This window comes from Emys orbicularis, chromosome 1 (assembly GCF_028017835.1).
Source record: "Emys orbicularis isolate rEmyOrb1 chromosome 1, rEmyOrb1.hap1, whole genome shotgun sequence".
Classification (NCBI taxonomy): Eukaryota; Metazoa; Chordata; order Testudines; family Emydidae; genus Emys; species Emys orbicularis.
In genome coordinates this window covers 241,503,060-241,562,986 of record NC_088683.1, presented here as the reverse complement: position 1 = coordinate 241,562,986, position 59,927 = coordinate 241,503,060, and the positions used below count along the sequence as shown (strand labels likewise).

Below are 59,927 nucleotides of genomic sequence, written 5' to 3'. Positions count from 1 at the left end.
AATCTAGAGGATTTGCACCTTTAGAAAATTTTGCAAAACCTTTTTTATGAAAGCTTTTCCACTGGAACCAAAGTGACATTCACACCATCAACCATTATACATAAGCTGACAAAGGGGAAAAGCCAAAGGAGGAAACCCTGGCTCCACTGAAATCAAAACTCCCGTTGACTACAGTGGGGCTAGGCCTTCACCTGGATACTCCAAGAAGTCCACTTGCTCTTCTACTTTAGGTGGAAGGTGCTCAGGTACATAGCTAATGGGCAACAGTACAACTCTAAAATAGATGGTAATGGTGTTACTAGTTTCTTTTGGATCATTGCGATAAACTGCTATAGGATTTTTATGTTACCTTAATCTGTATATTCAGGGTTTCTCATGTTTTATTATGTATTTTATTAGCTAAATGGTTGAGAGAGGAAAAAAACACTGTATAGGCCTTCATAACTAACAGCTGTTCTGCCTCATTGTGGTGCTTGAAATGAATTTGTTTACCAGTGCTCCAAACTGCATTTCACGAAGGCACTAAATCCATTAGATGGTACTTATCTATATTGCAGGCAGTTTGGGTGCATCTGAGACAGATAACTGATACCTATTTAATAAAACAGCTATTTATTAGCTATAAACTAAGGGCCTATTTCTGGAAACCAATACAACTGTGTGTATAGTTACTGTCAGTGGGACTGTGCTGTATTAACTATACTTGTGAGGGTACTCCTTTGCAGATTTGGGCCTTTAGATGTAACTTTAATCGCGTTGTTAAATAAAAATAAATACATTTCAGAAGACTGAGAAACTTGACAGATTTTTTTAATTTGGTAACTCTTGCATTTCAGCTTGAAACTTCAGCTCTGGTAATACCAGAGAGAGAAATTAGTTATACAACACTTGATGCAGGACTTCTTTAAACATTTTGGGTCATATTGTGTCACCAGTTTTTAAGTTGCAGAACTATCTAATGAAATCATTTGGGAACTCTGCTTAAAAAAAAAATCAATGGCATAATATATCGCTCCTTGGTAAGAGGAATGTACACAGAATTCTACTGAGGAAAAGAAAAGGTAGCTTTTATTTTTTACTTTTTTTCCCCCAAAAAACCTGCACAAATTAATCCACTAGGAAACCAGCAAGAGAATCCAAAGGAGTGGAAGAAAGAAAACATTTTAAACTTTTTTTTTTTTAATGTGTCTGTAAGGAATTATTTTCACTTTCAAGAGTCTAACTACCTCCACTTTTATCCAGCTTGTCTCTTATTTACTCTTATGGAAGTGATTTGGATGTTTAAGAGAATTCTCAGTTTTATGAGGAATATTGCCAATGTGACCTAAACAGTTTGAAGATCGTTTAAATTGAAAGACCCTTTAAAAAAAAAAAAAGTGAACTGTTTTGTGCAGTTACTACTATATTTTACTAGGCATGTTAATTAGATGATGGGGGAAATTACTGACTTAAAGGGAAAATCAGTAATTCTAAAAGATTTTCAGAGTAGGTTTATTACTGTTAAGTATTAAAGTGAAAGGAGGGATCAGGGAGCTAGGATGTGAATTTGCACCCTGTGGTGGTTATGCAGTATTTTACCAAGAAAACTAGATTAATAGGCATGTCTGATGTACCACAATATCATGTACTAAATGAGAAATTCATCTTTAATATTTTAGAATTAAATCTTTGTCGTTTTTTCTGGCTGGAGTTTAGAAAGGATTTGGTCCAGTTGTTGATGGTTTTTCCCCCCAACCTGTTGGAACAGTGGGGAGGATGAGCTCAGGAAGAACAGTGCACAGGGCAGAAATTTGAGTCACTGGTGCTTGGCCTCCTTAGACTAGTTGTGTTCTTTTGAAACATGTCGGGCATGATTTTCAAAAGTGCTCCTACATGCTTAAATAGGACAGGAATAGCTGAATAGTTGCTTTTGAAAACACACCAACATTGTCCTAATGCACCTGGCAGTGGCAAATTCTGCTCATGTTAGGTTAATGGTTCAAAGCAATTTCTGTGGTTACATACCCAAGTACAGAGGAGGATAAGGTGACGTTGATCTGGGAACCAAATATTCAATGGCAGACTGCAACTATTGTGAATTTGAAAGAGGCTGGACACACCTCATGGGGTGAGAGTTGAACAATATATTTTTAGAGCAAGTTTGACTGTGGGAATGTAGTGTGAATTTGTTTTGTAGCTGTGGTCTGAATCGCCACCAAGTCTTGTGAATTTTAACCTATCGATAGCACTGACGTTTGTTAGGCTCTGCTTATTATATTAACAACTTCATGATATTTTGTATAGTCACTTGTTACCAATGTTGCTGAAGTTCTACACTGCCATCTAAATAAGGATCAGGGCTCATATCCGTAAGTACAGAATCAAACAGTGAAACTTACCGCAGAGCAGAAGGCTCACCCAAGTCTCTACGTACCACTTAAGTTCCTAACATGTTTAAGTGATTAATAGGTCTTTGCACTAAGGTGAATGTCACACACAGAAATCAGAAAGGGAAAAAGGCTTGAAGTAATCATGTCCATCACATGGCTGGTGCAGGATTACAGTTCAAATTTCCATTGTGGCTGGGGAGCATCATTCTTGAGTGACTGGTGTGACGGGTTGGATCACAGAAACCCCCTTGGGAGCTGCCACCTGATGTGCAAAGACTACCCCTGCTTCTGTTTTCCCTGCCAGCTCAGGACTCCAGCACCCTGTCTTGCTGAACCAGACACTCCCGTCTGGCTCCAGACACAAACCCAGGGTCTGAATCACTTGTCCCAAAGCTGCAAGTTTACCTCAAAACAGCTCATAGAAATGTGCTTGTCTTTAGCACTCAGATGCCCAACTCCCAATGGGGTCTAAACCCAGATAAATCCGTTTTACCCTGCATAAAGCTTATGCAGAGTAAACTCATAAATTGTTCACCCTCTATAACACTGATAGAGAGATATGCACAGTTGTTTGCTCCCCCAGGTATTAATACATACTCTGAGTAAATTACTAAATAAAAAGTGATTTTATTAAATACAGACAGTAGGATTTAAGTGGTTCCAAGTAGTAACAGACAGAACAAAGTAAGTCACCAAGCAAAATAAAATAAAATGCGCAAATCTATGTCTAATCAAACTAAATACAGATGATTTCCTCACCAGTTCCAGAGCACTCCCTTTTACAGGCTAATCTCCTTTTAGCCTGGGTCCAGCAATCACTCACACCCCCTGTAGTTACTGTCCTTTGTTTCAGTCTCCTTCAAGTATCCTGTGGGGGGCGGGGGGGTGGAGAGGCTCCTTCTTTAGCCAGCTGAAGACAAAATGGAGGGGTCTCCCCCAGGTTTAAATAGACTCTCTTGTGGGTGGAGACCCCCCTCCTATGCAAAGTCCAGCTCCAAGATGGAGTTCTGGAGTCACCTGGGCAAGTCACATGTCCCTGCATGACTCAGTCTTTACAGGCTGAAGCCATTGTCCACATGGTATCTTGCATGTCTCCAGGAAGACTTCTTATGTGGATTGGAGCATTCCAAGATGCATTGTTCCCCAAGTGTTTCCTGATCAGGTACTTAACCTGGCGAATTCCTTCCTAAAGAAGCTGACCAAATGCCTCCCAAAGCTTACTTAGAAACCAAGCAAGCATACAGCCCATATTCTTAACCTCAAGTAGAAAATGATATATATATATATGTACAAATAGGATGAATAGATATAGTAGACCATAACCTTTACGGAGATATGTTACCTGGCACAGGCAGCACAAAACATATTCCAGTTATGTCATACATACATTTATAAGCACCCCCTCCCCATAAAGCCTTATGGGGTACACTGTCACAACTGGTTACTTTTAAATATGTTTGTTATTAAATTGGTACTACGGTGTCAGCGGTACCTGGTGAACAGTATTTGCAAACATAAGCTATGTTTGTCTGCTTAGGGATAGCTAGTAGGAATAAAGTGTCTTTTTTTTTTTTTTTTTTCCAATCACTACTCATGGACTAATTAAGTTTCCGCTCATTGTTTGGACTTACATTTTATAGAAAAAGATTGTTTCCCTTTTATTTTTTTTTATTTTTTTTTTTTTTCCCCACGGCGACATGACTGAATATATCCTTTTCACATGAGAATGTTGTTTAGTTGCAAGTTTGTCATCTCGTTTTGTTTCAAGGAAAACTCGAGAGTGGTTATTTGTTAGAGCTGAGTACACATTTACTAAATTTTAGTGAATTTTCAAAAAGCATATTGAAATATAGTTGCCAGTATCTATCTCAGTGGGAATCTACCACTTTATTGATTCATCTCAGCAGAGTGTCTGCTTTGATGTGGGAGATTCAAGTAGGATTTTTCTGCAAGAGGCATTGGTGTAGTCACAGAGTAAACTTCGGGGGTGGATTTTCCCCTGAACAACAGATCTTTTCTCAGTGTCAGTTAGGAAGGGCTGTATATACCTACCACTTGTCTCTGCTGGACATATTGTAATAATGACAAGGATATAGAGATAAATGACTGGCATAAAGAGCTCCTACTGTCAGGGGCGACTGTTTTTTGCTGCCCCAAGCACGGCAGTCAGGCAGCCTTCGGCGGCATGCCTGCGGGCGGTCCGCTGGTCACGCGGATTTGGCGGCGTGTCTGGGGGTGATCTGCTGGTCCCGTGCCTTCGGCGTGCCCGCCGCTGAAGCCGCAGGACCGGCGGACCTCCCGCAGGCATGCCGCCAAAGGCTGCCTGACTGCCGCCCTCACAGCGACCAGCAGACTGCCCCCCGCAGCTTGCCGCCTCAGGCATGCTCTTGCTGCGCTGGTGCCTGGAGCCGCCCCAGCCTACTGTCCAGTCTACGTCAAGAATAGATGAGCAATTAATGGGGTTTTGAAAGGCTATATTAAAATAAAGCTCTCAAGGGGCTATTGGTGGGAGAGCGTCCCTCTTTCACTTAAAGGGGACATCTTTATTTAATTAAAACCTGCTCATCTGTCTCTCACCTCACATGTTTAAGATCAAAAGAATTAATCCCAGCTAGAATCCGTAATTCTCACTTGCAGTGTAACCATCAATTGGGTGGCTTAGTAGTTAGGATCTGGTGTGGGTGGGCCACAAGTGGAGAACACTTCAGGTGATTTCCCCAGTACCATAGTAATAATACTGTGTAGTGCTAGCCCTGTAATATCTCTTGCATCCGTTTCCTAACATCATGCCCGAGGGCTTTCAGTTTGAATATTCTTGGAAAGTAGGAAGACTGTTTAACCTCATGCCAGGGCACTCCCTCCTGTATTTTGCTGTGAATTTTACGTCTATTTTGGTTTGCAAAGCTGGAACATAAAAATATCTAATTCTTATTTCCACTGGTATTCTGTTAAGTAATAGGGACTTGTACTATTAACGGTGGTTGGTCTTATTTACAAGCCTCAGGCAGGGCCGCTGTTAGAGGATAGCAAGCAAGGCAATTGCCTGGGGCCCCACTCCACAGGGGACGCCTGTGTGGCAGGCTCGGGCTTCAGCCCTGTGCAACGGGGCTCAGGCTTTGGATTTCTGCAACGTTTCTGAAGCCAATGTGTGAGCAAGTAAGGGAGGTGGGTGAGGGGCCCACTTCTTAGTTTCTGCCTGGGCCCCAGCAAATCTAACACCATCCCTGGCCTCAGGAAAGATGTGTTGGTTCAGTAGGAAAATGTCTGCAATGTAACTATTTTTTAACAGATCTGATTATCTTGTCAATTCCTCTACTGAGCTGAAATTATAATTTATCCCATCTCGAATTCTTGTGACTTTTTGCAAATACACCTCTACCTCGATATAACGCTGTTCTCGGGAGCTAAAAAAATCTTACCGCGTTATAGGTGAAACCGCGTTATATTGAACTTGCTTTGATCCGCTGGAGTGCGCAGCCCCGCCACCCCGGAGCACTGCTTTACCGGGTTATATCCGAATTCTTGTTGTATCGGGTCGTGTTACATCAGGGTAGAGGTGTACAATCAATGAGAAGATTTTTCTAACTTCTGTTCTTGCATTGGTGTGAAAGTATTTTACCTCAGTTTTATCAAATAAATTTTGACATTTTGCTTGGGTCTATTTTTTTTCTTGTGTGGTATATCTGGGGTATTTTAAATGGTCATTTTAAAAATATCCCTCCCAAACTAGTCATTTTCTTTGTCTTCTGAATTTTCAGTGCATTAGAAATTCAGACTGCTTCATGTGAACTCTTTTTCCCCACCCGACTGTTGACCAATAAATGGGTAATTTTCTTAGAGGTTTTAATTGAAAATGGTGACACAAGCATTTCGTCACATCATTTCTGATCCACTCCAACATCAACTTTTAATTGGGTTGCATAATAACATGGCCATAAACGTAGCCACTTTTTGTGCCAAGTTATTAATAAAAATGTTGGACAAGACAGATCCCAAGACTGATCCCTTAGGAACTCCACTAGTAACCTCCCTCCAGCCTTACAGTTCACCTTTCAGTATGACCCGTTGTAGTCCCCCTTTAACCACTTCCTTGTCCACCTTTCAGTTCTCCTATTAATCCCCATCTTCTCCAGTCTAATAATTTCCCATGTGGAGCTGCATCAATTGCCTTAGTGAAATCCAGGTAGATTAGATTCACTGCATTTCCTTTGTCTAAAACAGTTAAAATTAGACTAAAATTTCCATGCTTTCTCTTCCTGAAAGTGACATGTTAAAAAAAAAAAAAAAAAAAAAAAAAAAAAAAGGGAGCAAAACTCGATAATATGGATGGGCAATACTGTGTAGTAAATAATTATAAAAATGTATGTATGGAGGCCTTGTTTGTACTGCCACTAAATTTCAGTTTTGCACCTTGTGTATGTAGCATTATAGGTCACACCATAATAATGCCTATTCCAGTTTTTCAAAATGAAGTCATGATTTAAAGTAAGCTGCAGTACCAAGATAAGTTTTAAAAAAAACCTGCTGGTTTTGAACGTACATATTGCTCCACTAATCTTAAACGTATAAACATTACAAACTTGAACAGACATGTCAGTCTGATTAGCAATTATATGCACAAAGCAGAACAAGCCCTGAATGACCTTTTATCCATGATGGTGACCTTGAACTAATGGTTTTCCACACTTGGCTAGAAGTTGCATTTAAAGCTTTGCTTGCATTACAAGAAGTGTTATTTTTAATTGCATCAATCACGTACTTCTGCTTAGACAGTTTGCTAAAATAGTATAGATTTCACATAAATGCTGTCACTTCTGCTTCATGAATCAATTTGGCAAAGGTGTCACCCTGATATATTTATCAAAGCAACAAGTGGGGGAACGGTTAACCAATATGTGTTGTGTATATTGCATGCCATATTAATATGCATTACACATTACATTAACATATACATATGAATGTTGTGTTCAATTATGCTAATTTGCATTAGTTTCACTCTTACTTATGTCAAGAAATATATATCCCACAACACCCTGCAAGCTAAACATAACGGCTGGCATTCGCAAATATAAACCCTGTCAAAATCAAGACACAAATGTTTTACCCTGGTACAAGTCCAACTAGTTTGTAATGCGGTGTTCAAAATCAAGAGCGAACGGGATGCACAGAAAAACAAGCTAAAAAGCTAATTGGTGAATTTCAGTCTTAGGCGATGTATAAAGTGCTTTTAAGTTGTAAACAAGTATGCTATAAATACAGTATCTAAAAAGCTTGTTTTGGGGGCATATTTTGGGAATGCTCCTGTGTAAGATGAACTGATGTTGCAAAAAAACGTTTCCCAGAAGGATTGGTAACATAGTGAAACTCGCTGTACTGTACCCTTATTGACTTTTAGCAATAAAACAGACTGGTTACACTGCTCTACAGCCAAAATGCTTCTGAAATAAATGTAGTCAAACTTTACTAATTCTGGGTCACTGAGAACGAAAATGATGCTTAAAATTGTTGATTGGCTCTAGTTTTCAAGATATGCTATTGGGTCAGTATATACGACCCTTGACTTGGGAATGGCGGAGGATAAGTGAGTTATAAAGGGAAGGGATCTCAATTTAAACCAGAAATGACTAAAATACATCTTTGACTGGATCTATGAATAAATCTGACTGGGTTTGGACAGTACTTGCTTTTTAGGCAAAACCATGAATGATGCAATCTGAAGCTGGTATTGCGTCATACATTATATGAATTGCATCATGAAGTCATGGATGATGCAATCATAACGAAGCTTACATCACTCTGCTGAACAAATTGCCCTATATCAGCTCTAGAAATCATACAGTGTCGTGCTCTCTTATTTGTCAGTGTTTGATTTTGCGAAGGGACACATTTCTGTTTAGCTAAAGTGAGCAGAGATGCCTCGTACTTGTGTGAACAGTGCAGATAACTTCTGCTATATTTGTGGTGAAGTGACTTTTGCATCACAAAAGCACAGTATAACCACTATGGTTAAGAAAGCCTATCACCTTTATTTTGGCTGCAAAATTGGAGATCAGGACAAGAGGTGGGCCCCACACATGCTGCAACACTTGTGCAACAAATCTTCGCCAGTGGTTGAACAGGAAAAGGAAATCTATGCCTTTTGCAGTGCCAATGATTTGGAGAGAACCAACAGATCATACCAGCAATTGTTAATTCTGCATGGTGCCTCCAGTTGGGAAAGGTGTGTCAAAGAAGAAAAAGTGGACTGTGCATTATCCAAACATTCCATCAGCTATACGCCCAGTACCCCATGGAGAAGGACTGCTGGTTCCTGATGCACCAGAATCATTCTCACTTGAGTCAGATGAGGAAGAGGAAGAGGATGAAACTTCTGGTCCTGAACCATCAATGTCACAGGACCCACATTTTCTCCCATCCTCCTCCTCTGAACCACAGCTCATAACACGAGGTGAACTGAATGACCTTGTCAGGGATTTGGAACTACCCAAGAGTAAGGCAGAGCTGTTGGGCTCCAGACTACAGCAGTGGAATCTCCTGGCAGGTGATGTTAGGGTTTCCGTGTTCCGTGACCGTCAAAAGGATCTTGTCCCATTCTTCTTCATGGAAGGTGATCTTGTAGCCTGCAACAACATCGATGGTGTGATGGCAGCCCTCAACATCGTTCACGATCCAGATGAGTGGAGACTGTTCATTGATTCATCGAAGACGAGTCTTAAAGCTGTTTTACTGCATAATGGCAATGTTTTGCCATCAATTCCAGTTGGTCATGCAGTCCATATGAAGGAAACCTATGACAACATGAAACAACTTTTGAGGTGCATAAACTATGACCAACATCAGTGGCAGCTTTGTGGCGATTTGAAGGTTGTTGCTCTCTTGCTTGGTCTGCAGACTGGATACACAAAGTACTGCCGTTTTCTCTGCGAATGGGATAGTCGTGCAAGAGATTCCCACTACATCAAGAAAGATTGGCCACTCCGACAGTCATTGGAGCCTGGGAGGAAAAGTGTTCAGCATCCACCACTTGTTGAATCAAGGAAGATTTTGTTACCACCCTTACACATCAAGCTGGGTCTGATGAAGAACTTTGTCAAGGCCATTGACAAAACACAAGCAGCTTTCAAGTACCTCCGTGGAAAATTTCCAAGGTTAAGTGAAGCTAAGATAAAGGATGGTGTCTTTGTTGGTCCTCAGATTCGTGAACTTCTTCGAGATGCTGCATTTGACCATGCACTGCGTGGCAAGGAAAAGACGGCATGGAAAGCCTTCCAGTTAGTGGCAATAAATTTTCTCGGAAACAACAAGGCAGACAACTACAGGTTGTTGGTGGAAAACCTCCTCAAGGCATACAAAAGCCTTGGTTGCAACATGTCACTAAAGATACATTTTTTTGCACTCACCTAGATTTTTTTCCACCGAACTGCAGAGCAGTGAGCGACGAGCATGGCGAGCGATTTCACCAGGACATTGCAACAATGGAGAAACGCTATCAGGGCAAATGGAGCCCATCAATGCTTGCAGACTATTGCTGGACAGTGACAAGAGATGCTCCATTTAATGAATACAAGAGATAAGCCAAGAAGCGCCGAGTAGACACTGAATAGGACTAAACTATGTACATAATAGTTTTTTGCCTTTTGTTTCATAATAAATTTTATTTATATAACCCTTTTGCTGATTTTTAAAGTGTTACATAAACAGGACAGGTGAAATATTATCATGTAAAGCAACCATAAACACATGAAAAGACCTAGGAGAGTTTTAATCATAAATATTAAACCTATCTACACAATATACATAGACATAAAATGTAAAAACTTAAATATCTTAGAAACAGTAGCCAATCAGTTGTTTTGTCATATTTGAATTCAGCACATCAAAATACATAATAAATAGCACATTTTATCTCTGAAGCAGACGACTTCTCAAAAATTGTAGACCAGTGTTATTTGATCTCGTAAACATTTTTTCATAAACCACAAGTGTAATTAATTGATTAGCTATATTATTAATCAACAATGCCACAACCTGCAAGAGACTCCACCTCTTGGAAGTGTGAAGAGTTGGGCAAATGCATAATGTTTATACAACCATTTTGCAGGGGTGCTTCAATCCTTTGGGAGCCATTTCAACCGCTAAAGCTGTGAAAGCCAGGTGAGCTTTGCAGCTGCTGTTGGCTGAGTGTCATAGAAACTGCTGGACCCAGGATTGGGCCCGCCTCTCCATCTTCTGCTTACTGCAAGTTGCAGAGGGAGTTGGCTCAAAAAAATTATTGGCCTGATTCCCAGTAAAGGTGACAACTTATACCCAAATGACAAACAAATTTTCTGCTTCATTTCTGAGCTGAGCAAACGGGCTTTTTTTAAATCTTCTACTGCTCCCTCTCTGTGTAAATGGAATGCATTGCAGCTGCTCCAGATTTAATCTCTGGCAGGTAAAGGAAAAATGTCCAGTGCTCTAATAAATTCATAATGATATTGCTTGTAGATTTAAATGTTGTCAACTAGTAAGATCAATTTATATTTACACTGTGACAGGTCTCCCAGTAACCTCTCCCGTCAGTTAGTTGTCAAATTACTTTGTGTAGAATAATGCCTCAATTTGCATTGTGACCTTTATTAAGAGGAAAAGTGACATGAAAAAGAAACCTCAAGAAACTCCCTTTCATCTTTTTTTTTTTGGAGACTTGTATTCAGTCCTATATCATAATTGCAATACTTACTATTTTGCATGAAATAAACAGGGTGCTGGAGGTAACCCATACCTGACAGTGGTGCAGATCAGGGCCAGCCTCTGTGAAAAGACTGCAAGAAGAAGATAGCAGAGGCATAGGGGAGGGTTTTGAGGAGCAGAGAGTTCCTCTTCTCCAGTTCTATCCTAGCCTCCCCAATCTGGCTCCTGCCTCTTACACTTACCTGAAACTGCTCTTCCTAAAGCCTTTAATGATCTCTCCATCCTTAGTCAAATCTTAGAAACGGTACTCCTCACTATCCTTGACCTCTCAGCTGCCTTTAACAGAGTTGCTAGCTTTTCGTGTAATGCTGTCCTTTCTTGGCTTCTGAGATTTTGTCCTCTCCTGATTCTCCTACCTCGCTGATCACTCAGCCTGCTCTTTTGGAGGATCCTCCCAATCTACCCTCCAACTTTCCATAGAGGTTCCATAGGGCTCTGTCCTTGGTTCCCTTTTTTTCCACCTCTATACCTGACCTCTTGAAAATTTCACAGCAAATACAAATTTCTATGTGGTTCACTCAGCATCCACAATTTTTTTTCCTATGGGTGCTCCAGCCCTGGAGCATCCATGGAGTTAGCGCCTATGGCACCACGAATGAGCACACGTATGAACACATGGCTAAAAAACTGTCAGCTGTGCAAATTTTTTGGGACAGGCGATCAGTGCAGGGAGTATATTAAGAGATTGAGGAGTGAGTACTGGAAGACCAGGGACAAGACCCCGCACCTCAGGCAATTTGCCAATAACATGCCCACATGATGATGACTTTGATTGGGCTCTGTAGCTGCATGGAGCCAACAGGTCATCATGATGAGCTGATCAGCTGCAATTCAGCATGGGTACTGATGGGAGACAGCTGTGTGCTCCCAGGAAGGAGCATCAAGTGACTTTTTAATGAAACCAGTCCCAGAGCAGGCTGTGGCACAGAAACAACAGCAAATTTCACTCAGAAGAGCTGTTTGATTCCTGTGTGTGCCCCCTGCCCCAAGAAATAGCCCACTGCCAAGCCCACAGCAATCCTGGTGGAGCCAGAAGCCACCTCAGAGTTTGGTAAGTATGACTCAAATTTACAGTTTATTGTTACACTAATGGGAGGGATTTCTGCTATAAGCAGCAATGCCAATATTTTAAGTCCTGGCTACCAGTTTGTGGGCACTAATGCGGGATTGTATCATAGTGCCTTGGCATCCCTGCCCCTTGTTCAAAATGGTGGGACTTGGAATTTCAAACATTCATAAACAACTGTAAAGTCACAAATGTTAGCTAGGATCATTCAGACTTTCCTTTCACTCACAAGAAATTAGCCACTCTGCAATCACTCCTCCTGGGTCTATGGAGGCACCTGGAAGGAAGGGGGGGGAGGGGGGATTGGGTGGCAGGGGGTTGGTTTCTATTTCCAAATCTTATCCATTTCAGTTTCATGTAGTTCAGGGGTCAGCAACCTCTGGCACGCGGCTCACCAGGGTAAGCACCCTGGTGGGCCGAGCCAGTTTGTTTATCTGCCGCATCTGCAGGTTCAGCTGATTGCCGGCGGATATCGGGATTTTATTGGGACATGGTCACCCTAGGTGGGAAGCCGCGGCCAGCACATCCTCTGCCCCGCGCTGCTTCCCCTAGCCCCCGTTGCCCTGGAGTGGTGAACCACAGCCAGTGGGAGCCACGATCGAACCTGCGGACACGGCAGGTAAATATGATCGGCAACCTCTGGCACGCGGCTTGCTTACCCTGGCAAGCCGCGTGCCAGAGGTTGCCGATCCATGGTATAGTCCATGCAGTCTGCCCATCACAAAATCATTTTGCCAAAGCATAAGTGGGGTGTCACTTTTTTCCCCAACCAGTGCCGGGAGCTCTGGGCAGGAGCAGAGCTAAACAGAGAACTGTTTCAGTTACTCCTCTCCATCATGACTGCAAGTATACGATTTCCTGCTGCCTCTCCTACACCACAACATAAACACCCTGCTCTGAACCCTTAGTCCAGCAGTAGCTTGGACACTGTCAGGGCAGCCCATGCACTCAGGACTCATGAGCAGCTGAGGAGGGCAAATAAACCCCAGGATGCCTTCCTTCTTCAACCTCTCTGGTGAAAACCTCCACTCCCATCCCCCACCACCAAGTGAGAGGAAAACATGGAAAGAAGAACATACACCCAGGGGACATGCAGTGCTAGGGGTATTATGTTGGATATTGAACATTTCCTTGTGTGTGTGTGGTTTTGTAATGGCAGCTGGTCTGCCCAACACTAGGTGAGTGTTGCACTATTTTTAGATGTTTACAAATAAAGCATGCTCTGTTTTCAAGAAAGTTTATTATCATTGCATCATATCAAACAATTATAATTTGAGATAATAAAGCTAAAAACAGGTTCAGGAGCAATTAAGCGTTAGTAAGCCAACAGTACTCCTGTATTTACTGAGTATAGAAATTCACATCAATAAATTCCATGTGTAAAACCATGCTGTCCCCCTCACCCCACCCCAAATTCATTATTAATCATGTCATTCAGACTTACATACTGCATGGCAATCAAGGCCATGGCCCCTCAAACACTGCTCCTGCACCTAAAATGAGTTAATTCCCCCCCCCCCAAGGACATTCATACAAGTACTATTCCCCCTAATCCATTGGGCCGTGCAAGACTACAATGTGAGAACACAAAACATCCCTGGCTTCCTCAGTGGTAGCTGCACTTTCTGGCTGAGGATACCAATCCAGTGGCCCCTTGCTGTCGTAGGTCCAGTCAGGGGGAAATGGCTCACCTCTGGCTTCACAAAGATTATGAAGGGCACAGCAATCCAAACAAGGTGGACAACATTGATGACACTAGCATCCAAACAGGTGCGTAGACATTTCCAGTGAGCCTTCAATCTGCCTCAAGCACACTCAACCTCCATTCTATACCTGCCCAGAGTGTAATTAAACCATCTTTTGTCACGGCCTCTGAAATCAGGATACAGTTTTATAAGCCCAGGCACTAGGGGTATGTGGGCTCCCCCAGAATAACAGTGCAGACAGTAACACCATTTATGTCAATGGCATTTGGTGGGACTAGTGTCCCAGATTATCCATGAATATAGATTCCTTATTGGCAAAAAACTTGGGCACTGAATTTTTCCTGTGCTGCCCACATTGACATTCCTAAATCTGCCTCTCTGGTCCACGCATAGCAATGAAGTAGTACCCTTTTCAGCATATGTACTGAGGTGCTCCTTGAGGAGAGCAAACGAGGCCCAATAATAGCCCCAGCACCGTTTATTTATTTATATATATATAGAGAGAGAGATACCTATCTCATAGAGCTGGAAGGGACCCTGAAAGGTCATCCAGTCCAGCCCCCTGCCTTCACTAGCAGGACCAAATACTGATTTTGCCCCAGATCCCTGAGTGGCCCCCTCAAGGATTGAACTCACAACCCTGGGTTTAGCAGGCCAATGCTCAAACCACTGAGCTATTCCTCCCCCACAGTTAAGAAACCCCATTCTCACAAAGCCAGCAGTTACTGCTGGAATACATGCCTGATTGCCTTAGATACCTCTGCCACCACTTCAGTCAACTTTCCAACCTCACACTGGTTGATAATGGCCCTGTATTTAAAAACAAATGTGCATTCAGTTTGGTAGTACATGTACACCTCAGTGATTATCCCCCTCTGTGAAGACTTTTTTAACCTCTGCTTGAACTTGGGGCTCTGGCAGCCACACTGCAGCGTGCAGACCCGAGTTAAACTAACCAGATCCCAGAGGCACTAGTGCCCCGCCTCATGCGGGGCTGTACATTGCAGTGTGGCTGCCAGAACCCAGGGGTGAAAGTAACATTAAACACTTACCAGTATGGGAGCCCGGCTCTGGGCCCCAGGAAGGGGCGGGGCCTTGGGCGGAAGGGGCAGAGATGCGTGGGGTCAGCCTCCTCCAGCCAGCCCATCTGTGCTGCCTGGCCCATGCCGCCCAGGGCTCTCGCGGTGATTTAAAGGGCCTGGGGCTCTGGCTGCGGTAGCGGCGGCCAGGAGCCCCGCGCCCTTTTAAATCGCCAGCCCTGGGGCTGCTGCTCCTCCCCCCCTCCCGCCCGTTGGTGGCCAGGGGTATGTGTGTGTGCAAAAGGGGCAACGACATTAACGCTTTAACGTTAGCTGCGTATGGTCTGGTATCGGTGACCACTTTTTACCGGTATGCTGTACCGGCCCACTTTCACCCCTGCCAGAGTCCCAGGTTCACTCAGCGGTTAGAAAAGTCTTAATGTAGGGATAGCGTACAATATAGATGCTCAAGCTCAGGGATACCGAACACAGGTCAGCTGACTTGAGTTTCACTAACCCTGGGCTTTCCTTGCAGTATAGTCATACCCACTGCCTGTGAAATTTGGTACCAGCCCTGTCAAAGCAGCTACTGAGTCATCTCTTTCTGAAGGATGAAGTTCAACACTTGAAGTAGCTGTGAGAACTAATTTAATACAGAACATATGTGGTGCATCATTTTCAAGAGCTGTGCTGTTTGTAGTTCACATTTAATTCAGTGGGAGCTGCGGAATCTCAGCACTTCAGAATATCAAGCCATTTATTACAGCATCTCTCTATGGGCTTAAGAGTCTAACATTAGGTACCCAATATTTAAAAGTCTTGACCTTTTTTGTCGTGGGACTCATGGCCTGGCAGACAACCAGATTTGCTGACAAGGTAGAAAAAGAAATTCCAGTTGATTTATTTGGGGCCAAAGCCTGAGTTTGATGTTGAGGACCAAATTGCACTGGTGTAACTGAAACAGAATTTGGGCCAGAGATTATGTTCAGGCCTTAATCAAGCAGACGCCAGGTCTACTGAACAGAGCATTGATAGGGTGAATCAGAAGTGAGAGGAATGTCTGTTTCAAGTAGTCCAGTGTAATTTAGCCAAAGTCATTTAAGTGTTGTTCTCTTTTTTCAGGTTACTAGCTGTTTGACTGCCTCCCTGTTCTTTCCTTGGTTAAAGAATTTCCTGGTGACTGTCACCTTCTTTGTCACACCAGCAAAATGGGAATGTCCCACAGCACGGTTGCAGCCAGGGCTTCCAGACGTTGTTGTACCCAGAGAGCTGCTGAGGCACTGGAGTCAGTGTCTGGCGATGCTCCTGAACAGCTCTTTCTATTCTGCTTATTACTGTGTCAAACAGGGGCTCAGTGGCAGGAGACAGAGGTTTGATCTCAGCAGGGTCGCTGGAGAGATCAAAGAGCAAAGGAGGGTCATGATGGGTTACGTCTTCCCCAAAGCAAGAGCACAATCCACTTCTATAACAGGCTCCAGCACCCTCTGGCTGGAATATTGGAGTTGTATACTGAGCCTTCCACAGTGCACCACCTGCCAGGAGAGAAACCAATTTAAGTAACAAAGATGGACATGAACTAGACAGAGCTCTCCTAAGGGCAGTATTTTCCCTGCACAGGCTTTTTTTCTGTCCCTGTCATAGGAAACAAGTGGCAAGCCAAGGTGACCATGCAACTATTTATCTACTGGGAACTACCTGAATTCCAAACTAGCCCTTTCCAAAAGCAGATGAACCGGTTATTTTTGTTCTTCTAAGGCGGTGATCTGTAGAACCATGTTTAAAAGCATTTCTTTTTACAGCAACTGGTACCTTCATTACCCTGCTAGAGATGACTAACTTAGTTCTATGAGGCAAGGACTAGATCTTCCTGGGTGTAGACTGCATATAGTGCATTGCAGGTGCCAGCTACTGCTCTATAAATTGCTATGCAAGACCAATGCTCCTCTACGAGCTGGACTGCATTCCCTCTCTCTGCTTTGCAGACTATCAGCTCAAAAGACTGTCCCTAAGAATTGTCCAGTGGGCCCCAGATAGCCAGAGGGAGAGTGTTATTCCCAATGTAGTCACAAGGGCACTGGGAGTCAGTGAGAGTCTTGTATGGATGGAGCCACCTATTTAAAATGACTACTTGTGTATAGCTTTCAAAGAACATTCTCATCAGCATGGGGGCTCCCAGCACATGGTAAGGAGGGAGCTGAAGCTGCTCTGGGGCAAGACTGTGATGTGTTCCCTCAGGGACTCAAACGCTTCCCACAGTTTGCAGGCCCACATGTGCTGCACACTTTCTGCTATTCCCCTTTGTAGGGTGTAGCAAGGGATGCTGGAACAATTTTCATAGTGGGGGCGCTGAGAGCCATTGAACCAAATTGTAACCCCTGTATATAATGGAAACCACTTCAAGCCAGGGGGTGCTGCAGTTCCAGCACCTATGGGTATAGCATAATACCTCTTACAGCGATAGCTAGCTCTGGTGGTTGGTGCCTTAGGTGGGGGAGTCCCATCTCTTCCCCCTGCCCCTGTGGAGCTGTGTGCACCCTCAGGGGAGATGGAAGGGTGCAGTGCTTGCAGTCTGAGTGCAGGGACGGGAATTGTACCTGGACCTTACGTGGTCTGCCCAAGGGAAAAATCTTTATGGTCTCTCTCTGCACTTTGCACTCACGGAAGGACCAGACAGAATCTGGTCCCAACTTATTTCCAGTCTCATCACGTAGCCTCGTCTTGAAAGCAGGGCAGTTTACTGGATCTCCACTGTAGCCCAATAATAATAATACAACAGAAACTTGTTTTCAACGCAGTGTGATGAACACTAGATTGCAGCGCCATGGCAGCATGTTGTACCGAGCTGTTGCACAGAGCAGTGGCTCTCCAGCCGCTGATCGATAGTCTGAACAGAACTATATCAAACAAAGAGGAAAGTAGCAGCATGACAGCAGGAGGCTGGCTAATAATGAAAAATTACAAGGTGTTAAGAGTGAAACTGACTGCAGTTCAACAGGAGATTTGCCGCCCCCCCCCCCCGTATACCCTGCTCCGATGGGAGATGATACAATTGATCTGAGCAAAGCTGTTTGAGTGACATTATTAATTGAGACAAGGTGAGTGGGGTAATATCGTTTATTAGATCAACTTCTGTTAGAGAGACAGACAAGCTTTCAAGCTACACAGCGCTCTTCCTCAGGTCTGGGAAATGTACTCCAAGATTACCTCACCCACCTTGTCTTTCTCTCATATCCTGGCAGTGACATGGCTACAACTACACAGCATACATTATTATTATTAATTTATCATTAGTATAATTTTATTTTCTATAAACAATCGGGGCCATGTTTTTTTAAAATGGAAGCCCAAGGTCCACATAAAAAACGTTCATGCTCCCACTTGGTAGCAGCCATCGGATGGTAACACATTTAGGCCCTGATCCCCTGTAATTTAAATCATTCTAGAAGGAGGAGGTGATTGTGTCCAGCACAAGAGAGAGATTAGACGTGATGCCTAAATGACGGAAGGGTAGGTTCAACACTCTGAGCCATTTCGGTAATGCATGCAGCACAAAAGCCTACATTTGCGTTCTGTATATATGACATTTTCTTTTTGGTTCAGTGGAATCTGCTGAACTCTCCTGCTTTCTGTTGTGCCCTGAGCTGTTCTCCATGACTGGGAGGCTGCAGCTTTACCCCGCGATCTGAGTGAGTCACATGTTGCTGCAGCCAGGATGTCTTTTGCTAATCAAAAACTATTAGGAGAAAGGTGGTAGAAACAATATTGCATCTAAAAATCTAGCAAATACTCCAGTTGAACACCTTCCATGGGTATATATCTTAATTTAGTTGTAAATTACAACTATAGCTTTCAGGCTGCATCTCAGAACTTCTTTGGTGTGATCACTTCTCGCTGAATTCCTCTGTAGTTCTGGATTAAAATAATGTATTTGGAAATATGGTAGACACAGATGTTTCCCCTCTCAGACATTAGCAGAAATTATAAAAACAAAAGATGGATTGATAAATAAAGGACACAGCCATTAATTGTAGCTGAAGTTTAAGATTAACAATTTCTCAGTATGTGTTTTTTTCTTGGCTATATGTAGATATGTGAATTCATACTGTAGTATATCTAGATACATTTTCAATAGATAGATATGTATCTCTCATTATATATAGATAGTCTATATTATATATAATCTATATACCGATTATGTCATTGATATGTGTTCAAAAAAATTAACCTGGCTATGCATTTCATTAAATATTTTGGGCCATATTAGCCCAGTTACCTGGCTGTCTATTTAGCTTACTTAGACGGGCTACTTATGACTGATTCTCCACTGCCCTGCACCTTGTGTAGTTATTTACATCTGTGCAAAATGGGTAGAAAATGCTAAATAAACTACACAAGATGCAGGGCAATGCAGAATCTGTCTCCCTGTTAGTTAGTGCTGAAGGGTGCACTGAGACTGTGACAAACAACTGGAGTGTCTAGAAAAGAAAAGGAAAAACCCAGAAAACAATGGGGAAAAACAATATTGAAAGCTGAGTAGAATTCAGCATTGGAGAAGCCAGCAGGGGTTCCAACCAGCACAGACAGACAAAGAGGAACACATAATCGGAGTTAAAGCAACCCTGCCTGAACTTGAGGGAAGTGTGTTAATTTTGGGGTACCATGTTAATGTAATATGTCCAAGGAAAAACTGTTTCTTGAATCTAAATAACTCTCAAACCCATCTGGTGATAATCAATTTAACAAGCAGAAAGAAAGTGTCTCTAATAAGCCCTATTGTGTCAGGATAGAGGAAAGGACTCTTTAACATATAGACAAAAGACTCTCTCAGCCTAGATGAAGGGCCTAATTGATGAGTCCTCACTAGAAGACAGAAAGATACAATGGCTTCACATCCAGACAGCCCAAAATACATACATGAAAGGACAATAAGTAGAACATGAACGTGATGTATTTTAAAATGAGCAGAACAACACAGAGAAATCAATTGGACTCCAAAGATTTCTCTTGCATTGTCAGAAAGGAATGGATCTGAGCAAGGCACAGATTTTTGTTTCAGATTAAATTACATGGAATATTACAATTTTTGGTCTAACTACGTTTCATTTCACCTGCCTGAATTTCAGACCTACCCACATTTTGAATATATCTGATCTGCATGTCTGTAATGGACGTGCACGTATAAGTTATGCAGCCAGATGAGCAAATTATTTTTTCTTTCAATTTTGTGGGGAAAAAGATTGCTTGAGTAGCTATGGGATTCCTCCCAAACATTTTATCTTGCATTCTCTCTTATGTGACTAAGGTGGGAGCGGATATACATGTGCAGAATGCTTCATTTTTTATAGAACCATCTTGTGTTTCATTGGGATAACTAGGAAGGTACACAACTCTGTATGCAGTTAAGTCAACTGAATATACATAAGGTTATACGGGTAAAAGATGAGAGCAATTAACAATCCATTGTTACATTATTGGTACATTATAGGAAGCAAAGTTATTTTGGTGCATTAGATCAATTTGAAACCAAGTAGCAGACAGCAACACACGTAAGCCAGTCTAAACACAAAGCTTAATAGGGCATCAATATACATGACTATCATTATTTTTATATTACTATAGCAGCTATAGGCACAAGTCAAGTCCTGAGATCAATTGTACAAATACATAGTAACAGACAACCCCTACGCTGGAGAGCTTTTAGTCTAGAGATCGACAATATAAAGGATGAGAGGGGGAAAACTGAGGTAAGTGAGATAAGGAAGTAACTTACTCAGGGTCACAGAAGGTTAGTGGCAGAGTTGGCAATAGACAAATAAATAAACCTATCTCCTAGAACTGGAAGGGACCTTGAAAGGTCATCGAGTCCAGCCCCCTGCCTTCACTAGCAGGACCAAGTACTGATTTTGCCCCAGATCCCTAAGTGGCCCCTTCAAGGATTGAACTCACAACCCTGGGTTTAGCAGGCCAATGCTCAAACCACTGAGCTATCCCTCCCCCCTAAAATGTGTGGTTTGTAAATGCCCTAAAACCACTACAGTAAAAATTGCTCCAAATGCTTTCTGAAACCAAATTAAATGTATTAAAGAAAAAAAGACACAGGTCTCCTGATTTCCAGTTTAGTGCCCTATCCATTGCTAGACCACTCTGCCTCTCAATAGGGTTAGATGATTAAAAGCTTGGTGTGCTCACATATTTTCCTACAAAGGCAGATTCATTTTATGTTTGCACTTCAGCATTTTGGTTTGGGCCAAAGGCCCCATTGGTTTCTATACTGACTTCTCCCTTAAGGCCCATCCTTTCTTGAACCTGGCCCAGAATGGTCAGATTTGGGCCGTGAATTGTCCTATTTCTTATACTTTGTGTAGGATTACACCTTAAGTGTAGGATTCTCTTTTGTGAGCCACACTACACTGACTCATTTCCTAATCACCACTCTCAAACTTGTGACATTTTGTATTGTTTCGCAGGTGCTGCATGGGGATATTAGCCAGAATATAGTTAGTTGCATTTTTATCTGTCTGGGTCTTGGAAACAGTTTCAGGCCATTGTGTGTGCAATACCAGAAATTTCTAATCTGTGGGGAGTCCCAGAAAATGTGTGTGCAGGGACCTATTTGACTACAACATCTCTCAGAGATTGCATGGATGGGAAGAGCGTTGGATTCACGTTGTTAGAAAAACTGATGTGTAGAAGAAATGTCCATTGCTTTTATCCCATTGAATGTCTCTCCCAGGAGATGACGAGGTGGGGCCCCCAGTTGTCAGGATATCTGCCCAAGTGTCCTCATCTAAGGGACTTAGGAATTCAAATACCTATTTTCTTTTTATATGTAGCCACTTGTCTGTTTCTGTATCTCATTCAGGGCTGTGGTGGGTCTGCTCACTAGTCCTTTAGTACTTATTGTTAAAAGCTTTATCTGTTAAATTTCAAATCTGGAAAACAGTTAAAGCATGGCCAGTCAGAACCCGTCTGAAAATGAAACATAGGGATTTAAATGGAGTACAAGTTGGAGATTGATGAAACACTCATTGGGAGGGGGTCTGAGGGAGGGGGAAATACTTCTTTTGAAGCACTTTGAGGCTTGGAACATCTCTGCATTATAACACAATTCAAAGCAAAGCAATATTGATGGACACGCCGCTCCCTCCTCCCACCCCCCCGCTTGGCATGTATTAGAATTTATCAGTGTACCACTGCCCTCTAGTGGAACGTTTCATAACATACCTGCTTGACTATCAATTTTCTTGGAAGCTCATTTAAGTCACCAGGCAGCTAAGATACAGAGCCAGGCTTCAACTCCAGCTGATGTTGTATGTTTGGAGAATGATTCATTCTGAAATCTAAACCAATCCAGCCTCCCTCTCTTTAAAACACACTCTCCTATTCAGATAAACTTTCAAACTTTAGCCAATAAGCTTCCTTGCCACATTTGTTCATAGAAGATAACTGATCCTTTAAACTTGGGGTGGCTACATTCCAGACTATCTTTGTCTCCCCTCATCCCCATTTAATCCTACAGTGATTCATTAATCAGTCATTTTCTTTAGCAATGTGTATTCATCTGAGAGATGGGAGACTGGGGTTCAAGGCCCTGTTCTAAACCAGGCAGAGTGGGGATTTGAACCTGGTTCTCCTACAGTTTGAGGGAGTGCTCTTACTGCCAGGAGAGATAAGAGCCTCCTTCCAGCCCATCAATTAGGCACCTAAAGGCCCAGATCAATGGGAGATTTGTGCCTAAGTCCCTTTGTTAACCTAGGCCTTAAGTTCTGCTCCATTTCACTCCTGGATAGCTTAGGCGGCTCCCCTCTCAGTTGACAGGTTCTACAAATTCCTTTTTTAAGCACCTAACTCTTCCCCATGCATTGTACAGGAAGCCTGGGAGCATAACTCAGGGCTTAGGGCCTAGATTCAGAAAGGTCCTTAGGCACCGAACTCAGTTGATCTGAGCCTGTACGCACCTGACTGATGGGCTGGAGGGAGACACCCATCTCTGCTTGAAATTCTCAGCTGTGACTCCCCTGCTGCAGTTCTGTGTCTAGGCCAGGTCAGCCCTTTCTCACGAGAAAAGAGAGACAGAGAAGTGAACCTATCTCATCGTAGCCAATAGCCCAGTGGTTAGGGCAGTCACTTGCGATGTGGGAGACCTACATTCAAATCCCTTCTCTGTCTGGTTCAGAACAGGGACTTGAAGCCAGACCTCCCACCTCTCAGATGAGTATCCTAGCCCTTGGGCTGTGGAGTATTCGAGGGGATGCATGCACACCCACCCCAGCATCAAAAATTCCTGACCTGCTCACCCATGACTGTCATTTGTGTGAAACCCAATCTGGTAAGGGTGCCCTGAGAAAGGCCTGATCTGGAAGGTTCACTGGGGTGAGAGGCAGGGAAACTCCTAGTCTGAGAATTCCTTTGGGCTACGGAGTGAGCAAGGGTTCAGAGCAGCTCGTGGGGTAGCATCAGGACTTAAACAGGATCAAAATGCAGAGGAGAAGGGCATAGACACTTAAACAGCTGACCTAGTGCACCAGGCTAACAGATGCCTCCCTACACTCAGGATATTGGCATGGACCCTCTCATGCAGTTAGGTACCAAGACCAGCATAGCCACTGTAGCTAGCCCACACCCTAGCAACCAAACTGTCCCTCTTTCTTGCACACTCAATGCCTCTCTCATGCTTTGCCCTATTTTCTCTTTGTCCATGGCTGTCTGTTGTGTGGGTGCTGTGCTGCCCCACTCCACCAGTGGCCTGCATCTAGTCCTCCTGCAGCAGGGCCTGACAGGCATCAAGATTTCAGCGTGCTCAGAGCACAACTACAGGGACTGGACCTCACTGACGATATAGACAATTCTCCTTACCTTTGTGGCCTTCAGGGCTTTGGCTTGAGAGAAGGATCCAAGCTGCTTATTAGCTGTGACATGGTGTCAGGCCTTAGGGGGCTTTTGCAAATGCTGACTAGTGGAAATTTTAGGAGCCTGGGGGATTTAGATACCTCTGGGGTTAGGTGGCAGCTAAGGAGCAGCTTTGAAAATGTCAGTGGCATCTAAGTGGTGGGCTTGGGCACCTAAAGAGGCAGATAGGCACCTAAATACCTTTCAGGATCTGGCCCATAGGCTTCACAACAATGAACAACAACATCTTAATACCTTTAAAAAAATTGTCCCTAGTCACCCTCTGTGACTCAGTTTTCTATCTGTGCAATGGGAATAATAGCACTTCCCTACCTCACAAAGGTATAGTGAGGATAAATACCTTAAAGACTGTGAGGTGCTCAGATACTACAGTGATGGGGCTATACATGTACATAATATGATAGATACAATAGCTGATATATTCCGCTCAAAATGTATTTAAGATTTATGAGAAATGTTTAGAGGCATAGATCAACTTTTTGGCTTTACAAACAGTAACTAATTAAGCCTCACAACACCCCTGTGAAGAACTTAAAAATTATTACCTCCATTTCAGAGATGGGGAAACCAAGGTAGAAATGTTAAGTGACTTGCTCAAGGTCTTAGAGATAGTGCTTAAATGAGGAGAAAGGGACGGTCTCCTCCATCACCTTCTGCCTTTAACTCAGACATCAGGAGTGAGAAACATGGATTTCCTATAACCGCTCATTCATGGATTCTGACACTATACTGTATGCAGGTAGGGGCATCTGTGTCAGTGCAGGAATTAGAACTCAGGAATTCCTAGCTCCCAGATCTCCTTTTCTTAGGGGAACTTGACATCTTTAAGAATATATCAGCAAGGAAGTTTGTTTGTTTGTCTGAGGGTTTTGGAGTTGTCATAATTAAGAAATGCATTACAGCTGCTGTCAATTAGCCTAATTGAAGAAAGATGTTTCACAGCTGAGCCTTATAAAGGGAAAACCCAGTTAAACAGAGAAAACGGAACTCTTGAAAATAAGCAAACAACTTCTGAAGCTTAAAAAAATAAGCTGTATCCATGATCACTTGGTTGGTAGCTCTCCTGATGCTTTTGCAGCTGGAGCAATAAAAGCACCGGCTGTAGGCCAAGGGCCAGATTTTTAAAGGTATTTAGGCATCTAAAGATGCAGATAGACACCTAGTGGATTTTCAAAATCTCACGTAAGGTCCTATTTGAGTCTTTACGTGCCTACATTTACCTTTAAAAATCCAACCCTTAGTAATAGCCATGAATCACACTCCTTTGTATCAGGAGAAAGTGTGAGAGCTACCAACTCAGCCATACTGAAACTTTCAGCGGTGCGGTATCAAGGTAACAGGTCACCCCAAATATTTTTACCTATTTTCTTCTATATAGGTTTTTGTACTGCGTTCATCACTGAGCACCTTCTAGTAGTGCAATAAGCGGTGTGAATAAGATCTATCTTCATGGGTGGCGTGTGACCTGCAGAATAGGGGAGGCTAGCCCCCAGCCCTGCCCCTTCTGCCCGAGGCTCCGCCCCTTCCAAGAGCGCCCCCTGCTGGAGTCCAGAGCACTCCCCACCACAGCTGCTAGCCCCCCTAGCTCCGGAGCGCCGGGAGGGTGGGCGGCCTTGGCTGCAGTCCCCCCAGCCCTGGAAGGATGGGCGGTGCGCGGCCCCAGCCCTGGAGCACCAGGAGGGCCAGCAGCCACACCCCTCCAACCCCGGAGCGCCGGGAGGGCGAGTGGCGCAGCCCCAATCCGAGCCAGGGCCACGCACAGGGGGACTGGAGGAGCTGCACTTCCGCATGTCGAGCAGGCGGGAAGCAGGAGAGGTGCCTGGGGGCAGAATGTGGGTGGGGCCACACCTGTCTTTTTGGGGAGGCACAGCCTCCCTCAGCCTATGGTACCCACCGCCCATATCTGTCATGTGTTTATCCTCTTGTCCTCTCCCCAGGGACCCAAACATGTGCAGTAGGGCATATTGTTTTGGATTTGTTTTTTTGTATAAATGTACGCACACACTGCTATAGGTTCTGCTGCAGTCTTCACTGCAAGCTGCTCACCACCCCGCCAGCCATCCTGCTAGCCACTCACCACCCCACTAGCTGCTCCTCCCCACCAGCCATCCTGCTAGCTGCTCACCAACATGTCTTCAGCCCCCGCCCCCACTTAACACAGCTCTCAGTGATTTCAGCTCTTAGTAACTTCGGCTCTTTAGTGATTTCACTGGTAGTAGGGGAGCCTCAGTGCTGGTGCACCACTAGCCCAAAGTAGGTCTAATGCTTAGACCTAGGTATCAGTGATTTCAACTCTGCAGCATGTAACAAGACTCCTAATGGAGTCAAAATTATCCCTGTTATTACACAGTGGAGAGAGGAGGCATCAAATTGGTGTTTGGGGCCCACACTACCAGGTACAAATACCTGTCCCCAACCTCTCTCAATTCACTAGGTTTTGGAACCCATGTCCCTTGCCTAGCGAGTACTACTTAATTGAGGGCGAGTCCCTCCGTCATAAAATGCCAAGTACAGTTCTACTGTCCTTGATTCACATAACCAGGATAACAACAATTTATTACTCCTGCCCCAATAACAAAGAGACTGGGGATCCCACAGCAGCCAAAGTGATCATCTGAGCAAGCAGTCCCATCATGCTAGGTAGGGTGGGTGTGCCCATACAAATGAGATCAGTCCCTGAAGTCCTTTTCCACAGCTCACTACCAGATGTCATGGTAGAGCCCGTTCTGACTTTGCTTATATATTAATAATCGAATCTGACCTGTTGTGGGGGAAATATTTATACTCACTGTCTTTTTGGTGCCACCGTACTGCATGTAAATATAGCCCACAGTAGTGAAACATGAACTCATGCTCCGAATGCTGAACTTTTCCCTGCAGTAAAGGCATCAGGTTTCGGCCATCGATCACTCTAATGTGAGGGAGAGAATGGAAGTCACCAAACTGGGGTGAGTACATTGTGTAGTCAGTACTCTCATTGCAAATGGCAATTCTTAAACAAGCTACCATTTGAATCAAGAAATGCAAAATTTAAAATTATATATGATTCCACAGCTATAGAGACTTGAGCAACTGATTTTTCAGTTCAGTGGCAGTTCTGAAAAAAAAAAAAAAAAAAACCCCCACAACCAATTAGACTTTTCAGGGAATTGAAAAATTCTATTTTTGGTCTGTTCCAGAGCAAAGATTTGAATCTGGGTCTCCTACCTCTTGGGTGAGTACCCTAACCGCTGGGGCTAAAAGTGACAGGATGGCAACCAGAGGACAGCATCACCTTCTCCCCTCCTCTGACCATTTTATTAATGGCTGAAACTATTCATGTCATGTTCACAAATCATTTCAGGTCAATCAAAAGTGCATTTTTCATCAAATACACTATTTGTCTGAAAAATTTCAGCCAGCTCTAATTGGGTCAGTGGAACAAAGACTTAATAGCTCACACCTCCACAGCACCTTTGCTCCAAGGGTCTCACAACACAAGTACATTAAAAAAAATCACCATGGTGATGTATGTTAGCATGATCATTTGACAAAAGCATAAACTGTAGCCACTGGGAAGACCATTCTTTCAAACTTGGGTGACTAAGGCTGAAGTCAATGGGAACTGCTGGCATTCAGAACTCCTGAAACATCAGGTCACATGTAGATGATTAAATATGAATTTAGGAGCCTAACTAAGTACCAAAGTTTTATAATTTTGGTCTAAGTGGCTGGCCCACTGTCAGTCACACACTGAATTAGCGACAAAGCCAGAAATAGGACCCAGGTGTCCAGGCTCCCAGTCCTTTGCTTTATGCTCTAACAAATCATTACTGCCTCCCAAATTCCTATGCACCTCTAATACAAGAGTTGGTTTTTTTTTTTAAAGAAAACCAGAATCATCCCACGGAATTACACATATAAATTTGTTTCTATTGTTTGTTTATGAAAGAAAACAGAATTTAACTATAATTAATCCTATTTTTATATTAAGAAGTAAACCAGTCTTCTTTGTGTTTTCCTTAAAATCATACTGAATAGGTAGAGCTAAGCAGGAGGAAAGATAAGGACATTTGTTTTTTAAAACTGTATGACTTTTAACCTGACAATGTCCCTTTAAAAACAAACAACTGTATATCAGGATGTGCAATATCAATCTTTTCATTTCAACTGAAATGGAGCAAATATGGTTTATGAAACAGCCTCTATACCTGTCCTGAGGCATTATCCCTGCAGCCAGGTGAGCCACTGTGGGGTAAATGTCCATAAGACTTGTAGGTTCATTAATAACTGTATCCGCAGGCAATACTCCCGGCCATCTAAATATCCCTGGCACACGGATCCCTCCTTCCCAGCCTCCCATGCCTTTTCCACCTGTTGTAAGAGAAATGGCACCACAAGTGATGAGTCATTAGGACAGGGACTCAAGTTGTTGTGAATTTACAGATTAGAATACAATATTCAAACACTCTTTAAATGAAAATAAAACTCACTAAATCTAGGAGAGCAAGGAAAGCCAAGGTTAAAGGCAGTGCTAACTTCCCAGCTGAATATTACTACCATCTTTATATTAGGCCATTTTCTCCTATGGCTTCTAGGGCAATTCATGGTTGTGAGGCATGAGGGACAGTTTTATTCTTAAAACTTCCAAAATAAACAAAATTCAGATCTGCAACATTAATGTGGAATGTTGTGATTTAAATATAAATTAACCACAGTAGAGGGCTCCTTGATTGCCAACATCTGACAGAACAAACACAAAGTCAATGGAAGAGAGATTGAAATCCCGTATGACTCTCAGGAAAGCAACCGTGGGATAAAAAGGGCTCATCAGGCAGTTCCAACCAGAAGTAGAGGGAGCATAGCAAAATGGTTCATAGACGCAGAAGGAGACTCTGGGAGATAGTTGACAGTCTTCAAGCACTCCATAAACTAATCTACAACTGCAGGGATGCTCTGAGACAATTCTAGAAGGAAGTGTGCTATGTAGGAATATGAAGTATTGCAGAGCTCCAAAGAGGACTCTATAAATATTCTGCAGCAAAGGAGACTCTGTGACGCTATCTACAGTCCTGTTGCGATGCCCTTGAATGTAGTCTGTATGGCCTCTCTTTGAGCTCTCTGTCTCTTCTTCTAATCATCTCTCAATTCCACCCAAATCCCCAGGCATCACAACGAACTGGCTCTCTTTTAACTCAAAATATTCACTACTTTGAATGGCATTTCAAAGTGAAAACCAAAGAGAATGCTAAATAATTCCCAGAGAGGAAAAAAACACTGTTGAGCTACACAGAAAATTATAAATATGTATTAAATAACTGCAGCGGAGGACCTTAATAAAACAATGTAGTTTAAAACCAAAACCCTGGTACTCAGGAAATTCAAAGTTAAGTTAAAAAAACAAACGTAAAGTATGAAAATATGTAGTTCAGGTACCCAAATAACCTTAGCTCTGCTCTTTTACGCCTGCCACCATGTGGCGAGCCAGACAGACACTTATGAAAAGTATCACAGGAAACAGACATGTGAAACCAAGGTTAAGATGCTAGTTTAGCCAGTAAACCAGTGGGCTGAGGACAGTGGCCAGAATTTTATGCTTGACAAGTTGACAGGAAGGTATAAGAACCTTTTAGTGAACAATGATGGAATAACCTGCCCATAGCAGAATTGTCTTTGACTGTGCTCTGAACCATTAGGATTCATATCTGTTCTAATTTTAAAAAAATCCTATCTAATGTAATAGTAGATTTCTCCTTGTCCATAAAAGTGTTTTATCCTTTTTTTTTTTTTAACTATACAAAGCTCTTAGCCATAATGATGACTTATAATGATGACAATGAGTTCCACAGCTTGCTTATGCATTGGGCTAAAAACTTTGTCTTTTAATCTGCTTTCAATTTGTTGTCTTTCAGTTTCATTGGATGTTCCATTGTAGTTCTGTTATGAGAGAGGATAAATAGGAACACCCAATGTATATTCTCCCAACCATTTATTATTTTTCTATCTATACTATGTCCCGTATGACTCATTTTCTAAACGTAATGGCCCTAATTTCTTCATTTTTTTTTCTTATACAGAAATCTCTCCATTCTTCTAGTCATTGTCTCTCTCTGAACCCCTTCTGTTTCTGCTGTATCTTTCTTGTAATAACGTGGTGAGAAAACAACACCATGAACCAGATTGTCAGTTGTGAAAGCTCGCCAAATGGTATCTTTATGTACATAGAATCATAGAAATGTAGGGCTAGAAGGGTCCTTGAGTGGTCATCAAGTCCAGCCTCCTGCACTGAGGCAGGACCAAGTAAACCTAGACCATTCTGATGGCAGAGAACTAGAGTTACTCCATTTTGAAAACTTGCTGCCATTTTGTGTTAGGCAAGCACATCACTAAGATATCATCCCACCATTAGCTGACGGTAAAGAAGCAAGAATTGTCGGGAAAAATAACAAATAGTGGTGAGGCTGTTGGTCAGAAGGTTGGGTGCATTAGATACTACGTTGGACACAAATCAGACGTCAAGAATTATAACATTCAAAAACCAGTCGAAGAACACTTCATCCTCCCTGGTCACTCAATTACAGACCTAAAAGTCTCAATTATTCTACAAAAAAAACTTCAAAAACAGACTCCAACGAGAAACTGCAGAACTAGTATTAATTTGCAAACTGGACACCATTAAATTAGGCTTGAATAAAGACTGGGAGTGCATGAGTCATTACACAAACTAAAAATGATGTCTCCATGTTTATTTCCCCCCTACTGTTACTCACACCTTCTTATCAACTGTTTGAAATGGGCCACCCTGATTATCACTACAAAAGTTTTTTTCTCCTGGTGATAATAGCCCACCTTAATCAATTAGACTCATTAGAGTTGGTATGGCAACACCCATTTTTCATGTTCTCTCTCTATATCTATATATCTTCCTACTGTATTTTCCACTGCATGCATCTGATGAAGTGGGCTTTAGCCCACGAAAGCTTATGCTCAAATAAATTTGTTAGTCTCTAAGGTGCCACAAGTACTCTTAGTTCCTTTTAGAGAGAAAGTAAGTATCAGACAGTGAGGGTCAGTGTATGTGAGGAGAAGGAGCAGGAGAAAAGCAGAAAGGAGAAGTGTAAATGTATGTGTGACAGAGAGGGAGAAGAAAGAACAGAGAGCAGATGAGAGCAGAAAGCAGAGGGAGAGAGAGACCCAGAGACCGATGAGAGGCAGAGACCAGAGAGAAAGACCTGAGAGGGAGATTAAACTTGATTCAAAAGATGTCTAGAGATTGTTAGAAAGTTCGCTGTTGACGACCCAGGGAAGACAGTCTATCAGAAGAGGGGTGCTGCCACTTCAGCATCACTTCTAACTGTATGTTATTGCAGTTCAGGGTGCTCTTAGCCCAGGGATAGTCAATTATTTTTTGTAAAGGTCCACATTTCTTGATCAAGGTATAGTCAAGGTCACACCACAAGTGCCCCTGTTCAACAAACACATACAATGCTGTGTAATGTACCCAGGGCCTATTGCTTATATTTGTAGTGCATTAAATGAAAAATAAAATCAAACCACTTAAAAATAACCTCCAAGAACGATGCAATAAATTACACCTGAGACTTTGAGAAAGTACATAAATAAAATCAAATAGATGCAAATATTAGCATTAAAACACTTTTAGACAAATGTTTAAGTTTTGAATGTGTTTTGTCAAATAAAATTATTGTAGGCATATATGTTTATGGATAAACATATTTGAAACTTTCAAGCCTTTTGTGGTTCATTTATTTTAAGTATCAAAGTTTGAAAGAAACTAACACTTAGTACATATGAACTCTAGCTTTTATGATTCAAGTCTTTCCAATAATAAATACACACCCACCTATACCTGCATTAAGCAAAAGAATCATGAATAATTACAGTGAAGTACCTGTTAAAACTGTAGTATCACTACTGAAAATGTAATTTTCTACAGCACTACAAATTTAAAATAAAATATGCGTGAATAATGTATGGTTAGTTATACTACTCACCATCAGTGGGAAAAGTGACAGGTCCTCTGATGCACAAGGGCCTTGAAGTTTGTAGTGAGTTCAGTCAAGACAAGACAGAGGCAATTGCACAGATGATTATTAGTCAGAAAGGAGTGATTACATGATTTAAAGTCGTTCATTGTTGAGAATGATGACTCACACATGTATGTTGAGCCAGCATTCTCAAAATGCATCATATAGTCAAAATGCTAAATGCCACCTTCCTCAAGTGTGGTTACGTGGACTCCAGTGCAAGGATTGTTCAGAAAGTTTCAGATATAGGTGTGCTGCACCTTAAGCACTTCCTCTGCTTGTAAATCAGAAAGCTCCACTTGTAGTTCTGCTTTTTCAACATCTGGAAAGGATGTTTTGGCTTGATCCAACCAAGTGCCATTTCCTTGTACCACAAATGGGTTCTTTACAAACAGGGAGATGCCTTTAACGTTTTCATAATTCTTGGAACCTCTTCTGGCTGGTTTGAAGAAGCCTGTCTAGAGATGATGCCATCTCATTCACGTCTGCAGTGTTCCAGCAGCTTAGCAGCCTCAGGAAATACATCATCTTTCCAGTTTCCAAATAACTTTTGAAGAGACTCAATTTGTTTTGAAATGAAGTGACACAACTGTGGAGATCCACTACATTGCAGTTTTGCCCCATAGCTTTAAGTTGAAATGTGTCCTGTCAAATAAACAAGGAAAGACAGGAAGCTCATGCTTGTGCCATCCCTCAAAAATGCATGTTGCTCTTCTGCCTCTTTCCCTGGAATGTTAGGTAGATATTCTTCCACATGAACTCAAATTTCCCACAGCCTTCTTAGTATTTGCCCTCTGCTCAGCCAGAGGATGTCATTATGAACAGATCATCGCAATCAGCAGATACTTCTGAAAGAAAGCTTTTGAACAGTATGTGTGGCAGTGATGACTTGGACTGAAGGAAGTTGAAAAATTTAATCACCATTGACATTGCATTAGCATATTCGTTGCTAAGCTTTGCACAAAGTGTGGTTAGGTGAATATACAGTGATAGGAAATCAAATTGGGGTTCAGATCTTGCAGACGTTTCACAAGCATTCAGTGAGTACTGATCATGGCAGGAGAGCCATCTGTTGTAATGGACATAATCTATGTCACATCAAAACCTTCATTAGACAAAACAATTTGAACAAATCCTCACTTGTTGTGTGATTGTTATGTGGTATAAAGGACAGCAAATCCGCCACAAATTTCTCTCCATCAAAAAAAACAGACATACAGTGCTAGCTGTGCTGTGTGCCTGATATCACAGGATTCGTCCAGTGCCATGGAAAATTTTCCAGTTTCTCACACAACTGCTTGAAAATGTCTTGTGCCATCATCTCATTGCTTCTAATAGCTGTTGTGTCTGACAGTGGCTGCTGTCTGAGGGCTTCAATGTGTTTCTTCCCCTCAAAAAGGGTTTCAGCTGTAGTAACCATACACTGCTTAATAATGTCTGCCTCTGTAAAAGCCTTCCTGTCTCTTGCTATTACCCAGACACAGCTCAGTGAAGTTTCAGTTGCCTTTTCCTGAGCACTTTGAAATAATATTGGTGCTCTGAAAATATGCATCCTTTAATAAAGTGATCTTGTCCGATCTTAAACGGGAGCCCAGTGGATATTTGTGGTCAAAATCCACATGCTTCATTTGTAGTGCCATTCAATGTTCCCACTTTTAACAACAGACACAGTCTCTGTACAAATTAAACATACTGGTCGATCCTTTGGATATTGTGGCAAAATAAAACAGTAAGCGTCTGTCCATTCTTCTTTAAATGAATGGTTTTCGATGTCAACTTTCCTTTTTTTTGTTGCCATGTTTAATGGCTCCATGTTTAAATGTCAAAAATGCCAGAGGTAGGCCTACCTTTGCTCCACCTGCAGTTCCTGTGGCTCTTCACCCCCCATATACTGGCGAGGGAGAGGCACAAGAGCCTTCCTCTTATCACAGGAGTAGATGGAAGGTAAGAGCAGAGCTGCTACCAGCCACTGAATTCTCTCTTCTCCTTCCTGTCTCCTACAAGATTGGTGCCTGCTGAGGGGCAGGGGCAGAGAGGGCTGAGGGGCTTCCTGCAGCAGCCCTGACTGGCTACTTTTTCCCTTGCTGCCACTCAGAGGTGGTTTCTCCAAGACAGACAAGAAATGTGCACCCCTCAGCAGCTTAGTGGAATTGTGAACATTTTAACTGCAAAGTCCATGACCCAGGGGCACCATTTTGCGGGGGGGGTGGGAGGAGGTGACTTTAACTGTGGCTCCAGGAGCTACTAGGTTGTCAGTCCTGGGCAGCAGGGCTCCCACTGACAGCCCCACACAGGACTTAAGTTCAACCAGAGCCCACTGGAGTAGAGCTCTGATAAATATTTTCAAACCTGCAGGAATCTCGGGGCCTCCTGTAGGGCAGAAGCCCTGAGGCCCTGCGTGCCCCACAGGGGAGAAGCCCTGAGCCCCTTCACCTCCCACAGGGGCTGAAGCCCCTAGCCCCAGTAGCAGCCAATAGAAGAACAAAGGGCTGTCCCACTTTTAGATAGGCTAATGCTGGGGCCTGTACTAGGGCTTGTTTTAAGTAAGTAAATGCTTCCCACTGCTCTAATCCACATTACTGTTCACTATTCTTAAGCAATTCATACAACAGAGCAACCTTTTCTTCATGCTCTAAATAAAGTCCTGAGAGAAGTTAGCCATACCCAAAAAGGACCCTACGGTAGAGATATCTGTGGGAGCTGGTAATGCTTGTGATAATTCTACCCTTTGTGTACCTGATGACCTCCCTTCCTGCCCTAATGTAACTCCCATGTAATTTACCTGTTGCTGACACATTTGAGCCTTCCAGGAGCTAACCTTAAACCCAGTCTTTCCTATTTTTTGCAGAACCTGATATAATATTTCCATGTTTTCCTCCTTCATTTTAATACCGAAAAGGATATCAGCCACATAGGAGATAATGCTATCCTTATTGGGCATGAAATCAGTGGAGTTACACTGTTATAAAATTAATGAACCACAGGTCGTTCACCAGCCTGGAAAGCAGTCTAATGAATGGTGCTGTGGTTCACCAGCAGATATAAACCCAATCTGACAAGCCAGAGAAGGCACATCATACTGGCAGTGCCAGGAGGAATCTGAAACACACTTCTGGAGTTGAAGAGGGTACTAAGCAGGGGTGAGTCTAGCTGGCATAGCTATACTGACAAAGGTGCTGTAGTGTGAACAAGACCTGCATTAACCATGTTTTTCTGCAGTTAATTTCCCTTGTTTCTTGAGGAAGAGGTGTTAGTGAGAAGGCATGATGGGAGGGCACTCGTGGGAGGGGAAAGATCTGCCACTTTAGCTATCAGTTCTGCCCTCCTCCTGGCCCCACCATGCCACAGGTAGAGCTGGAAGGGCCATGGGAAGAAAGGAGGATGGTAACTGATAGGGCTGTGAGGAGCACATCTACCAGCTGGAGGCAGCAAGAGGAATAGCAGGGAGCCCCAGACTTTACACTAGCTCCCTGAAGTATATACAAAGGAATGGGCTCTGCACAGCACTCTGCAGTACAGGAGTACTGTTGATGTATGGAATTGCCCATTCACTTCAGTAGGGTGTGCTCAGATGAATTAGGATGCTCCAAAGAGATGAATAATCTAACACAATAGCTCTGGGTGGTGTGAAGTGATCCATTCATCTCAATGGGAGTTCCTCTCCACCTCAGTTTCAGTTGTGGAATATCATTGTTCAAGATAATCTCACTATGCATGTCAGTTTTAGAGCAAATGGAATATTAAAATATTCTTCTTATTGTGTGTGTGTGTGGGGGGGGGGGCAGTATCTGAGTAACGCCTGAACCAAATTATTCCAAACTTGCACTATTGCCCCTGTTGTGGCATGTCAATCTCATTATGCATGTGGATTTTAGAATACTTTTAAAATTAAAAGAAGCTCATAATGCAGGGGGAGGACGTATATTGGGAACCTCTTGATCAAATGACCTAAATTTGCACCATAAATTTTACCCCAGCCCCTGAACAGCTTTTTAATTATTGCTTCCCCAAAAGGGAAGTGGGTGATGGAAATTATCCATGAATGATCCCGAGAGAGTAATATCAGGATCAGAGCCATAGTCTGAGCCCCAAATATGTGTAAAAAAAAAAAGTTATAAGAAGTGTAAAATTTGGATGTTACATGATTATTTTAGTGGGACTGTATCTCACTTAAACGACCTAAAAAATCTTGACTACTAAACAAACCCTGTAGCTATTTCCAAGACAAGATTTTTTTGATCCGTCACTCTCACAGTTCTTGGGAGGCAGGCCAGTTCTCGCTTACAGACAGCCGCACAACCTGTAGCAAATACTCACCAGCAACTACACACCACGCCACAGAAATACTAACTCAGGAACCAATCCCTGTAACAAACCCCGTTGCCTACTCTGTCCCCATATCTACTCTAGTGACACCATCAGAGGATCCAACCACATCAGCCACACCATCAGGGGCTCATTCACCTGCACATCTACTAATGTGATATATGCCATCATGTGCCAGCAATGCCCTTCTGCCATGTACATTGGCCAAACTGGACATTCTCTATGTAAAAGAATAAATGGACACAAATTAGACATCAGGAATGGTAACATACAAAAGCCGGTAGGAGAACACTTCAATCTCCCTGGACATTCTATAACAGATTTAAAAGTAGCCATGCTTCAACAAAAAAACTTCAGAAACAGATTTCAAAGAGAAACTGCAGAGCTACAATTCATTTGCAAATGTAACACCATTAATTTGGGCCTGAATAGGGACTAGAAGTGACTGGCTCACTACAAAAGCAATTTTCCCTCTCTTGGTATCGACACCTCATCAGTTACTGGGAGTGGACCACATCCACCCTGATTGAATTGGCCCTGTCAACAATGGTTCTCCACTTATGAGGTAACTCCCTTCTCTTCATGTGTCAGTATATTTATTCCTGCATCTGTAATTTTCACTCCATGCATCTGAAGAAGTGGGTTTTTTACCCATGACAGCTTATGCCCAAATAAATCTGTTAGTCTTTAAGGTGCCACTGGGCTCCTCGTTAAAATTGAGCAATGGAGAGGGGAAGGGATTTTAAATCACACTTTGAAAACTCTGTTTTTTCTGATTTTGTTAACACGTATTTAACTTCAATGCCAAATGCATATTTTGGATAAAGGATGTATGGGTGCAAGGGATGGATGAGAGAGACAAATTTGCTCCCAACTAGTATAGCCCTCGATAGTATTCATCACCATGTATTTTTGACAGGTTTCCATGCCCCATTTAGGGCTTATGTCCTGCCCTTCATCCCCATTTCCATTGGTGCCGAAGTTTGGCACCATCGGCCATTTTGAAAAATTGTTATGTTTGAATAGGGGGAGTGTTGTGTGTTTTGATACATTAAGAGGAAAAGGTTGAAAGAATAGAGAGAGAGTTTAAAGATTAAAAAAAGAAAGTTTGGGTTAAAGTTTAGAGGAAAAAAGGAAAGAAAGGTTATTTGGGGGGGCTGAGTAAGGAGAGATGCTTTTAAAGGTCTAGTTTGGTAGGTTATTAAAGAATAGAAAGAGAACAAAGAAAAAAGGAGATTTTTGTTTTTAAAGGGCTAGTTTGAAAGAAGAGAGGCAAGTTATTAAAGAAGAGAGAGATTTTTAGTGAGTTTGAGTAAGGAGAGATGATGATTTTAAAGGCCTATTTTGGCAGGTTATTAAAGAATGGAAAATTTTGAAATAAATGTAAAAGGTGGATTAAATATAAGGGTAGGTTAAGAAAAGAGCATTTAAAACATTAAATAATATTAAAAACTAGGTTTAAAAGGGGAATTTACTAAGGCAAAGCCTGTTTAGTAAGCACATGGTAAAAACTATAAAGGGTGGCTAAGAAAAACACATTTAAACTATTAACTATCAGGCTAGGTTAAGAAAAGAGCATTTTAAAATATTAAATAATATTAAAAGCTAGGTTTAAAAAGGGAATTTACTAAGGCAGAGCCTGTTTAGAAAGCATGTGGTTAAAAAAGTTAATAGAAAGGCATTTAAACTATTAAATACAAGGATAGGTTAAGAAAAAAGCCTTTAAAAAGAGAAACATATAAAGAGAAGTTAAAAGAGAGAACAGGGCTAGAAAAGGGAAAAGAAAGCCCCTTTGCAAAGGGCAAAGATAGACAGCACGTGGTTGAATCAGAGAGAGAGAGAGAGAGATCTTACTATTCCAAGTCTTTTTGCCGAATGAACCAACCTCCCAGGCTTACTCCCCCTCAGACTTGTTATCACCGCCTTTGGATCGGATCAATCAGATGTTGTTCTAAAGCAGCGTCATAGAATTCATTTTTCTAAACCAATCCTAGAGTCCCAAGATTTTTAAACAAGAACCATCTCTCTCTTCTCCCCCCACTAAGTCCTCCCCCTCTACCCTTAACTTCCTTGTTCTTATCTAAAAACAACAGACCCCAATAATTTCCCCCGCCATGTAGCCCTTTTACATAGGGGTTTTAATAAAAGTTAAAACCATAAGTTTTTAGTAACAAACTTTCTTTTTTTAATCTTTAAACTCTCTCACTCTATTTTTTCAACCTTTTTCTCTAAATGGATCAAAGCACAAACACACAACACTTTCCTTATTCAAACATAACAATTTTTCAAAATGGCCGATGGCCCCAAACTTCGGTGCCAATGGAAACGGGGAGGGAGGGCGGGAAATAAGCCCTAAATGGGGTGTGGAAACCTGTCAAAAATACATGGTGATGAATACTATCAAGGGATATACTACTCTCCCAGATTTTTACTATCCTGGGGGGCCAGGACAGTCACCCTCTTCCTCCCCTAAATGGCACCCCTGAGGATAGACACTTCCCCACCTAGGCAGAGCAGAGCAGCTCGGCACTGGCAGAAATGGGGGAAGGCAGTGGCAGTGACTCTGAATGCCCCCCCCATCCCCAAACTGCACCCATGGTGGATTCCCTCCCCCTCTTGCCCAGGAAATCTAGGTAGGAGGCAGGGCAACCCAGGCTGCTCATCAGGCTGGGCTTCTGCAAATCTTCTGCTTTATCCAAACCTGCAAAGACCTCCTTAAACAACACAAGTACAACCCACTATTTGATAACTAGTTTGCATCCTGGCTGGGAAAAGCTGCAAGAAGCAGATCATTTGATATTATTGCAAACAGTAGAGGTATTGCAAACAGTAGAGGTATTATAAAGCAATGTGTCCATAGCATTGACTTGTATGCAAGCACAGACATAGACCATTGATGTGGTGAAAGACTCAGAGATGGGATAAGTAGCATTTTCCCACTAGAAATAAGAAGCATAGTGTGGAAACATGCTACTGTCTCTGAGCAAAATTTGTACTCATGGTGGAAGATGGTAAATTTCACATATGATGCACAGCTGAATCAAGCCACCACTTTTATAATATTAATGTCTAATGCCCAAATTGAATGGATATCTCCCATTGTGGCATTAGGATTGAACATTAATAACAGTGTAATGCAACCAATGGAGCATAAATTAGGGGCCATAAATCAAACATCTCAATGGAAGATAGTAGAACTTGAGGCATGTATAGAAGAACATGGAATTGGATATATTTGCAACAGTAATGCTGTTCAGTCTTATGATATATGTTTAAACTCAGAAAGGGAAGTTCACTATCAATTAAATCCTTTCCCATATATTGGATCTGTGGTGGTGTACATAGGAAATAAATGTGTATGTATTAGGAGTTGTGTAAGCAATTTACAGTTGATCATTTATTTAATGTAAATCGTGATCCCAATGAAAATCAATGTGTGTGTAATATAGTTGCTGTAATTCAATGAGATTTTAATTTTACATTACCTTAAGTCAAAACTAAGGAAATTCTAAACCAATACCAACTGTATACTAGTATTAATCCTATTTCATTGGGGATGAACATAAGTTTAGTTAAATAGCTCTTAAATCATACACATTTGCAAAAATTGTCACAAAAAGCTCAAGCTGATGCACGCAGGGTTATGATTACTGTCCACCACGTATCTAGTGAGTGGGAACAAATTGTTGAAAGAGTAAAAAGGGACACAAGAACATAAATGGCAGGAGGTATTTCTGGGATGGTCTCCCACAGCAACGAGATTCTTTAATACACTTCTGCATCCTATTGTCATGATTTTAGTGTTTCAGATATCGGTGGTAGTACTGATTGTTATTCTGGATTAAAAGAAAGTTTAAACAATTGCAGAGTGTGCACTTTAGGAGAACTGAAATGGTTACATCAGGGATCGGCAACGTTTGGCACGTGGCCCACCAGGGTAAGCCCCCTGGCAGGCCAGGCCAGTTTGTTTACCTGCCGCATCTGCAGGTTCAGCCAATCGCAGCTCCCACAGGCCGCGGTTCGCTGCTCCAGGCCAATGGGGGCTGCAGGAAGTGGCGCGGGACAAGGGGTGTGCTGGCTGCGGCTTCCCGCAGCCCCCATTGGCCTGGAGTGGTGAACTGCGGCCAGTGGGAGCTGCGATCGGCCAAACCTGCGGACGTGGCAGGTAAACAAACCAGCCCGGCCCGCCAGGGGGCTTACCCTGGTGGGCCGCGTGCCAAAGGTTGCCGATCCCTGGGTTACATTATCCTAGAGAGGCAAAGTCAGGGGTAGTGAGATATTGTGCCAAGTAGAAGAAACACCTGCTTGGTCCCTCTGGGAGCCTTGAGCTAATGCTGACAAGGCCAAACATCCACTGAACTCACTAGTTGGTGATGGTTAAAATATAAATATGTTAACCATCAAGGAGAGGACTGATGGACGAGGACTAGAGTTACTCCATTTTGAAACCTTGCAGCTATTTTGCGTTAGTTAAACACATCACTAAGGTGTCATTCCACCATTAGCTGACAGCAAGGAAGCATGTAGTAACAAGAAATGGCTGGAAAAATAACAAGCAGCGATGAGGCAGCTGGTCATAAGGTTGTTTTAGAGATATACTGCTTGTGTCAGTCATTTATCGGATGAATGTGCCGTGTCCTCTAGGTATTCCTGAGACCACCCTAGTACAAAGAAAACTCTGGGAGTAACAATTCCTAACAGGTGTTTGTCCAACCCGTTCATAAAAACCTAAAATGATGAGATACCACAATCTCCTTTGGAAGCCTATTCCAGAGTTTAACTACCGTTATAGTCAGATTTTTTTCCTGATGTCTAACCTAAATCTCCTTTGCTGCAGATTAAGCCCATTACTTCTTGGCATACCTTCAGTGGACAAGGAGAACAATTGATCACAGTCCTCTTTATAACAGTCCTTAACAGATTTGAGGACTATTATCAGGTCCTCCCTCAGTCCTTTCTCAAGACTAAACATGCCCAGTTTTTTCCCAGCTTTTCTCATAGGTCAAGTTTCTAAACCTTTTATCATTTTTTGTTGCTGTCCTCTGGACTTTCTTCAATTTGTCCACATCTTTTCCAAAGTATGGTGCCTAGAATTAGACACGGTACTCCAACTGAGGCCACACCAGTGCTGAGTGGAGTGGGACAATTACCTCCTCTGTCTTACATATGACACGCCTGCGAATGATATTAGCCTTTTTCACAACTGCATCACATTGCTGACTCACATTAAGTCTGTGATCCTCTATAGCAGTGGTACTCAACCTTTCCAGATTACTGTACCCCTTACAGGAGTCTGATTTGTTTTGTATACCCAAAGTTTCATCTCACTTAAAAACTACTTGTTTATAAAATCAGACATAAAAATACAAAAGTGTCACAGCACACTATTACTGAAAAATTGCTTACTTTCTCACTTTTGCCATATCATTATAAAATAAATCAATTGGAATATGAATACTGTACTTACACTTCAGTAAAATACTTGAGCCTGTTTTTCACTAGTGAGCCTTGTCTGAAGCCCGGGTCCCACATCCCAGGGCTGAAGCATGTAATTTAGCTTTGTGTGGCTTCCTGTGATGTGGGTCCCCGAGCAATTTCCCTGCTTGCCAACCATAATGCCAGCCCTGCACTTGTGACCCAAACCCACCCCATGACCCCTCCCTGATGGCTGCAACCCCAGGTTGAGAAACACTGATCTAGATAAGTTGAACACCCCCTGGAAAACCTCTGACTATCCCCAGGGGTACACGTACCCCTGCTTGAGAAGCACTGTTCTATAACCCCCAGATCCTCTTCAGCAGCACTAACCAATTACTGCCCATTTTGTATTTGTGCATTTATTTTTCCTTCCTCAGTGAAGTACTTTTTACATGTATTTATTGAATTTAATCTTGTTGATTTCAGATCAATTCTCTAATTTGTCAAGATCATTGTGAATTCTAAGCACTTGCAACCCCCCCCAGCTTGGTGTCATTTGCAAATTTTATAAATGTACGTTCCATGCCATTATCCAGTTGCATTTATTGGTATAGAATTATTGGTATGGAAGAGAGGAAGGATGGTCCCGTGGTTAGGGCACTACCCCAGGGCTTTGGAGATAGGGATTTAAGTCCTTGCTCTGCCAAGACTTCCTATGTCAGCAGGCACACTAGCCTCTCTGTGCCTTAGTTCCCCATCCATATGTGGGGATGACAGTACTTCCTTAACTAATAGGGGTGTTGCAGATAAATACATTAAAGACTAGTGCTCAGCTATCACAGTATTGCTATATAAGTATAGATGCTGGTGAGTCTGGAGATTGGAAACTATCTGGGTTTTAGTTGCCTTTCTGAGCTCCATGATAAAGCAGAATATAACTTTATAAATATATTCAACCTGGACCTATTTATAGCATCTTCTTTCTTAAAATAAAGTCCCACAGACAGATAGTCTACAGTGTTCTCACCTTTGTATATTCCATTCCAACCACCTAATTGGGTATTTTGTTTTTGAGCCTCCAAGTGTCCTCCATGGTCAGATGTGAAATAAGTGAATGTGTTATTCTTCAAGCCTTCTTTGTCAATAGCATCCAGAATTCTGCCTATAAATAAAGAAAAATAGCGCTATTCAGTACTGAGAAACAGAGTTACAAATGTGTCATTAAGGACCTGATCCAAAGTCCAGTGAAGTCAGTGGGGGTTAGATCCTCAAAGGAACTTAGGTGTGGTGATGCTGAGGGTCACCACACCTAACTTTTAGGCATGTAGAAAATCACTGGGATTCATCACATCCAGGAGCGGCGCCAGGGTTTTTGCCGCCCTAGGCGGCAGCACTCCTCCTCTGAGCATTCGGCGGCGGGGGTCCTTCTGCTCCGCATCTTCGGGGCACTTCGGCGGCGGGTCCCGGAGTGAGTGAAGGACCCGTCACCGAATTTCCGCCCAAGACTTGGACCCCCCGCCGCCAAATTTCCGCCGAGGACGGCAAAATGCCATCCTGCAAATCCTGCCGCCCTTGGCGACCGCCTAGGGTCACCTAGTGGAAGCGCTGGCCCTGATCATATCTGAGTTGGGCACCTAGGCTCCATAGACAATGAATGGGAAGAGAGGGCACCTCAGAATGGGAACCACAAAAGCCCAGTATGCTAGCGGTTCCCCTCCTAAACTAGTCAATGGGAGATACCAAGGTAAGAGGGGTGTTTTAAACCCTGCCCCTCTCGGCAAGTTAGGCACCTAAGTCGGGGCTGCAGGGAGGCACCTCCCTCTGCTTGGAATTCTGAGCTGCAAACCCTCTAGGCAGTGTGATGATTTGGGAATATGTCTGTACAATTTATGAATTCTGTGTAAGATTATGAACCCTAGTATCTGTGTCAGGCTGCAAACTCCACTTTCAATGTTCAAACATTTGCCTTTTCTATGGTCTGTCTGTCTCCGTGTTGGGTTGAACATTCCAAAAGCTGGTGGCATAAGAATAACAGTAGAGGGCAGTTGACTCTTAAGTATCCAATTGCTGGAAATTTATTCCCTTTGGACAAAAGACTAGTTTTTAAAAAGGGCTGAAGTTGGTCTGCTCAGGGCAGCAGTCCATTTTCTCCTGGCCAGGAGAGAGAGAGGTGTCACATAGTAAGTAGCAGCCCCATTGGGAGGGCAAGCACTGCCCACTGTCCTGAACCTAGGTAGCCTCAAGAGCTCTGGACCACAACAGGGACTCAGATACCAGCTCAAAGCATGCCCTGGCATGGTAAGGGAATTAAATATGGGTTTAGCGTTTATTGTTTTAAATGCTCTGTACTATCCTGTGCTTTGTACAACTAAGTATAGATGAGCATAAAGGTTTTAGACTGTACATAGCATGTGTGTGTATATTGGATGCTTCACCACAACTGCCTTCCCCTGAGAGAGTTTCAGAAGCTTCACACCTTTGGGGTGGAGTTTTAGGAGAGGTGTGTTTAAGTAAGAGGGGTATCTCAGGGGGAAGTGCTGGTCCTGAGGGAGCTCTTCAGCCCACCTGTCCTAGGGCTCATTTCCAAGAAGGGGTAGCATACTGAGAGTCAGTTCCCTGGCCAAGGGAGGAACAGTGCAGCAGCTTGCTGAGGCTCCAGAAGCTTAACACCCTGTGGATCCAGAGCACAGAGGCTTGGACTCTCCTCACAGCAGTCCTATTGGATGGCCAGCAGGGAGCACTCGCTAGGATCTGAGATAGGCACCTATGCTGTTTTTGCAAAAAGCTGGGGAGCAGGTCTGATCTCATAACTTTTAGCCCAGTATTTAGGAAACTCACTGGCAATAGGTGCCTCCTGTGGCTACAGATGAAGGAACAACAGCTGAAGTGCATCAAAAGGAAGGATGGTCTAGGGATTAGGGCACTAACCTAGTCTATGCTCCTCCACAAACTTCCTGTGTGACCTTGATTATTTAGGATTATAATCCAATTATTTAACTGGATTATTTACAGTTCCCCAGCTGTAAAACTGTGATAATTATAATAATAATAACACTGCTCTACAGCCAAAATGCTTCTGAAATAAATGTAGTCAAACTTTACTAATGCTGGGTCACTGAGAACGAAAATGATGCTTAAAATTGTTGATTGGCTCTAGTTTTCAAGATATGCTATTGGGTCAGTATATACGACCCTTGACTTGGGAATGGCGGAGGATAAGTGAGTTATGAAGAGAAGGGATCTCAATTTAAACCAGAAATGACTAAAATACATCTTTGACTGGATCTATGAATAAATCTATGACTGGGTTTGGACAGTACTTGCTTTTTAGGCAAAACAATGAATGATGCAATCTGAAGCTGGTATTGTGTCATACATGATATGAATTGCATCATGTTATTCCTAGAAGACATGGATGATGCAATCATAACAAAGCTTACATCACTCTGCTGAACAAATTGCCCTATATCAGCTCTAGAAATCATACAGTGTCGTGCTCTCTTATTTGTCAGTGTTTGATTTTGTAAAGGGACACATTTCTGTTTAGCCAAAGTGAGGAGAGATGCCTCGTACTTGTGTGAACAGTGCAGATAACTTCTGCTATGTTTGTGGTGAAGTGACTTTTGCATCACAAAAGCGCAGTATAACCACTATGGTTAAGAAAGCCTATCACCTTTATTTTGGCTGCAAAATTGGAGATCAGGACAAGAGGTGGGCCCCACACATATGCTGCAACACTTGTGCAACAAATCTTCACCAGTGGTTGAATAGGAAAAGGAAATCTATGCCTTTTGCAGTGCCAATGATTTGGAGAGAGCCAACAGATCATACCAGCAATTGTTACTTCTGCATGGTGCCTCCAGTTGGGAAAGGTGTGTCAAAGAAGAAAAAGTGGACTGTGCATTATCCAAACATTCCATCAGCTATACGCCCAGTACCCCACGGAGAAGGACTGCCGGTTCCTGATGCACCAGAATCATTCTCACTTGAGTCAGACGAGGAAGAGGAAGAGGATGAAACTTCTGGTCCTGAACCATCAATGTCACAGGACCCACATTTTCTCCCATCCTCCTCCTCTGAACCACACCTCATAACATGAGGTGAACTGAATGACCTTGTCAGGGATTTGGAACTACCCAAGAGTAAGGCAGAGCTGTTGGGCTCCAGACTACAGCAGTGGAATCTCCTGGCAGGTGATGTTAGGGTTTCCATGTTCCGTGACCGTCAAAAGGATCTTGTCCCATTCTTCTTCATGGAAGGTGATCTTGTAGCCTGCAACAACATCGATGGTGTGATGGCAGCCCTCAACATCGTTCACGATCCAGATGAGTGGAGACTGTTCACTGATTCATCGAAGACGAGTCTTAAAGCTGTTTTACTGCATAATGGCAATGTTTTGCCATCAATTCCAGTTGGTCATGCAGTCCATATGAAGGAAACCTATGACAACATGAAACAATTTTTGAGGTGCATAAACTATGACCAACATCAGTGGCAGCTTTGTGGAGATTTGAAGGTTGTTGCTCTCTTGCTTGGTCTGCAGACTGGATACACAAAGTACTGCTGTTTTCTCTGCGAATGGGATAGTCGTGCAAGAGATTCCCACTACATCAAGAAAGATTGGCCACTCCGACAGTCATTGGAGCCTGGGAGGAAAAGTGTTCAGCATCCACCACTTGTTGAATCAAGGAAGATCTTGTTACCACCCTTACACATCAAGCTGGGTCTGATGAAGAACTTTGTCAAGGCCATTGACAAAACACAAGCAGCTTTCAAGTACCTCCGTGGAAAATTTCCAAGGTTAAGTGAAGCTAAGATAAAGGAAGGTGTCTTTGTTGGTCCTCAGATTCGTGAACTTTTTCGAGATGATGCATTTGACCATGCACTGCGTGGCAAGGAAAAGACGGCATGGAAAGCCTTCCAGTTAGTGGCAATAAATTTTCTCGGAAACAACAAGGCAGACAACTACAGGTTGTTGGTGGAAAACCTCCTCAAGGCATACAAAAGCCTTGGTTGCAACATGTCACTAAAGATACATTTTTTGCACTCTCATCTAGATTTTTTTCCACCGAATTGCAACAATGGAGAAATGCTATCAGGGCAAATGGAGCCCATCAATGCTTGCAGACTATTGCTGGACAGTGACAAGAGATGCTCCATTTAATGAATACAAGAGACAAGCCAAGAAGCGCCGAGTAGACACTGAATAGGACTAAACTATGTACATAATAGTTTTTTGCCTTTTGTTTCATAATAAATTTTATTTATATAACCCTTTTGCTGATTTTGAAAGTGTTACATAATCAGGACAGGTGAAATATTATCATGTAAAGCAACCATAAACACATGAAAAGACCTAGATTTACAATTTATGATTAAAACTCTACTATCTACACAATATACATAGACATAAAATGTAAAAACTTAAATATCTTAGAAACAGTAGCCAATCAGTTGTTTTAATTGTCATATTTGAATTCAGCACATCAAAATACATAATAAATAGCACATTTTATCTTTGAAGCAGACGACTTCTCAAAAATTGTAGACCAGTGTAATTAATACCTAGGTCTAATATAGCACTTTTCATCTGTAGATATCAAGGCTTCTTGCAGATAGCGTCATTAATCCCATTTTATAGATGGGTAAACCGAGGCACAGGGAGGGGGAAGTGATTTGCTGAAGGCTAGCAGCAGAGACGGGAACGGTACCCAAGTTACTGAGTCCCAATCCAGCGCCCTAGCCATTAGATTACAATTCCCTATCTCACAGGGATGTTGTGGGATAAATACATTAAAGCCTGAGAGAGGTGCTCAGATACTAAGGTGATGACAGCCATATAGGTACCCAAGACAGATATGCGCAACAAGAAATAAACCACAGGGAACTGAGTACACTGTGCACGTTCAACTTTACACTGACAACTGTCATGTTTGAACCATACTGAATTAAATGTATGTTAAAAGCATTCTTTGAGGCCAGATGTAATAAAGTGTTTGTATTCTACAATTTGATTTCATTATACTATCACAGCACTGCACAGAATAGAGTTTTAATTAAAAAAGAGAGATACTCCAAAACAAACTTGTATTTGCTTCCTAAGAATGACATTATATGTTTAAAGCAAGGGGCAGTGTAACAGGGTGCTGGTCCTTGGGCACATCCGTATATTGTAGAGACCTGTTTCAGGCAGTTTAAATCTATTTGTTATTGTAAATTATATCGGGTACCTACCATGCCTTTTAATTTTTTTTAGACAAATTTAAATAAATAAAGTCAGTCTCATTCAAAAAAAGACCACTTACCCACCATCCAGTCCATCTCCTCTACATTATCTCCATATAAACCATGTCTACTCTTCCCAAGAAACTTCTCTGTGGTGACGAGGGGTACGTGGACATGTAAAAAGGAAACAAAGAGGAGGAATGGGCCATGCTTGTTTCTAAAAACAAAACAAAAAATAAATTGTCACTGTCTCAGAAAAAGAGAGAGAGTTTTAGTTGAAAAACAATCCCCCCGCCCCCAAAAACAAATGGCCTTGAAATATATTGCTCGGTGTTTATTCAGTGACACGTTAGGCTATGTCTGCACTGCGAGCTAGGGGTGTGATTTCCCTGGTTTTGTACACATACTTGCATTACCTCTCATCAAGCTAGTATGAGTATAAATAGAAGTGTAGATACAGTAGCACAGGCAGCAGCAGTAGCACGGCTGAGCCGTGCCAAGTACAAAATCCACTTGAAACTGTACCTCTGTTGCTGCTCCCCATGCTGCCGTGGCTACACTGTATTGATACGTGCGATCGCTCTATGAGAGCTCATGTGACTATATGTATATGAGCAGAAGAATCATGCCTCTAGCTCGGAGTATAGACATAGTTTTTGTGGTCAACGCCAGTTAACCGTTCTTCTTAGAGAGGGGCTAAAACAAGAATTTTAGATTCAACCTTCTTTGAGTTTTGGGCTTCTTGTGGGAAAAGATCTACCTTAGTGGTTCAGATCCTGGGTTGGGTTCGAAGCAGGATGGAGCTTTTTTTCTGGTTCTAGGTTAGATGCAGATGGAATCTAACACAACTATGCTTGTGAGGTTTCTGACATGCAAAATTGAAGAAAAACAAATTCCAGGTTCATGCAGGAATGGGACATTTTTCACACACAATAAATTTCATTTATAAACAATATATCTTTGTATTAGCAGGAACATATAAACTCCCAGCCCAAAGGTTGATGTTTTCTCTGTAACAGAGAAAGGGATTTCTGTTTGGGGGGTTGAGCACGGTCAAGGTGTTGCACAGAGTGGAGAATTTTGCCATTTTTACTGCAAAAGCCCTGTGCACTGGTGGAAAGGATACTCATTCACTGTGGGTTAGCTCAGATTTCACACATGAATACTTGCAAGGTGAGAATTAAGAGCTTTGTCTATTACAAAGAACTAATACAGTTGGAAAATCCAGTATTGCTTTTGATAAACTGTTCAGCCTATGGACTATTTTCTTGAGGGATGTTAACCTACAGACATCAAGCTAAAATTGTTGTTGTTATTTGTGGTACTGTCTATCTAAGAGCCCCAGTCATGGACCAAGACCCCATTGTGCAGGGCGGTGTAAAAACAGAACAAAGAGTTGGTCCCTGCCCCCAAGGAGCTCACAGTTTATGTATAAGAGGCAAGAGGTGGAGCCAGTCAGCCAGGGGAACACAAGGAATCGATGAAACAATACTGGTCAGCATGATAGTCAGTTGTCTTAGCACATTAGCTGCCTAACCCAATGGTGACTTGTACTATTAGAGACATTTACAGTAACAATATAGTTAAGAAACATTAAAGGATAATATGATATTTATTGGTTACCGTTCAATAAATGAAACAGCCTCCTTAAGTACATTGGAAGTGGCTTTTTCTAGCTTCATTGGTTGTTCACTAATGTCATGGTTTCTCAGCAGGATACAGTTCCAATACTTTACAAATCCATAACTGGAGAACCAGGAGATGAAAAACAGGAAACCACACAGGGCAAAGCAGATGATTGCTTTCCATTTTACCAAGAATAAGCCAGTCAGTTTTCCAATCAAAAGTGTGAGCACTGTAAGGGCAATTATCTGACTGTAAAGCCAATATTTAGCTTGCACCAATGCGTTGAAGCGACGATTTTCTGTACTTTGGCATTCATTCACAAGGGTAAAAGGCATGCCATAAAAATAGTCAAAGCCATGGTTTAAAGGGTGATGGCAGTGATCACTGTGGGATTCACAGTTCATACCCTGATGCCACTTTCCTGAAAATATAAATGAAAGATTTAAAGTCATATATCATTGACACTGGGTGCCCCTGCCTATATTCCCAAAAGTTTGGCTCTCCTCCTAAATGAAAATATAAAACAGATCAGCCGAGTCTAGGTCAGGGATGGAAGAGGTTAAATTTATATGTGGAAGCATACAATAAATAGAAAAACCAATTTACCCTCATCTAACTCAACTAACAGAATTCCAGTTAGGATGAAAGCCCAGATGAGGGGAGAGACATACTGAATGAGATCAAGAATGGAATTTTTTTTGATACTTAAATTGTAAGTTAGCCCTTACTCTAAAGAAGGATCCTTTGGGATCCAAGAAGGAGCTGATGGTAAGTACATCAGATAGCCTAGAAGTTTAGTGTGACATCCACTCCTGGGAGGGAAGTCCTCTGTAACAGGATCTACACATGCTCAGCCCCCGCACTTCAACTTTATTTGGCTAAATTTATTTTAAAATGATCCCCAAAATATGGTGTTCTAATTCTACAGAATGTATAACTTACAGCATACTAATCATTGTTATTTACACAGACCATAATTAAGTTATATTATAGCACAATAAGAATATATCTCGACACAGAAGAGTGCATAGTTATAGAAGAGCCTATAACTATGGTGTCAGTGGCTACAAGACTGGTAAAGGACCTCGGAGTACTACTAGCTGCTGTTGGTTGTGTTTTACAGTATAACATGAGAACCAGTCTGCACTATCCCTAGTCATGTTCATCCCTTTGAAGAGGGCTAGCACAAGACCTATATATTACTAAGTCCCTCTTAAACCCACAAACTAAGAGCTAAGCAAAACTGAAATGGTGTAGAGGCCTGTGCTGGCCATCTACAAAAAGGTTAATTTTCACCCCCAGTATGCTTAAACACAATAAGTGTCTTTCACTTTTTAGAACAATATTTTTTTGGGAAAAAAAGTGCTGTTTAAAGGACAAATCCTGCTATTCTTACTCAGGCACAATTCCTAGTGACTTCAGTGGGATTTTTGCCCTCTGTGTGGGGCCTGATCCACCACTGAAGTCAATGAGTGTCTTCCCACTTTGTGCCTCACCTAATATAGGTACAGCTCATGAAGATCCTGGTAAGAGACTTGGCTCTGGTAATATACAGGATGCACAAACATAGCAAGTTCACCCAGCAGGTGAGTGACTGAGCTGTAATTGTTTAAGACTATTGTAGTGTCTGGCAAGCACCTGCTCTCATAAGTCAATGCTTATTTTGTGGGTGTTTCCTAAAACATTATGTACTGAATTCACCAGATCCTTTTTTCTGAACTGCTTTCAGTTTACTTTGTACATCCATATTTACTCATTTTGGGCTTATCAGATATGTAAATTATGGTTTTTGTAAACAAATGGGCTATATTTCAAAATGTTACAGTGCTTAAGAAGTTTTATAGATTGGAAACTGTAGTCTAGCTAATTTCTACATACTGTACCTATAAGTGCTGTGGTATAACCTTGCTGCTGCAGTATTCTGGCAAAAGTTGTTTCATTTGGAGGGAGCCCTCCTGAGCCACCAGTCCAATAAAGAATACGCTGTTTAGTGCTGGATCCCATTCCTAAAGCATAATACAAAATAATAAATTACTTGTTTCTTTTCCTATTGTTCTCTTCGATGAATGGAAGGTCATGTTTTATTTAAAACTAAAATGCAATGATATGCTGTCAAAAACCATAGAACTGGACACAAGGTCTATTTAATCAAGATCTATTTAAAGGAATTGCAATAGAAAATTGTACTGTTTAGACAGCAGTGAACCATTAAAGAGAGGTCCAACCTGATCTGATAGGGTATCTGCCAGTCAGGAAAGCAGCTCTGCTTGGCGTGCAAAGTGGAGCCGCAGCAATGTGCTGAGTAAGTTTCACTCCTTCCTTTGCCAGCTGATCAATATTAGGGGTCCTAAAAAGAAAAATGAACTATGATCAAATTTGAGACACACACAAAATAAAGCAGCATGTTCAAGACCATCATGGATGAATCTACAAATTGTCTGCCTTATATACAACTAAATAGTGAGAAAATGTTTATATTAGTCCTATTACCATTACCTCTCCCAAGTGGTATTGATTAAAATAAAAAAATCAGTTACACTGGATAAATAAGGTGCAATAAAGAAAAACAAGAACCAAAGAGTACATCCCAGATGAAGAAAGCATATACTGTATTGGCATATGGAACCAGATTTGGATATATGACAATACAGGGATTTATTTCTCCTGTCCGCAGAAAGGGAACCACTATGTTTTGCATTCTCACTGCAGAAATAAAAGTGAAGATAAGAGAATGGTCCTTTTCTGTTTTATCACTTTGTAGTACGTGACTTGAGTAACATTTTGTTGATTTAAAGCTTTTTATATATTGTATATGACTGAGATTGCAAACACATAGTACAGTTAAATCTTTAAAAAACAAACAATCCAATTGTCTCTTGTGCCTGCCACTCAGTACTTCAGAACAATTTTTACACTTTTAAATTATATTTTCCTTTTAAAAAACATCTCAATTTTGCAATTAAAATGATTACCATGTATTGGAAAACTCTCCAAAGAGAAAAACAATAGCTGCATGTACTGTGCCTGTCAGAAAGCTAGCCTGTCTTATTAAAGTGAACATACATTTTCACCAGCCTTTGGAGAAACATAAGATTTGACATACTGAAACAGACAAATTCCACATCAGGTCCAGCATCAACTCTTTGGCAGCTGCCAAAGCTGGAGAAAGGAAGGTGTAAAATACCCAGAATACACATAATAATGACTATAATAAGAAATTTCTCTTTCATCCAAGAACTTTCTTTATGCTCTCTCTCTCTCTCTCTCTCACACACACAGTATTAATATGTCTAAATAAAAATGGATAAGTCAATCTTGGGATAACTATATCATGGACATGGAGACATCATTCCATGCACATATTACATTTAAACCTGTGCTGGTTGGAACTGACATTTGGTGTCAAATCCCAATTTCAAATGTAACCTTGGAGTACATGCACGCACATGTGCGCATGCGTGTCCGTCTGGGCAAATGAATCAACAACCATCCCAAGAAAGTCCCTTACAACGTAATATTTACTGTTGCCCATTTATTTTCTATATACTGTACACTGAAAAGAACATATTTAAACTGATCACCTAAGATGACAGGCAGCTACCTAAATAAGTAAGCCCAGGGTTACTTTAATTAATATGTTATTTTTCTAATATTAAGTAGTTTTGAACCTGTTCTCATACCTATTGTAAGCCACAGCCTACTGTACTATCATTAGGACACTCCAAAGGAAAATGAAGAGCACTTTTCATGTATAATGAGATGGTGGAATACCGGTTGACTCAAGTATGCCTATCCTTTTTCTTGACTCTGTATTTCCACCAGGCGAGAGGACAACACTACACACCAAGATGAAAATTATGGGGACATTTTGATGGATTTCAGCTCCTCAATCCATGCCACAGTGACCATGACAATGTGACCTTACCTTAGTGTATCATTGCCATAGCAGCCTACATCCCCCAAACCAAGATCATCAGCCATCATCAGTAAAATATTGGGTTTAGAGGTACTTGATGCATACGTCCTTAGGCATGAAACCAGCAAAATGGCTAGCCAGCTCCTGAAATTCAAGAATTAAAAGAAAAGATTTATTTAATGGAGACATTTGTAACTTTCTGACTCATTTTAAAGTAAGTGCAGACTGAGGTGGTTCCTCAATGGTTCTGATTAATTGTAAATGCTTCCCACACCCCGTAAGCGCAATGTTATGAGATATCTATGTGTGTATATATGTAAATAGTTATCTAAGGTTCCAGAAGGTGGTGCTCATGAATATATAGAATATTCTGTGAGTTTTGTAGAATTAATAAAACTTCTTGTTGCATGTTGCTAATAGCTTCTTGTGTGCAGTTCTTCACGTAGAGATCTTCACACAGTAGAACCACTGCAGTTTCATTCACTGTATTAGGGTAGAAAAATACAAAGAATGTGGTCAGAGGTGTGGACCCCAGCATATCATGAACATATTTCTGGTAGGGTTCCCTTGAGCCACAACGCTAGGATTTGGAGGTGGTATGGAGGCAGGTTGGGTCTGGGGTGGGAGAGAAGGACTTTTCTGCTGGATCCATTACTACACAAATCCACTGGGCCCTCCTTCTGCAAAAAAACAGTGCACCAGCTCCAGGGGTAACTGTAAAATTAAGGTTGCAGTTGCTGTTCAGTGGCTTCACTTTTGTTCCTTGACCTGAGGGAGGATGGTTCTTCCCCTCCAGGTCTTACAAGACCAAGACAGTAGTTTTAAATGGGCATCAATTTTGAGCCGTGTAGCGGGGTGGCAACCCCGCTCCGGTCCAGAGGGGGCTGGGGCTGGAGAGCTAATTCCCTGGACGACCAGCAGGAGGCGCCGCAGGGGTGAGTCCATACCGTTACAGTTTGGTGGAGAATGTAGGCATAAGCGGTCCACCCCTGACACAAGGGGCAAGGCAGGACAGCAGGACTATTGCCTGAGACGGTGGAGAAACTGAGGAACGAGACAATGGGATCCCGTATACACCGGGGTATATTATGGAGAGACCCCAGGTATTGTCCCTCGGTGGGTCCCGGTGTCAGCGTCCCCGAAGAAGGGGGCTGACGTCCTGCAGGGAATCCGGGAGACCCAGGAGGAACGATGGGAGGTGCAACGGGCCCTCCATTGACAGATGGCCCAGCTAGCGAGGGAGCAGCGGACCCTAGTCCAACTCCTCCGGCAGGAGTGTTGGAGGAGCCGCTGGCAGGACGCGAAGTGGAGCGCCAAGGCCAGGAGGCCTGTGAAGGGGCGCAGGACTTGCTACGCCTGCAAACAGGCGGGGCATGTGGCACGGGACTGTCCCTATTGGGGTAGGGGCCGGGTGCCGCAACCCCAGCAGGGACGAGGGGAGGTCCCGAGAATGGCTCGCCGGGTGAAGCAACCCGGGCGGTGGCTGACTTGTTGGGCCTGTGGGCGGTCGGGCCACGTGTGGAGGATATGCCCAGGCCCAACACAGGAGGTCCACGTCAGTCCTGGTAAGGGGACAGGACCCCAAAGGGACAATAAGAAGTCCCGGGCAGCCCAGAGGCGAGAAGCCTGCTGGGGCTGCCGGGGAACCGGGCCATCTAAAGAGGCATTGCCCCCTCAGAGGGACTGAGGGGCAACAAGAAGAAGTGCCTGTAGGCCCGGAGGGACCAAACATGACCGAGGCAGTGACTGGGATGGAGGGGACAGCACAAGAGGCTGGGACCCAGACCGTCGCCAAGCCAGTCACGGAGAGAGAGACCCAGACGGAGTGGGCCCAGCAAGAGGCTGGGGACCAAGTGGGCCATGTCCAAGGAACAAAATGGACCCAGGTGGTTGTGGGACAGATGACCAAGGGGACCCAGACCCTGAAGGAAGAGGGCCTGGGGGACCCGGATCTAAGGCACGACTCAAGGCGGCAGAGCAGGCCCGCCGGCAGGCAGAGGCGCGTACCCGGGAGATGGCCCGCGGCTGGGAGGCTGTGGAGCGAAAATGTGCAAGCCTGGAGGGGCGGCCCTGGAGGGCCAACTTTGGGGACCCCAGGCCATAAGTCTCCCCTTCCTCCCCCCGGGGGAGGGGAGTTTGAGGGGGGGGGTGTTCAGCGGGGTGGTAACCCCACTCCGGTCCAGAGGGGGCTAGGGCTGGAGAAAGCAGCTTATAGGCTGAGCTGGGGCCACGCCCCAAACAGACTCAGCTGGCCCTATGAAGGCCAGGGCAGCCAGAAGCTCAGCAGTCTCTCTCTGAGTGCAGAGAGAGAAGGGCCTGGCTGCAGCAAGCTAGGGATAGCGTACCTGAGTGGAGCAGGGCTGGAGAGTTCCAGCCTGGATAGCCCCAGGCTGTGGCCTAGTGGAAGGCCAAGGGGTACTGGGGGGTTGCAGAGGGCAGCCCAGGGCTAGGCCAAGGCAGCAGGTCCAAACCCTCCTTGCCAGTGATGAGTGGCCTATACTGCAGTCTGCTCCAGGGAGCGGGGGCTAGTTGGTGACTGGCAGTGGCCTAGTGCTGAGGCAAGGTGGGGATAGTGGGTGGGGGTTCCCCTGGGAGGGGAGACCTAGCGTGCGGGTACTGCCAGGGGGGCAGCACCCAGAGCAAGGGGCACTGGGGTCCTGGGAGGGACACGGGAGCCGGAAAGGAGAAGACAGGTGGATCACCGGCCTGCAGAGGGCGCTCCAGAGGCTGGAGAGCTAATTTCCTGGACGACCAGCAGGAGGTGCTGCAGGGGTGAGTCCGTACCGTTAAAAGCCGACATTAAATATTTTTAAAACTTCAATAGATTAAAAAAAGTTCATGTTATATTTTTATACACAAAATTTCAAAAGCCAAAAAGGGCCATTAATTAATTTCTTCTCTTACCATTGCAGTTTCAGGTGTCTCATGGCTTCTTCTGAAACACACCAGCTGACTACATCAAAATTCTGTTAAAAATAAAAAAAGTATGATGCTTTCATGCCTGCTTATTAACCATCATACATCACAACAGTCACACTACCATTGTTCTCAGCTAAAATGTAGACATGCTGAACTGTTAGGGCTAGGCTTTACAACCCCTAAATTCATGAGCACTTACAGACGTAGTCTCATTAAACTAAGACACTACTTGTATGAAGGAACGCTCATGAATACAATTAAAGATTATGCAGTACAGGGCTCAATCCTGCAAGCTGTTGACTGTTCTCAACTCCTACTGACTTCCATGGGAGTTGTAGGTGCTCATTACCTTGCAACAATGAGTCCACAAGCACCCTAATGAACAAAAACAACAACAACAAAAAGAATAAAAAATGCCAAATGCAGAATTTACACAAGGAAATTTTACTTGTTGGATTTCACCGAATGGGTTTTTTTTGCGTTAAATGATAAACAAAACATCACTATAGGTAAAGTTAATTTTATTTTGCTTGGGAGGGAGAGAATAACATTCATCTTTCAGGTGCATAATTTGAGCCTTACTGTTTGATTACAAACTGCTAAGCATGGCATGCACATCTTCAAATTTGGGTTTTATAACCTAAGGGCTATATCTACAAAAGGGACTCAGTGTTCCAATGCTTAACTTGGATTCCTCTCCCTAGTAAAATCCACAGCCTTGAGTTAAGTTCCCAAGCTCCCTGTACAATGCATATAGAGGTAAGTGCCCTAAGAATAGAATCTACAAAAGCCGGCACACTAAGTTGGGAGTCACTTTAGCTAGCCAATAGGAAATGTTGGGGATGAGGTGAGGGTCGATGCCCTTCCCCTCAAAAATAGCTTGGCACTGAAGTCTGGGTCAGAGGAAGGAGTCTTCATTTACTTCAGCTTCTCAGCTGTGAATCCTCTCCTGGAGTTAAGCACCTATCCCATGTCGGGAAAGAGAGAGAGCCCAATGCCAGAGAACCAAAGTTACTCCATTTTGTTACCTTGCCGCCATTTTGTGCTAGGCCAGCACAGAGGTACCAGTCCACCTTTAGCTGAAGGTAGGGGAGCAAGTAGCACCAAGAATTGGCAGGGAAAATAACAAGCAGTGGTAAGGCAGTTAATTATAAGGTTGGGAGCATTTAGATACTATGTTGCAATATTGGCACAGGCACCAAGGGCTCTGAGAAGATATTAAGCAAAAGTGAGATAAAAAAGTGTGGTATAAGAGTCAGAGTGTGTTAGTGAGAGAGTCACAGAGGAGCCAGAGCTGTCAATCTGTCAAGGAGTTTGTGAATAAGCCAGTGAGAGAGTGTCAGAGAGTGAGGGTCGGTATATGTGAGGAGAGCAGAGAGCAATGTAGAACAGGAGAAGTGAGCTGTGTAAATAAAAGGGAAAAGAGCCTGTGTGTGTAGGAAGGACAGAGAGATAGAGAAGGTGAGGGAAGGTTAGAAAAAGAGATAAAGGTGACAATAAGAAACTTGAAGGAGACCCGAGAGGAACCTGAGAAAAGAAGAAGAATGAAGAGAAACCTGAGGAACTTGACCTGAGAGATGCTTAAGTACTGCAAGAAGGCTGCTGTCAATGACCTGTGGAAGACTGGCCATCGGAAGCATGGCGTCTCCACTTCAGCATCACTTCCAACTGTATGTTATTGTGGTTTGGGATGCTCTTAGCCTACTGACAGGGATTGGTGTGTTACTAAAGTGTTGTTTTAGAAATACTACTTGTGTCAATAACGTATTGGACAGATGTGCGGTGTCCTCTAGGTATTCCTGAGGCAACTCTAGCACAGAGAAAACCCTTGGGGTAACAAGCCCACCCTGTTATAGCCAATAACCTAGTGGTTAGGGCACTTACCTGGGATGGAGAAGATCTGTTTTCAAAACCCTGCGCTGCCTGATTCGGAGCAGGGACTTGATCCCAGGGCTCCTACATCCTGGATGAGTGTCTTAATCACTGACTTAAAGGATATGCTCAGCATTGGCATCACCACCATTTTTTTGTGAGCAAGGGACTAGGCACCTAATTCCAGCAGAGGGTTTATACTGTGAATCTCAACTGAAGAGGAACTCCCTCCAGCCTGGACTTAGGCCCCTAACTATCTTTGAGAGGGAGGGCTTAGACTCCATCCTTCTCCTCAGCATTTCCTATTGAATACCTTAAGCGGCTCCCTGCTCATGTTGCTGGCTTCTGAGAATCCAATTCTTAGGTGCCTAATTCTCCCCATGCACTGTATAGGGAGCCTGGGCACCTAACTTGGGGCTGTGAATTCCACTGGGCAGCAGGGCATGTAATAGTTAGGCACTGCAATGCTTAAGTCCTTTGTGGAGCTAGCCCTAAGATACCAAATGCAGAATTTGCACAACAACCTGCTTATACAGGCACAATACTTTTTTCTATTACACGCTGAATCCCCAGCTCCTTCTGAAGGCTGGATTCTCATTGAAATCAACAGGAACTTTTACTGTGCATGAAGAATATAGAACTGGGCCTCAAGGCTTGTTTAATGTCTTCAGGCATCATCAGGAAAAACTAATTCCATTCAATAAAATAACCATTTTTACTTATACAAACTTAACACAAATCAGAGGTTCATTCCCCCAGGAGCCAGCAAGACACAGAAAACAATCAGCAAGACTTAGCATCCAATTAAAAAAAACCCAATCCCCTTTTAATAATATGAAAAACAAACCCTCATCTCAAGTTTATTCCTTCCCCTGAGATTCTTCTCACTCCTTGATTTGCCAGGGGTCAGCAACCTTTCAGAAGTGGTGAGCCGAGTCTTCATTTATTTACTTTAATTTAAGGTTTTGCGTGCCGGTAATACATTTTAACGTTTTTTAGAAGGTGTCTCTCTATGTCTATATATTTTATAACTAAACCATTGTTGTATGTAAAGTAAACAAGGTTTTCAAAATATTTAAGAAGCTTCATTTAAAATTAAATTAAAATGCTGATCTTATGCCACCAGCCTGCTCAGCTTGCTGCCAGCCTGGCATTCTCTTCACCTAGGCCGGCAGCGGGCTGAGTTGGGCCTGACCTCTGAAGCCCCCCAAGCCCCCAGAAGGGTGGGTGTGGGGGGCTTCAGAGGTCAGGGCAGAGGGCTGGGGGTGTGTGGAGGGGTGCAGGGCAGAGGGCTGGGATTGTGGGGGGCTTCAGAGGGCAGGGCAGAGGGCTGGGGGTTTGTGGAGGTGCAGGGCAGAAGGCTGGGGGTGTGGGGGCTTCAGAGGTCAAGGCAGAGGGCTGGAGGGGTGTGGGGGGGTGCAGGACAGAAGGCTGTGGGTGTGGGGGGCTTCAGAGGTCAGGGCAGAGGGCTGGGGGTGTGTGGAGGTGCAGGGCAGAGGGCTGGGGGTGTGGGGGGCTTCAGAGGTCAGGGCAGAGGGCAGGAGGGGTGTGGGGGGGTGCAGGGCAGAAGACTGGGGGTGTGGGGGGCTTCAGAGGTCAGGGCAGAGGGCTGGGGGGGTGTGGGGGTGCAGGGCAAAGGGCTGGCGGTGTGGGGGGCTTCAGAGGTTAGGGCAGAGGACTGGAGTGGTGTGGAGGTGCAGGGCAAAGGGCTGGCGGTGTGGGGGGCTTCAGAGGTCAGGGCAGAGGGCTGGAGGGGTGTGGGGGGGTGCAGGGCAGAAGGCTGGGGGTGTGGGGG

At 43.1% G+C, this 59,927-nt stretch overlaps 1 protein-coding gene across 1 annotated transcript; it reads right to left on the bottom strand.

Annotated features, from left to right (window-relative positions):
• Positions 1-16,054: 16,054 nt before the first annotated feature.
• LOC135887696 (arylsulfatase D-like) lies at positions 16,055-56,268 on the bottom strand. Its single transcript, XM_065415427.1, has 10 exons — positions 56,246-56,268; positions 53,351-53,485; positions 51,651-51,772; positions 51,309-51,431; positions 49,423-49,846; positions 47,880-48,016; positions 42,602-42,736; positions 27,994-28,156; positions 26,593-26,714; positions 16,055-16,425 (listed from the first exon to the last, which is right to left on the bottom strand). Exons 1-10 carry the CDS (start codon positions 56,266-56,268, stop codon positions 16,055-16,057), a joined length of 1,755 nt encoding a protein of 584 aa, XP_065271499.1.
• Between the last annotated feature and the right edge of the window lie 3,659 nt (positions 56,269-59,927).

Excerpts from the sequence above, each read along its gene's own strand:
- LOC135887696 (XM_065415427.1), bottom strand. The coding sequence starts at position 56,268 with ATGAGACACCTGAAACTGCAATG. Across the intron at positions 53,486-56,245 it reads AGACACCTGAAACTGCAATG|GAGCTGGCTAGCCATTTTGC; the intron begins GTAAGAGAAGAA and ends CTTGAATTTCAG. Across the intron at positions 26,715-27,993 it reads GGGATAATGCCTCAGGACAG|AGTGATCGATGGCCGAAACC; the intron begins GTATAGAGGCTG and ends CCCTCACATTAG.